Source organism: Peromyscus californicus, unplaced genomic scaffold (genome assembly GCF_007827085.1).
Source record: "Peromyscus californicus insignis strain IS unplaced genomic scaffold, ASM782708v3 Scaffold_9__1_contigs__length_137607984, whole genome shotgun sequence".
Classification (NCBI taxonomy): Eukaryota; Metazoa; Chordata; class Mammalia; order Rodentia; family Cricetidae; genus Peromyscus; species Peromyscus californicus.
Genome location: NW_026294617.1, coordinates 53,119,269 through 53,191,357, shown reverse-complemented (window position 1 = coordinate 53,191,357; position 72,089 = coordinate 53,119,269). Strand labels below are relative to the sequence as shown.

The following is a 72,089-nucleotide window of genomic DNA, read 5'->3' as shown; positions in this document are numbered from 1 at the left end:
GAATATTTACAAAATGAGAGCAAAACTCGAAGGAACATTGAGCTGGACCCTTTGGAGTGGAAAAGATACAGTATGACATCAAAGGAGATTCCTCAACACCTGAATGGGAGTGACTGTGGAATTTTTACTTGTAAATATGCAGATTACATTTCTAGAGACCAACCACTTACCTTTTCTCAGCAACATATGCCCACTTTCAGGAAGAGGATGGTGTGGGAAATCCTGCATAGTCACCTACTCTAACAACATCCACCTGGTTGCTATGGTACCCTGCACTTTTTCATCGATGTTTCTATATACCTCAAGCAAGATGGGTTGAAAAGATTTAAAACAGATACTGAGCTGCCTGACATGGAGGAAGCCCACTTTCTTCAAAATAGTCCTAACCTGGGGAGTCCTGCCCAGTGCTTTCTATAGCTGCATGTAACTACTGCAAGCTTAGAAACTGCTGATCAACCCACATAAGAACACAAGTTCAAACAACATTGTTTTAGTGTTTGATTTAGTTTATGAATTGGTTTAATGTTGGATTTAGTTTATGAATTGTTTTAATGTTGGATTTATTTTGTGAATTGTTTTAATGTTAGATTTAGTTTATGATTTTTTTGTCTTCTTCCCCCACCAATGATTGTTTATGTTTTCACTCACTCATTTACAAACCTTGGCAGTTGTCATTTTAAAATATTCTCTAATTACCAACTCTATTCCTTGTTTGAACTGTTTATTCCTGAAAGGAATGCCCATCACAATGTCATTCCTGATTAAGATCAGGAGGGACATCAGCAAGAAGAGGCAGGAAGTGTTGACTAGCGTCTCTAATGCTAGAGTTGTATCTGTTAAATTGAAGCTGAAGGTTTTTTTTATGTATTTTTTTTAAAGCTTGAAAACAGTACAAGAAAGGACAATGAATTGTACAAACTGATACTTTTCTGACCCATCATACTCTACTGGACTTGCATAGGATGTAGGACTATTGAGAAAAGCATCATGCTTATTTAAAGACACATTCTTTCCCAGAATTAAGGAGACTTGCCTTAGTTTTTGGAAGTTGATTAGAAGTAACTATAATGGTAAATATTCATTTTTATCCCAGATCTCATTGAAACCAAACCTCAGCTTTGCTAGGGCTATATTGAATTATTTGAAACATTTGATTCAATTTAAGGTTATGTTCTTTACTTAATTCATTAGATTAATATTGCTGTATCCCATTCCCACTGTGGAAGTGGGGATTTAGGGTTGATATTGCTAATTATACAATAATACATCTTACGTGTGATAAGTTGTATTTAACTTTTCTGTTCATTATCTTACCATTGTGTCTATGCAATTTTTACTTAATAAAGTTTAAAATTGTTCAGAACATACTTTGCAAAAAAAAAGAAATGGATAATTTCTCGATGTATACCACTTACTAAAGTTAAATTAATATTGGATAAACAATTTAAGCAGACCTGTAATCCCAAATAAAATAGAAGCAGTAATTAAATGTCTACCAACAAAACAAAACAAAACAAAACAAAACAAAACAAAAATAACCAGGACCAGACGGTTTTAGCATAGAGTTCTACAATACTTTTCAAGAAGAGTTGTTAACAATACTCCTCAAATTATCTCACAAAATAGAAACATAAAGAGCATTGCCCAATTTTTTAAGAGGCCACAGTTATCCTGATACCTAAACCACATAAACACTTAACAAAGAATTAGAATCACAGGCAAATTTACCTCATGAACATTGATGCAAACATTTTCAATGAAACGTTTGCAAACTGAATCTAATAACACATCCAAAAGATTATCCACCATGAACAAGTAAGCTTCATCCCAGAGTGCAGGGATGTTTTAGCCTATGTAAATTGATAAATACATGTTCTCTCTCATATGTGGGTCACAGATTGTAATTCATAGATGTATTTATAGTTTATACATATATATGGGGGTAGGTAGTGAAGCAGGTGAGGAAAGAGGGTAATGATGACTTGCTAATCATGGAACCCCACCAACCCCTGGGGCACCATAGCTTTACTTTGGCTTTCTCGGAAACTAGCTGAGGATATTTTTTCTTTTGATAAGATTTTTGTATTGTCGCCAACTACTGGAGGTTCACACAGGGAAGAGTTCAGGAGACATTTTGGTTTAGTTTATGGTAAAATGGTGGAGGGACATTATATGCCATACTGATGAGTATGGGTTTTCTTATGATGCCTGGGGAAGTCTGTTAAAAGTTGACAAGAGAGATTCAGAATAGAAAGAAGTGGGACATTAAGCTAAGTTGCTTTTTGAAGACATTGATGTGTTGTTAGAGTTGTTTTGTTCACTATTTATTGCATAACTGTGTGTTTATGAAACAATTTTGCCTTATTTTGGTACCTAAGAAGGCACACTGCACTTGTGTGTCTTCCGTCCATAAAGAACAAACCTTGACTAGTACATGTCCATCATTCCAGGGACAATGTGTTAGACATAGTGGATACGATTCTGTGTCACTGTCAGTAAAATAGTAATAATATTATCTGTTTTTAAAGTGCTTTAGGGCCTTTGGAGGAAAGGTATTACTGGATGCAGGTATAAAGTTAAGAAGAAAATTCAAGATGAGTGATGCTTATATGGTGATGGCTTGGTAATGTGTGTCAGAGGGACAGGTGAACTGCGGTGTAGGAGAAAAATAAATGCTGTTACTTAATGGCAGAAGCTGTCCAAGTTTAATCACTTTAAAGAGTAGTTCTCCTCTTTAGCAGTGCTGAAAATAAACACAGAGACTCTCCACACAGAAAAAAATGGCTCCAACACGGTCTTTATGGCACTGGGGGTGCTTCTCTCTTATTTGACATTCAATCATCCCTGAAGGTCTATATTGTTATGGAGCACTGTAGAAGCCTTCTCGGATGGCCTTGTTCAGAGGGTAGCTCCTCTTAATTGTTGCAGCACTTTATGCTAGCCTTTGAAAAACTTTGTCAACATGCGTTGTTATCTCTACTCGAAGAGTAGTAGAAATAATTCAAGAGTTTTAGGGTGGTGCCCTGGTTTTCAGCTTGTATGATTTCATTTTGCATTGCTTTATTTTTGAAACAGGGTCTCATGTACCTCAGGCTGCCCTTGAACTATTACATACCCGAGGCTGGCTTTGAACTCCTGATCCTCCTGTCTCTAACTCCTGAGCTCTGGGATCTGAGACATGTGATACTGTGTGTGTCTGGCTTTCTATTTTAGATTCAATTTCAATTTTTTGATGTTTTACAGAATTGCTTTTCAGTACTTTCCGCCTTGAAATAAAATGCATCTCAATTTCCTCCATCCAGTTTTTAAATTTTAGTACAGCATGCCCAATTAATTTTAATCACCTTAAAACCAAGAGTGTTATTCCAATCATTGTTGATTTCTTCTTAGCATCCAAAATAATTTCAGGATGAAAAAATAAGAGAATATGGAAGCAATTCACTCTAGCTTGGGTTCCCACCAAACGATGCTGCCAGAAGTGGAGCAGCTTTTCTGTCTGGGGTTTTGCTTTGTATTTTCAAATGCAGCTCAAGCTTCACCAGAGAATTAGGGCTGCACATCCCAATGGAACTTCAGTGCGGACATGTAGGGCTCAAGGTTAAATGAAATCAAAAGTCTTCTTGGGAAGAACAGAGGAAGCTTTGAGGTTCCCTTGTCCCTAGTTTTCACCAGGGCCCAGGGGATGCTTTCAGAAGCAGAACGTGATGGAGTGTTGACTCCCACAAGTCCACCTTCCTGTCCGAGCAGAATATCAAAGTGAAGGCAGCCTTTCTGAGAGCACTTCCTCCCATGCTGGGCCACACTGAATGACCATTATTAACCCCACCAATTCATGTCCAAGTGGCATCAATCATTTGGGTCACACAATGGCTGACTGTAAATTATGACATTATCTCCAAGCAGGAAGGTGATAATCATAATAATAATCATAAAAAAGTTCCTGGCATGGCCCTAGCTAGCTGAGGACCTTAGCATGATCTGTCATATTTGTTCTTAACATGAAAGCCTTTGCTGCTCCCTTGCAGGCCCATACATCACTGGACCTGTCACAGGTTTCTGTAGGACCAGTTGACATAGCTCAGAGCAGCAGCTGCAGGATGGCTTTGGGGAGCCTGACTCAAGAAAGAGTTGCTGGGGTACAGGGACCGCAAGTATTCTGCCAGAGACTGACATCCTGTTGTGCTGTCCTGCCCCTGCCCTCACTAAGTCACCACGAGGAGTAAACTGCTGTCACCGAGATGAAAGGGCCCTTCCTCTGATCTCCCCACTCCAAAATTACTTCAGTGCCACACTGTATTTTATGTCAATACCTATTTTATTTTTCAAAATTGAAAAAGATATAAGTACATTGTTCCCTGAATTCCTGATGTTCTGGGTAACCTAGCAACTGAGTATGCCACACAGCACACAACAGAACATTATCATGCATTCTGTTCGACTAACAAGCAAGCAGCACAGATTTCCTTTCCCGATGACTTAGGCTAAATTAACAGTTAATAGTTGCTATTAATATTAAAAAATAATAATAACCTCCCTTTTTCATTTCTTACAGCTAGATTTGTAGGGCATAATGCTTGGTTTTTATTGTGCACGTGGGAGAGTTTTTCATTGAGCCTACATCTTGCAAGTGATTTGCATGGGATTTAGGTAGCCGCAGCGGCTGCACGGTGATAATCACATGAAGCAGGAGAATACACTCAGAACATTTGGAAACCATGCAAAATTTTCAAGTTCAAAATTGACTCATGCTTTCTACCTCTGTGAAGATGCTGTCAATAAGCGATTTAAGTGCATGGCTCAGGCTGTTTAGCTAGGCTAGCCCTGTCCCCAGTCCTCTACAAAACCTTCGAAGCAGTCCTCTGGCTAGCAGCACTATGGCAAGAATGTGGCCAGAACAAGATTCAGGGTCAGGGAGAAGTTCAAGGACATCTGACCTGAAAAAAAAAAAAAAAACCATGCATAAGGTCATGGCCCAGAGCAAGAGCCTCCTGAAGAGTGGCAGAGGCTACAGGGAAGAGGAGAAAGGGCAGAATTAGAAGCCAGACAGAACAAAGAAGCAAAACAAGGATCGCTCTGCAAACAAGGAGGAATCATCAGACACATCCGGTGAAGCGGGAGGTGGGTGGGCTCTTGCTGGAAGTGGATGGGAGGCTCAGGACTTGGTAGACCAGCATCTACAACAGTCTGTTAGAAGCCTACTTGGTTTCCTTTCGCTTTCCTTTGAAATTGACCACCACAGACGTTTTGTGATAGTCAACGTCTCTTAGATCTTTCTCTCTCCCCCCCACCTCTCTCTCTCCCTTTCTCTCATCACACACACACACACACACACACACACACACACACACACACACACACACACCCCACAAACATTTTCATATATTGGGCCTTGTGAATAATTTACTGTTTACTCTTTCCTCTTCCCCTGCCTTGAAAGCAAGCCATTTAATTTGGTTGCTCCTTGCCTGAACCACCAGAACTTTAAGAAGCCTTTACAACTTTCTTAGAACTCAGACCTCAGAAAGAGCCCTTGAAAAGCCCCGCTGTTTCTCTCCTTAACAGTCACCTCAATATGAAGAACTAAGGCCCTTTCATTTTGAGTACATCCTGCTGCTTTTTAATAATCTACGAGTGAGTTAGGCATTTTCGTCTTCAGGGTACAGCTGTTGTAAATAATGTTTCGTTGAGATCATGAAGGAAATACCCTAATACTTTCTGAGACCCTGAACAACCTGTTATATGAAGAATCTACTTAGTGTCTCCTATAGGTTAGATTAACTTCATTCACAGACGTCAGCATAGAACTGGCTCTTTAAATACAGTGGTTTCTTTTTAAACAAATTAAAACAAGATTTCAGGAACACATTTTGCTTAGCAACAGGCTTTGAAATGTTACCTATATAGAACGCAGACTGCTGTTGTGGCCAGGGTCAGCTCTTTCCTTAGCTGATTTCCGAGTGTTCACAGTTTATGCTGATTAAGTAGCAAACCATTTGGTTGCACTCCTAGCCACCAGGGAACTGACAGGATACTAAATATCATTGCAGGGCAGCAAAGCATGGAGATGCTCAGAAGACAGCAGAGCTGAAAACATGAATACAATGCATGAGCTTTTGATGGCCCAGCCCGGCAGAAGGGTGATGGGAAACCAGGAATTAGCAGCAGTCTGAAAATTACTCATTATTTGGATTTGCTAGATTAAAAACAACCACCACCTCCAACAGTATTTTAGAAAGCATAGAATTGCTAGGATGATTCTTTTTCAGTGAAAAAAATAGAAGGATCAGTTGCTTTAAAATGGCTACATTAATGTATTTGTGTCTAAACACTTGTAAAAGCCAGACCACCCACAGAGAATGTGGTCTTGTCAAAGCCACAGTGGAGTGACCTGTGCATCAGAGGGTTTCTGTTGCTGAGGTGATGGGATGGGAGGCTGGGAGAGGGCTGGCAGAGGGCAGTAGCACAGAAAGGATGCCCTTAGGGTCTTCAAACTCAATGTGTTAATTGTTTCAGGTATGGTCCTTTAGGCTTGGTAACACTTTAAAATTGTTCTGAAAGAAGTTAATTTTCTTTACCTATAAAATTCTCTCTGAAAAAGCATTGGTAGAATGGAAAACGGGGAAATATCAAGAGAAAAGGAATCCTGCTGCCGATTATGAAGATAATTAGCTGAAATATTAATGGTTTTAGTGCACTGTAAAGAGAGAACCAGGGCCTGGCAACATACTGGCTGTGTCCAGATAAACTGGGGCCTTACCTTCATCGGCAGACAGCTGTGGATGCACGGACATGTGTTTTAAAATGGAGTGACTTAACATATGATTCACCCTATGGAATATGTATGTTGCTAAATACTGCAAAACCTCAGATCCTCCTGCTATCTGCAGCAGATCCTAAGTGATCCTCACTGGCTGGAAGCAGGATGCTGTAGGTTGGTTAGTGGTAGCTTAACCTATGACTGAGCCTTCAGTCAGCCCATGGTGCAGGGGGCTCTGGCCTCACTGAAGCTTTACATGCAGAACTTGGGGACACCTCTTTCATACAGGGGTGAAGTAGTTCTGATACTTCAGGCTGGGCCCTGCTTCATTCTTCCATAGATCCCTGCATTATAGCAAGCAGTACCCTCAGGGCTCCCGTCGGTGGTAAGGTCTTAGTGATATCAACTTAGTACCTTCTCAGTTGGGTATCTGTACCTTAAAAATAGACACTAGGAGGAGGCATTGTGTAATCCACAGAAATGCAGTATTAATGCTGGAACACTGTCATCCCTCCTGAAGATGTGCTGCAGCAGAGGAGAATCTTAGCATACCTCTAATTACTTCATGTCACTTACTCTCCAATCTTAACATTTCTTTCCGTTGAGTACCAGAGGCCACGCACAGTAAGTGTGCTTTAACTTCCCATCAGAACATTCAACTATTGTTAGCAAGAATAGTTTGTCCTGAATTTATAATTCTGTCTTTTTACAGATGTTGCCTTGTCATACTTTAGATTTTTTTAACTTAATGAAAAGATAACATTAAATTAGAACAATTTAAAGTAAATACATCTTGTAGAATTCTTACTAAAGGAATAATAGGTAATATATGCCATACAACACTATATGGTGTTATAGCTGATTAGAAGCCAATGTAATAAGCTTAGGATTATAAGGCACTGGCAGATAGTACAACACACTTTTTTAAAAAATACAATATTTAAGCAATAATCTTTTCTTTCTTTTTTTCTTTGAGACTGAGTCCAGGTCCAGGGTCTCGATGTACTAAGCATGTGTTCTACCACAGAGCTACAGTCATGGCCTAAGCAATATTCCTGTGTGTAGACATGATTATGGATCAATTTGTCAAACACCCCTAAACAAATCAGAAATACACAAGTCATTGTGATTTCAAATGAAGTATTATTATTAAGCATGTTGGAAAATGGTCCAGGCTAGCAGCGTAGCTCAGTGGTAGAGCACTTGCCTGGCATTCGCAGTGGGTTCTCCTGCACATAGAAAACAAATGAACAAATGGCAGTAAAACCCTTAGGAGCAACAGAAAACCGCGGGTTAATTCCCTTTCAGATGCCCCTCAAGCCTCACATGTCCTCCTTCCATGACCCAGTCTGCGCTGGAATCCCACAACACACTCTGATAAAAGAAGAATGCCGTCGCAATAATCCCACATAATCGTGGAGCTGGCCAGAATCAGGTAGGCTGCAGGGAACCATGGCTGGCCAGTCTGCTGAGTACCCACTCACATGGGGCACTTGTAGTAGGTCTTGTGGTAACTGCCTGTGCCGTCAGAACAGACAAAATTCAGGTTATTTTTAGTGACCATGAAGCAGCTCATGAGGCCATGTGAATGGGGAATCTGTAGACTCCAGCATAGTGGTTTGCCTGGATCTTGCACCACGTGTGAAGATACATGGCAGATCAGTACCAGACGGCCTTCAGCGAGACGCCCTTTGAGGCCATTTCAATTGCAAAACGCTTGATGCAGGTTTCTAAGATCCTGGTATCCAGGAAAGGAGAGAAGACTATCTTCCCTTGTTTCTAAAGAATCCAATTACTTCCACAAAGTTCCGATTTCTTCTTAAGCATGCAGTGGACAGACATCAACAGCTTGCTAGGGAAGGGTTAAAGCCTCTCCCCATTCAAAATGAAGACTGTGAAATGCTTTTATTTTCGTTTCAGAAGAGATCAGTTGAATGTTATAGTTGATAATATAGTGCAGTGAACAGCTTAAAACGTAAGTTGAAAATTATGTAGAAAATTAAATAAACATTTCTGCTTAAAAAATACTGCCCACCTTGAATAAAGAACCGTAGTCACCATTTTCTTCGTGTCTTTTTGACTTGTAATTATAATAATGCCAACTATGAAGTAATTGGCTGATACTGAGAATTAATTCACACCTTTTAGACATTTTTTTTTCTTTCAAGAGCCCCCAACAGCACAAAGAGTGGCACAGGGCGGCAGCCACACTTTGAAGTCTGGAGAGTAGTTCTGGCCTGACACTTACACTGAGCAGCTCGAATTTGGAGTCCGGTGTGTACGTGCCTGTGAGTGCTGCTTAGAGCCTCTTTATAGAGGCTGTTAGTATATTAAAGTGTATGGCATTTAACAAACAACTTAGACTACCATACGACATAGTTATAACACTTGGCTATCAATTGATTTTCCCCCAGGGAATACTAATATAAGCATAGCTTCATTTTAAAGTGGCTTTACTTCAAACATTGACAATGGCAAAAACCAAGAAAAAAGAAAAGAAAGAAAACAATAGCAATAAGAAACAGCCACTGTCACAAGTACACAGGCACATACCCAAGGTTGTTAAGTCAACTCCTTGCAGTCCTAGATAGGAGAGAACTGAGTTAATCTGCTAATTTCAAAGCAACATTCTTCTCTGGTCATCTCACTACAAGGCTGTTTCTTGACCACAGGACACGTTAGACACAGGCTAACTGGGTTAATTGCAGCCACATGTAGGTTTTCTTTTTGGATGACAAGACACTGTCTTAAAATTGATCCACACACTGTTGGGGGACTAATTCTGAGCTTCCTTTCGGCTCCATGCTCATACTGTGACAGGCTGCAGCTACCTACGAGCCCTAGAACACACTCGCCTGGGCTTGTCCGAGTGTGGGAACAGGCACAGAGCTGGGTCAGAGGGCACGGAGCCAATGTCGCTACATGCGTGTCTCGCCTTTTGTGCTGGCCCGGGCTATGTCCTACTTTATGCAGATTTCACTTCTGCGAGGTCCAGATTGTGCCATATGGGATTCCTGTGTACGACTAGGAGGCCACATGCCTGTGAGAACTATTCTAATGAAGGGCCAATGAAGGCACCGCGGCCTGGACAGTTGCTTTTCCCAGGAGATGGTCACACACACAGAGAATTTTTGTAAGGGGGGCTCAGGGGTAACGTCTGGGGCCAAAGACATTCTCAGTGTCTGGGAAAAGAGTTGTGTGTCTGGTTCTTTACAGAGTGTGTGCATGGAAATGGGGGCGTTTCAGGGTAGAACTTTCTGAATAAAAAATGTGTTGTTTCTTTGTTCTCCCCGCTCCCCCCCCCTGTTTCCTTACGTTTTTTATTACTTTTTTTTGTGTGATTTCTTTTATTACATTATTACTTCTGATGTTTTCTATTGCTTCCCTTCCACTTAATGATGCTTACTGCTAAAACTCCACTTTTACATTTTTGCCCCGATGGATTTGGTGCCTTTGCTCCTCTGTTAATTCTTCATTCTCTATGCTGAAACTCCTTCTCCCTCGCCTCTCAGGTCGGTGACTACACTGTAATTCCTCAGCGTACAGACTCTGCTTCTTCTCCACCTCTTACTGTTTTCTAACTTTCGGCATCATATATTTTTGATAGAAGTGTTCATTTTAAAGTTCCTTAATAAAAAATGCCGTTCTTTGTGCTTTTCCCCCTGCTTTCTGCTCAGTCCTTTTAACTTTTTTACCCTGTGAAATGTTCCATCTTTTCATTCAGCATTTGACTCTCAGAAGTAATTCTTCCCATCTCAATCAAGAAGAAGGAAACGGTCTCTAAATCAACCTCTTGCTCTTCAGTTTTTACTACAGATCTCTTTCTCATCTCTAGTTAACATGAAGACTTCACAGATGGAAGGCTTGGGGCTGCTTCTTTTCGTGCTTGCTGCTGTCTGTGTAGTGTCCTGACTTTTCAGGGTGGAGGTTTGAGTCCTGCATGGGGAAGGCCATGGAGCTTAACAGTCAAAGACCTCATCTCTGGGACTACGGATCACCTCATTTTCCTAGTTGCCTTTTTCTTAATTACTGATTTATTTAAATATGTCTCAAACTCTGCTGTGTGCCACTCGAGCCTTAGGTAAATACACACTCACTTGTACATTTGACTAGCTTGATTGCCTAATTCTTCATTTGAAATAACCTTCTTCTGGACTGGAGGTTGATTTTACAGCATCCACTAGGGACACCCAGCTTCTTTTTACAAAAGGCAGCTGAGAAGGTTATGGGAAGGACACCTGTGTACTGTGGTCACCTTTCTTTCTGAGTCATTTATACAAGAAAACAAGAGATGAGACTTAGATGTTCTTTTCTGGCTTGCATTTTGCTTCAGTTAGACTGACCTTTTCCCCTCACAGCTAGGATGCTTTTTATTAATGCTAAGGAGACCCTTGCTTTCCCCCCAAATACTTAAGTGGTGTTTATCAGACACTTTATAAGAACAAATTCATTTCTTTAACTTCAAATATAGTTTCGTATATAAACACTCCTGGGGTGGACAAGATATCCAGCCACTAATGCTACTTTTCTCCTAAGGGATTCAATTTTGGAAACTAGAGTAAAATTTCACAAAGGAAAATTACAAGTTGGGGGAAGTTCACTAACACTGAAGATAGGATAATTTGGATTTTGCAATGCTTGTCCTGAGCAAAATGGTAACCATTTTCCACAGAATGAAATATTTTCCCATCCTTAATTGTTCTTAAAGCTCCTGGCTTGTACATTCCAGCCAGATTAAATGTTGTTTTACATATATATATGTACATATATATATATATATGGTGCTATTAAATATTGTATAAGAATGCCATCCTTCAACAGGAAGTGGTGGTGCACGCCTTTAATCCCAGCACTCGGGAGGCAGAGGCAGGTGGATCTCTGAGTTTGAGGCTAGCCTGGGCTACAGAGTGAGTTCCAGGACAGGCTCCAAAGCTACACAGAGAAACCCTGTCTTGAAAAACAAACAAACAAACAACAAAAAAGGAGTGCCAGCCTTCATTTTCAAAATACCCCAGTTTGATAAAACATCCAGTTCCCTAACTTTTCAGGTGACAGAGATGAAGGAAGAATTAAAAATGGAATGCTCTGTTTGCTTTAAAAATGCTTTGAAACTACTGCTTCATTTACTGAGCGTTATTTACTGCATATTTATTGTTCTTCATTTATTTCATTTGGTCTCCTTGATTACACATTTTATTGGTATTGTATGTATGTATGCACGATATATGTGAGATTGCATGCCAAAGCATGCTGGTGGATGCCAGAGGACAACTCTAGGGATGAGATTTCCTCTTCCACTGTTAATTCCTGGTGCTGAGCATTCATTCAGCAGGCAGAACATGGCCTTCTCTCATAGACACTGTGCTCAGGGTTGGAAGTTCTCATAGTTAAGCAAAGGGCCTGAGATTAAGGGCCAAACTTCTGAATCTGAAATTCGTGAGCCATAGAACTTTGTGCATGCTATTTCACCCCCACCTCAACCCTCAGTTTCCTTTCCCATGAAGTGGAGATAATATCACTTGCTTTTCTGAGATATAGTAAGAATTCTTTTCTTTTCTTTTTCTTTTTTTTTTGTTAAATGAGACCATCTCCACAAGGGTCTGGTGCAGAAGGAGACACATGTGGGGACCTGCCCCACCGGGAACTTAGGTCACCTGTAAAGAGATGGCCTGGAACCGAGGAAAGGCAAGTGCGAGCCGCTCCCCCGCCTCCCGTTTCCCAGCCTCCCTCTTACCCAATGAGACGCAGCAGGGAGTCAAGTCAAGCAAGAACTCCTTTATTGATAGGCAGTAAGTCTCTTTTATACCAGAAAACCTCAAAACCCTAGGAGGGCGTGAAGGAACCAGCCAATCATTTTAAAGATCACCCTATTTACAAGTTTTTTGTGCCCTGACATCATCTCCTGTTTTTAGCATAAATAACTTGAGCTAACTTCCTTTCTCACTATTAGTCTTTAATCTCCATACAAACAACCCAAGCTAACTTCCTCTTAGCCATCATTTGTATCTATTCTCTGCACACACAGCTTAAACTAACTTCCTCTGGCACCATTTGTATCCACTCTCTGCACAAACAGCATAAAGCTTAAGCTCTGTTTATCTGAATTTCTTTTGGCACCCTCTTTGCAGCCCATGCATGCCCCACAGACACAGACGTCTTCCTCTTTTCTGGTTCTATTTTTAAGGCAAGTTACGTTTAAAATGGTTGCTCCTCTGCAGCTGAGGGCCATGTCTGGGTCAATGGCTCTACTCCGGCCAGGATCAGTGTTGGTGTTCGAGGTTCCTGTTACCATTGAAGGACAAGGGGATGCTTGAGATCTGGAGCTAAATTAGTGTGTGAGGGCCACACTGCCGTTGGTGCCATGCTGATCTGAGTGGCCTGCCCTGCCATCTGAGGCAATGATGACATCCAGACCTGGCTGCTGACGAGGGCCATGTCTGGGTCCGTGGTCCCACTGCAGGTGGGGTCTGTGTGGCCACCAACTTGTTGGTGTTCAGGAGCCATGCTGCCACCAGAGCCATCCTGATCTGAGCAGCATGTGGCTCTACCTGGAGCCAGAATGTCGTCCCAACCCAAGCTGCTGCCGAAGGCCAAGTCTGGGTCCGTGGTCCAGCTGCAGCTGGGGTCTGTGTTGATGTCTGTGACCCAGTGTCACCTCATGGGGCCATGGGAACCATGAGTGATGGAATCAGGGACATGCTGAGTCTGCCCTGCCCTTCACTGGCCCTTGGATAACTGGCCCTGCCCCTCGATGGATAGTCTAGCAAGAGAGCTTAGCCTTGACCTTCATGGGAGAGATGGCCCTACCCCTCACCACTAGCTAACCCAGATGGCATGGGCATAGGGGAGCTGGCTCCACCCTTCGCCTGAAGGTGGAGGCCTCAGTGGCCTGGACTGATCAGCTCTACTACCACCCAGGCCTTGGCCTGGAGTTGGCCTACCCTAGCATCTACCCCATCTAGGACCTGCTAGAGATTTTGAAGGGATTGGTTCTGTGGAACAATAACTGCATGATCTTCATGACTCAGGGTGGCTGCAGGATATCCGGGGGAGTTTCAGTGAGGATCCAGTGATGATGGTGTACCAGAAACCAGAGGCCTTGAACCAGACCAGTGACTCATTGCAATGAACATTTGCAAGTACAGCTGATTGGACAAAAGGGTACACTGTAGCTAGAGTTTTCCTGTTTGGCCCACAGTCAGGACAAGTCTCTCTCACCCGCCAGTCCCACAGCCATCAGACCCGACCAAGTAAACACAGAGACTTATATTGGTTACAAACTGTATGGCTGTGGCAGGCTTCTTGCTAACTGTTCTTACAGCTTAAATTAATCCATTTCCATTAATCTATACCTTGCCACATGGCTTGTGGCTTACCAGCATCTTCACATGCTGCTTGTCATCATGGCGGCTGGCAGTGTCTCTCTGACTCAGCCTTCCACTTCCCAGCTTTATTCTCCTCCTTGTCCCGCCTATACTTCCTGCCTGGCCACTGGCCAATCAGTGATTTATTTATTGACCAATCAAAGCAACACATTTGCCATACAGAACATCCCACAGCAGTACACTATATAGTACACGGAGGCCCTCACTACCACCAGAACAAACGAAAATGTGATGGAGAGGCGGGAAAATGGAGGAGTGAAAATTTTGTTTTTTTTTTTCCTCTTTGTGTTTGTTTGTTTGCTTGTTTCGTTTTGTGTAGGAAGAGAAGATATGAAGGGGCTGGGAGGTGAGTGGAATTGGGTGCATGATGTGAAATTCCTAAAGATTCAATAAAGAAATTATGTTAAAAAAAAAAAAGAAAAATCAAGATTAAAAAAAAAAAGGCTGCTTTCCGAAGCATGTCGTTTTTCCGCTTCACTTTATTCGTGCGATTATCCAGGTGCTTCGGGCTTCTTCTCTGCTAGTGCTGCTCTGTTTACTCCTGATGTTCTGTTTCCAGAACAAAGGCTGTTGTTTCAAATGTCAGCTAATGGAGGCCTTCTTCCGGGGCCCAACTGGAAGTGGAACAACTGAAAGTCTGTTTCTGGGCAAAAGCACAAATTTACCTAGATTTCCAGGAGATGACTATGCAATGGACCAGAATCCATGTCTACTGTGTTTAAAAGGGGAACAAGAAAGAAAAAGTGAAGTGGCCTAGAATCCCGAACAACTCACGGCAGCTTCCAGACCACAGATACAATGACAACAGCGTCTCCTGTTACCTTGACTACACATCACATGTAGGATGCCAGAGAAGATTTTTCCAGAGGGAAAACCAAATCTGTCTTATTTTCTTTAAATGTTGAAAATATTTCATTTCCATACAAAATCGATGCTAATAAGGGAAGATGGTTTAGGTTCAAGTTAAGTTTAAAAAGAGTTGCAGAAATTAAAAAACAAAACAAAATACTGCAGTCTCACTTTGTTATTTATTCACGTACACAGCTGAAGTCATTATTATATGATGGCTTTAAAAAGTTGTATTTGCCCTCCCTTCAAAGCTCAGGAATCTGTGCTGAAGAGGAGGAAGAAAGATTTTAAGAGCCAAAGTTGATGGATGACACCTAAGAAACAGTGTCTTCCAGACACCTCAGGATTGACACATGTGACCTCCCAGAGACCGTGGCAGCATGTAAAAGGCACGGGCAGATGCAAGCCAGATGTGGTTGAGAGGGAGACATGAACACAGGGTCCCATCCCTCACCAACCAAGAATCTATCTACAGCTAATACCAGATGGCAAAGGAAAAATTAGGTTTCTCCAATGGAGTCTCATGGGCTAGTAGCCACACTTCAGGGTGGCCTCATGCTCAACAGCAGTCGACCAACACCAACTCAATGGCAGTTTTGTAGCTTTTTTTCTCATTTTGCTTTTGGCACTTTTTGTGTGTATGTTTCTTTTTATTTATTTATTATTTATTTTTTAAGGAGAGAGAGAGATTGAGAGAGGGAATTTACAGAGCAGTAATGAGATGGCTCCCTTCCCCTTTCATCTACGTTCCTGGAATTCCTGTAACATTAGTCTGCATGCAACAGGGTATTCCCATGTTTGGCATTCCCATGGTGATTAGAGTACACTCTGTAGTTTCAGTTTGGTTGAAAGCCTGAGTAAGGTGGTTCTCCCCGCCCTGGGTGCTTACATGGAGGATACAGGTAAAGAGAATTTTTACAAGCACACAGCTGCAGCCTTCTGCTAATACTGTACCATAGAGATGACATTTTGTGTTCAGCATTTCACAAGAAGACTCTAAGCTCTGGCTTTCCATTGTCAGCAGCAATAAGCTATTATAAAGACTCAACTTGGATAGCCATGAATCCCCATGAAAGCCAGCAAATGAGGAAGATAGGTCAAGGTCACTGATTAGAAGCTGTATTATTTTTTACTCAAAGAAGGGATGCTGTCTAAGGTAAGTTATTCTATTTTCAGAAGTATTCTACCAAGAGAGGAAGCATGAATTTGCCATTACAAAAATGAATAAAGAATACAGAACTATGCTGTGCTTGAAATACAGCTATGCCAATAAAAAAGATGCCTCATTCATTGGAGAAGTTCCCAAAGAAGGAAGTATACTTTGTGTAGCGCTAACAATGCCCACAGCCCCATGTTTTTCAAGGTCATTTCCTCTTCATCTAGTTATCATTGAGCTGGTGGTGTGTGTGTGTGTGTGTGTGTGTGTGTGTGTGTGTGTGTACTCGTGCTTGTGCATGTGTGTGTGTGTACATGTGGGTGCTTATGCTTAAGAGATGCTTCTTGGGGATTCAACGGAATGGGTCAATTTTATTCACTTATTCTGTGATAATTTTCATGTTTGTATACTAGTGTGTACATTTTTTCATACTGGAAGACAAAGTATTTGATAAAAATGTTTTCAGTCCTCAAAATAGACTTATTATCTACTTTTATTCTTTGACAATTTTATATATGTATGTCATTTCACTCTTCATTGTTCTCTGTCTTCAGTACCCTTTGTCTTTCTAACAAGCCTCTTCTTACTTTGATGTCTTTTTTCGACTCACCAAGTTTAAATCTGGTGGCTGGCATGAGCATGAGCATGGGCTACTTACCAGGGGTGACAGCACTGAAGAAAATGCCACTCCCTTCCCCAGCCCCCCTGGCCTCACATGAGGGGTGAGGACACAGGAGCCTCCCCACCACATGCGTGATGAAATGGGACAGTCTTGTGCAGGTGACCACAACCGGGGTGACGTCGTGGCAGTGATGCCTCTGTCATGTTCAGAAGACTCTAGTGTGCGTCATCTGTCCACAACCTCTAACTCCTACATTTCCTTCTGTCCCTTCTTCCCTGAACCTTGGATGAGGGGATACAGGTGTTCCTTTTAGGATCCCAATGAACTCACATTTTCAATTATTTCACAGAATATTTTATTCCTTGATATTTTTATTTATATATCTCTATATCTATAATCTATATTTATATCTCCTTACGTATCGCACTTGCAATATCTAAGTGTGTATGTACATTCAGAATCCTAATATCTGAGTCCCTGGATACTCTATAGAATGTGTTAGGGTCAGGTTTTCAAACACAGCTGAAGATCTTCTGTCTGTCTGAGACAGCTGCCAATGTTAAAGCTAGTCTCTAGGATGTGGTCAGTTTTATAATGTGCCCAAACACAATGATAACTTTGAACCTTTTTTTGAGACAAGATCTATTTTTTAGCACTGGCTGTCCTGGAATTTGATAGGTAGCTCAAGCTGGCCTTGAACTCACAGAGATCCACCTGCTGTGGAATCACACAAAGGGGCAAGACGGCTCCTGACAAAACGTTACTGGAAAAGTGGAACTGATTTGGACTTTTGGGGATGGACTTTTCACAGGTTGGAGAAGGAAAAGCAAGGTGAGGAAGTGTATTTCTAAGTGGGTGGGGGGGGGCGGGGGGGGGCAGCGGCAAGGAAGACAAGGGAGCATAAAAAAGCAAATGTGGCTGAATATATGGCTGTGGACCTGAAGATTGGTGGAAAAGAAATAATGGCTGAAAGGTAAGTAAGAGACAGATTCTGAATGAATATTTTAGGACAACCATTTCTCATTTATAATTTCTGAAAGTGATAGACATTTTGAGTTTACGGGACCCAAATGTGAGTTTCTGGGGTGAGGCCTGAGTGTGTGAGGAAGATTCCTCAGTGACCTCATGACAGCTGAGGTCAAGGGTCATCCTAATAAATGATGTAATTTGACCATCTCCTATCTTCTGCAGTCTCCAACTTCTTCTGTATTCTGCTTATTAAAAACGGTATGCTAAGCTTTCAAGGTCCTATTAGCTAGAAAATTAGCTTTCAGTTACATTTTACCTTTCTTTAATGGTTTCATCACACTGCAGTTCTTTCATGATTTACAACTTTCAAATCTTTAAAAGCTCAGCCAGAAGATGCCACTGCCATCACACCCTGATGTGAGAGCATCCTGCTGGGGCTGTCCAGACACCCCCACAGCATGTGGCTGTTTTCTACTTGTTTCCACTCTCAGCCATGTGGTCTTTTCCTGCCTCTCTTGGTTTCTGACCAATCATTAGTGAATTCTTTCCCTCTATAGCCTTTACCTGTCAGGTAGATGAGTCTCTCAAACAAACAAAAAGTGTACAGCTTTGCTTTGACCTCATAAAACAAATGCTTTCTGAAAGATGACGATTGACTTTTAGAGCAGTCCTTTTCTCCTTTCATACTATTTCATTAACACCATATATTTTTAGAGATTTTTGGAGACTGACATTTTGGGTACTCTTTATTACCACATTATTTGTGTCCCTGGCAAATGTGGAAGAAGCCATGCTCTGAAGCAATGGGGTATTTTAAAGAGGGCACAGGTAAGAAACAGCTTATCTCTGTGACTGTGAGGTCAAACCAGGCTGCATCGGGACTTTTTACCTCTAATATCTCAGAAGGGAACCAAGGGATTCATTATCATAAAAGGCATCAACCATGGCCCCATAGTCCTAGAACTAATGAACACACAATAAATCCTATGTCTCACAAGCAAACCCTGAATGACACAGGCTAAAGAAACATGGACTTTCAATCTATCAGTTTCCATCTTACCTTGATAGCAGTCATGAATGTCTTCCAATGCTAAAGCAGGGCAGCATAGTTATAATTCAAAAAGAGTAAGATTTTCAAACCTTGAAAAACCACTTTGGATTTATGGGCCAGAATCGAAATTTTATCCCTTCTCCCAAGAGTGAAACTAAAAAAAAAAGCCAAGTGGGAGCTTGCCTCTTTCCTTCCCAGGAACCCAACAGACTGCAGTATTCTTTGACGGCCTCAAAGTCAACAGCCTAACATGTTCACCTGTGAGACTCTTAGTCTGTGAATAGTCAAGAATTGCTGTCATCTCAATTTATCTAAAACTGAGTTTATCATACTGGCTGTGGGCTGGGTGTGTCACGAGAACCATGCTTCTCGTCTGGCTACTCACTCTAACCTGCTCTTGAGTGATGTGCTCCTTCAGTTTTCATCTGGGCTTTCTGAGGCCTTCATGATGTTTTCAGCTTTGAGGATTTCTATTGCCCAATATCTTTTGTTATTTAATGGTGTCTTCTGAAAAACAGCTTATTTCTAAGAAACTAAACGCTATCTATCTGTATTGTAAAAAACCTGTACTGTAATTGTATTATCAGGTGAATGAAGTGCTCTGAGTTTCTGGATCAGCATAAATTCAGCTCTCAGTATAATTTAGGAATAATGATGCAATCTTTTCTTAAATACTACAATGAACTAACTATATTTCTTCTAGGATGAAGTGAAGAGAAACTAAACATGTTCAGTTATTTGGTCCATTATAGAAAAAGTTTTCTTACTAGAGTAAAAACAATGGCTAACATTTAATTGTGGGCCATATTTAATTTGCAGAAGTGGTTAATTGTTTTAGATGATCAAAAGTTCTTTCTATGTATTCTTATCTACCACAGACTTTTTCTTACCACAAAACCAATTTTACAAGATATTTTAATTACGAAAATGTGTACATTAAAGGAAAATGTATATTAAAGTATTACCATGGGATGATGGTTCCAGGCTACCAATATTCCATCCAGGTCATTTTTCACCTTCCTAGACAACATGAGCATAACGGATTGCCCAGCAGCCCACAAGAAATCATTGAGGATCTCTGTTATCTCAACACTTAAGACAAATTGAAATCGGGGACTTGTATACTACTTCCTCTTTGAAAAATGCAAAACTGTCTTTATGTCTCTTTTTTAAATGTTGAGAAATCCAAACTTAACCTTTGTTCGAAATCTATGAGAAAATGACCTAAAAATCCCCACTGGGTGTAATTTCTGAGTGATTCTACTAGTAGTGTAGGCGTCTTGGGAAAGATGGTAGTATAATGAAATCAACAACTTACATGATATTCTTGGTGAAGAAGGAAATATATAGCATGTCTACAGGTCATTTACATATCTAGGTCACTGTCTTCAAATAGGGCTCACAGAGATTGTGGGCTGAAGAAAGAATTCTTGAAGGAAAGAAGCTTAGAAAACTCAGTTTTCCAGCCAAATTCTTCCTTGTAGGACTACAGAGCAGGCAGTAATCTAATGAAAACTGTGAATCCCTTTCTGGGTTAACTACAGAATATTTCCTATATAACTGCCGAAGGAAATCTTTTCTATTTTTTCTTTGCTGAATAATTATTAACATTTTACCATGATGCTCATGCCTTATGAAATATGATATACAAAAATATAATTCTAAAACTCAGTTTTTATAAAAATCAAATTTTTTTCTGTAAACTAATTTTAAGTATTGATGCTGACATTTAGACGTTCTTAGAGCTCTGTTATTAGGAGAATGAAGTCCAAATGGGTTTCCTGAGTCATGCTGTTCTGTGATCTCTTTACTCCATTACTTTTTCTAGGAAGGCTTCCTCTTTGCTAACCTCCCCAGACTGCAGGTCGTTTAAAATTGGCCCTTAGCTGTCTTCTCTTGTCTTCCCTTCCCTTCCCTTCCCTTCCCTTCCCTTCCCTTCCCTTCCCTTCTTTCCTCTCCTCTCCTCCCCTTTCTCCTTCTGTCCCTCTTTATCTCTGTCTGTTTCTGTCTGTGTAATGTGTTTTTCTGCCTGTCTGTCTCTCATATTATCCCTTCACTGGACTGAGAATTCCTTGAGGTGATGGAACATGCTAATTCACTGCATTCTTATTTCCCAGTGTGGGGCACTACATGCAAGCTAGGTAAGGACTAAAGTCTTTCCATCTTCACGAGATCTTTGAAACACTATAGTGCAAGCAACAGCGACTGTATGCAGCTTACATTCCTAGGAAGGTACCCTGATCCTTTAAATTTGGTTAGAAAAATACCAAATTTGAGAAATAGAAATGAGCAAGAACTATAGGAAATGGGCTAAAAGGCAGACTTTTCTAAATTATGGCCAAAAGAATTAATATATCTCTGGAGGAAACAGGACATCCTTTGCTTTCTCCTTCGAGATTTAACAAAAGTTTTGGAAACCTGTAAAAGATTTGTTTTCACACTTTTAAAAACATTCACATTCCTATTGTTATTGTTAGGATTCATTTAAAAAATTTCAGGATCATTATATTTTAGTATTTTCTGTGTAAAAATATCTTTCAAAAAATTTACAACAGAAAAATTCATTCATGGAAAGAGTTTGATGAAATATTTATATCTGCCACATGTCTATATCAAAGTATATTTTATAAATAGGCAACATATTTCTTTATTTTAATCATTACTGTAATGCTCAACAATTGTCAAAAACATTTGTACATATAATGTTTAATTTTACATGATAAATTCACATTTCACACGGTCCAGTCATTAATTCTCCGAATCCATGTAAAGCACGGAGCACTAGCCTCATCTGCCTCTATGGACCCTGAACTCTACAGATGGAGAAGAAACCCAACAGAAGACACTGCAGAGTCAGATGGTCACAAGGTGGTGTCACACAGGCAATTAGGGATTAGGAAACATTTACTCATTATGTTGTTATGTAAATTTTTGCAGTTTTTAAAAATCTGCTAGATAAGCACTTTTGTCTAGTCTTGTGAATTATTCTTGGTCATCTAATATGAGAAGCCTTTTATGTAAGGTTTACAGTGTAACCTATACACTACTTTTCTTATCTTACAGTGCTTGAAGAAGGAGGCCTGTGTGACAGGAGTTTTGGTTTTGAGACGTCCCAGAGAAACTAGGGAAAAAATGAATATTTCTCAACATAAAGGCAATTTACAGCAAGCCCACAGCCACCATCAACTAAAGCACAGAGAAACTCAAAGCATTTCTGCTGAAACCAGGAATAAGACAAGGATGTCTACTGTCTCTATATCTCTATCTATACTACCTGATGTCTTAGCTAGAAAAATAAGACAATAGAAGATCAAAGGGAAGAGGTCAAAGTACTTACATTTGCAGGTTTTAAGACTTTATATACAAAATATCCTAAAGACTCCACCAAGAAATTTCTACAACTAATAGACACTTTCAACAAAGTAGCAAGATCCAAAATTAACATATAAAAATTGGTAGTTTTCCTATGTACAAATGAGAAACAGACTGAGAAAGAAATCAGGAAATTAGTGCCTTTCACAAATAGCCTCAAAAATATCTTGGGATAACTCTTGACAAGCAAGTGAAAAACTTGTATAGTAAATTAAGAATTTGAAGAGCTGGGCGGTGGTGGTGCACACCTTTAATCCCAGCACTCGGGAGGCAGAGGCAAGCGGATCTCTGTGAGTTTGAGGCCAGCCTGGTCTACAAAGTGAGTTCCAGGAAAGGTGCAAAGCTACACAAGAAACCCTGTCTCGAAAAACCAAAAAAAAAGAATTTGAAGAAAGCAATTGAAGAAGACACCAAAAGATGCAACAAAAATCCCCCATTCTCATGCATTGGTAGGATTAATATAGTGAAAATGACCATCCTACCAGAATCAATCTATAGACTGAATATAATCTCCATCAAAATTCCAGCATAATTCTCCACAGAAAGGAGAATTTACAGCTTCATATGGAAGCACAGAAACACCAGTATATCTTAACACAATCACAAATATTAAAGGAACAGCTGAAAGTACCACTACCCCATATTTCAAGATGTGTTACAAGGCTAAAATAATAAAAACAGCATGATATTGTCATAAAAAAGATATGTTGATCAATAAAATCAAATTGAAGACCCACATGTAAGTCCACACACCTATGGACACTTGATTTTTGACAAAGAAGTAAAAAAGACACATTAGAGAAAGACAGCATCTTCAACAAATGCTGCTGGTCAAACTGAATAACTGTCTGTAGAAGAATTAGAACAGATCCATATCTACCAAACTGCACAAAACTTAACTACAGTGGACCAAGGATGTCAACACAAAACCAGATAACACAAATCTGATGGAAGACATTGTGTGGAATAAGCTTGAACTCAGTGGCACTGAAGAGGACTTTCTGAACAGGAAGACACCAATAGCACAGGCCCAAGACCATCACATAATAAACGGGCTCTCGTGAGTTAAAGCTTCTGTATAACACGGGACAGCATCAATCTAACAAAGAAGTACAACATGGCAAAAGATCTTTACCAATTATTCCCATCATAAAGGGTTAATGTCTGAAATATATAAAGAACTCAAACAACATCAAGAAAGTGAATAACCCAATGAGAAAACGGTATACAGCATTAGAGAGCTCTCAAAAGATAAAACCCAAATGACTGAGAAACACAAAGAAATGTTCAACATCCTTAGCCATCAGGATAATGGAAATTAAAATTGTGTTGAGATTTCATCTTATCCCAGTCAGAATGGCCAAGATTAACAAAACAAATAACAGCAGATGCTGGCAAGGGTGTGGGAATATGGTAATATGGTAACACTTATTCATTGTTGATGGGAGTGAAAAATTGTACAGTCACTATGGAAATCAGTATGGTAGTTCCTCAGGATGCTAGGCATCAGTCTACTTCAAGATCCAACTATAGCATGCTGTGGGATGGTCTGTATGTCAAATGTGTTGCTGATTGGTCAATGACTAAATCACTGATTGGCAGTGGCCAGGCAGGAAGTATAGGCGGGACTAACAGAGAGGAGAATTGAGAGAACAGGAAGCTGGGTGGGAGAGACACTACCAGCCGCCATCAGGATAAGGAAGATGTAAAGTACCGGTAAGCCACAAGCCACGTGGCAAGGTATAGATTAATAGAAATGGATTAATTTAAGCTGTAAGAACAGTTAACAAGAAGCCTGCCATGGCCATACAGTTTGTAACCAATATAAGTCTCTGTGTTTACTTGATCGGGTTTGAGCGGCTTGGGACTGGCGGGTGAGAGAGATTTGTCCTGACTGTGGGCCAGGCAGGAAAACTCTAGCAACAATAGCACTTGTGGGCATATACCCAAAAGACTGTACATCATACTACAGAGATACTTGCTCATCCCTGTTCATGGCTGCTCTATTCATAATCGGCTAGGTACCCATCAGTGGATGAACGGATAGTGTAAATGTAGTACAATTACACAGTGGAATATTACTCACCTGTTAAGAAAAGTGAAATGATGAAAATTTCAGGTAAATGGATGGATCTAGAAAAAAAAAATCATCCTTAGTGAGGTTACTCACACCCCAAAAGACACACATTACATGTTTTCTCTTATATGTGGATGTTAGATTTTAAGCTTTCAATTATATGTTCATACACACACACACGGAAGGAATTTAAATGGAATCACATAAATTATATGTGAGACAATGCTCCAACTAGACATTTTATGCCAACAAGTAAAGCCTCCAGTGTCTGGAATGAGTTACATCTTGTTGAGTCATTGGCAAAAGGGGTTCCCTGGAAACCCCCAAACTTTGCTGATTATTGTCAAGGCTATTGGGTGCTCCTCACAACCTAACGTTAAGGTCCTGTTGTTGAAGACACCACTTACTTATGTCACTGAACGTGGAGAAGTTGAGCTGGTGCCTAACTAGAAGTTCACCTCTGCTGACCAGCATTCATGGTGCTGGAAGGTACTGTGTATACTACTAGGGGAGAACGATAATCAGCAGTATTTTCCCACTACAAACCCCGTGACCTACAACAGTGACTTGTCTCAAGATACACCAGAGCAATAGCAGTACAAATGTTATGGGAGTAATGCCTCCTCCCTTTTTATTGTATTAAGGCCCACTCCACCAGACAGAATTATAGCTGTGTTGCTAAAGTGGCCAAGAACTTGAGAATAGATGTGCCACGGGCCTAGGGGAAAACATACTACAATTATTCTGCTAAATGAACATAACAATAAAATGATTCCTAATGCATACTGCTAGACTTATATGCAAGTGCCTCGCTCAGCCCACATCAGAGAAGTCTCTTCTAGCAGTAGATAGGAATTAACATAGAAGTGTAGAGAGTGAGAAACTTTGGAGCACTCAGTCCTAAATGAGATGCCTTCATCAGTTTTCCCATCTTTCAATGCTCAGGGATCTTTTTGCAAGATGAGGTAGAAGAACTATTACAAAAGCCAGAGGAGATGGATGGTTCCAGGGAAATAGTGTCTTCCAGGCACAACAGGACGGATGAACACATGAACTCACAGAGGATGTGGAGCATGTATAAGACCCGCACAAGGTCAAGCAAGACAGGGTCTCAGCATTAAGAGGGGAAGTGACATGGGGCCACTTCACTAGTTAAGACAGTATATAATTAACATTCTTTTACAGAGGAAAATCTGTTTTTTTCCAATGGAGTATCCCTGGGTATTCCATCCTTTAGTTAGGCACCAAACCAAGGAGTAGTTGGCCAACACAAAACAAACTCAACTATATTTTTGTGGAGGTTTTTTTTTTTTTTTTTCATTCTGCTCTGTTTTAGCATTTTGTTTGTCTCATTGGACTTCCCTTGTTTGTTTTGATTTTTGTTTTTGTGGGTTTTTTATTTTGCTTTATTCGTTTTTGTTTCTTGGTTTTTAAATCTCTTTGTAAGAGGGAGAGGAGAGAGGGAACATGCAGTTGTGTGTGGGAGGATCTGGGAGGCTTGGGGTAGGGGAAAATATGGTCAAAATATATTGCAGGAAAATTTTCAAGAAAAACACTTTAAAAATATGGCCAAAAGACATTGTTAAAAAAAAAGCAATAAAAATATGTGGAAGAGCTGGTGCCTGGATGCTTTATTTTCTGAGTGATACCATGAAAAGGCATAATGACTATTCTGTTTTTAATCATTTGACTTTTCATTTGTTTTGCTTTATTTTTCATGAAAATTTTGATGTCTCTTGTCTCCTTGCCCTCTTTCTTCAGAGAGCCATTTAACGTCTGTCAGATGTCATGTTACATGTTATAATAACACCACATGGTTACATACAATGCCATAAAATATACCCATGTGACAGCTAGTCATAACCGTGTCAATGATGATGATCAGATTCCATTATACATTTTAAACGTCCATATGACATTTACATCACAGCTACCTCTACACTCATCTTTGTGATTGTGATTTAAAAAAAAAATCATCACTCATTTTCACCCCTTTCTTTCAAAATAATCATTGCATGGAGAAAAAGGAAGCCAAGCAAGCATGCTTGATGACCTAAATACATTCTTCTCGTGAATTTAAAAGTTTTTCTGTTAATCACTGTTGGTGAATGAAGAGTAGGCCATCTGAAACAAATTATCTGTAAGCACAAAGTAATGTTCCTCAAATATCTTATTTTAGAAAATTTGCAACACACACACAAATGCCACACAATTATCATATATGAAGGGATATAAGAACAGAATAAGAAATAAGAATGTCAAAGTAGAAAATATTGAACAAAATGAAAAAAGAGCTGATGTAGCAAATGGGAGGAAAATGGACCTGGAGATAATGAACAAGTCAAAGAACTTGAACTGATTTTCCACATTAATGTCCTGGTAACAGTGAAGAAGCTGAAACCATGTGTGATGTGATTTGCTCAGATGCCAAAATAAACACTCACAGCCTCTGAACTGCTGTGTTTCAATCTGTGAAATTAAAGTAAATTCTATGCAATGAGCGTTCTATCGGCATCTCCGGGTGAAGTCTTTTGATTTCCTCTGGACTCTCCTGTCATATTTTCAATAAGTTTTACCTTTATTCACATGTTGCATAAAAATATCTTAATGGTGAAGATCTCACCCGGTTATATCAGAAGCCAAAGCCAAAGCCCAAGGCCTCTGTCTTTTCCAGAAATTAGCTAAATTAAGGCCACTTCATAATGCTACACTATTAAACTGAAGACAGAGGATATGAACTGTTTAGTATTCCGAGCATGACCCAGATGCACAATGTAATGCCATCTGAGAGAAAAGGCTTTTGCCAAACTCCATAAAGAGCAATAATCGAGAAGAAACCCCTATAATAAATAGTAAAGTTAAAACCTTATAGCTTCAAAGTAAGTGACCACACAAAAGCTCACTGGTTAACTAATGTATACTTATGTCATTCTTGTCTTATGCCAAGGAAATGAGTATTTGTGAGTAAAATTGTGTGTCCTTCCTTCCACACTGATCCCTCTTAGTCAGGTATCAGCAAATACCATTCGTGCCAATTGTCTCAGAGAAAAATATAGACTAATTAAAATGCTAATCTTTAGTAAACACATAAGTACTTGCATGAAAATTAAACACTTTGGCTGCTAATTCATGAATGCATGCTCAGACATCAGGAACACTGAAGCCAGTGTGAACTTCACAATCTTGGGCTTTAAACAGCCTCGTCTACATGTCAGATCCACTTCACAGCTAAGAGTATCTACCATTGAAATCACCCAGTGTGCCTTCTCTCAAGAGTGTGGAAGGAGAAAAGGAAAGTGATGTGCACTTTGAGAAGATTATTTAAAGCCTGCGGATTCATTAAGAGAGAACTTAATTGTGATCAAATCTATAATGCCTTCAGTTCATCCCATAAATAATAACAGTCTGAACTCTATTGAATCCCATGGCTTCTTTCGCACAAACCTATAGAAGAGAGTCCTCAAAACTGAATAGATGGAATTGAATGGACCTGGGAAGTGGGAACTGGAGTTTGATGGACAGCCTTTCACCTCCAGGTTATTGGTTTGTATCTGACCCAGGTGATGAAAAGTCGTTGCTCTACAGTGGCTGTTTAGTAGTTTTCTGTGTAATGAGCTGTTGGCTCCAGTCCATTCCTCAGTGGACAGGTGTCTGCTCACATTCCCAAATCACCACTCAGCTTGTCAGTCACATCTGAGGTCAAGGACTACATAGGAACGGGGGCTGAAATACTTTCTCATTCTGATGAGCACAGGCTTCCTTTGTTGGTTGACTTGGTTGAAAAGCAAAACCCACCACAGTCACTGTTCACACTCTCCCTGTTTCCATAAAAGAAGATTTTATTGTTTATGGCTTCAATCATAATGAGAAATTATTAGGTCCTCAAATGTACGTGTTTTTATTGTAACATACCACAAAAGAGATATCTAAATACACTCGCTGCCTCAAAGGACATTAAAATTTAAATTTATTTGCTGGCATCAACAGGATGTATCATACTGAGAAAGCATTTGCATCTGGCTTTAATTCATTGACACAAGAGAATCATGATACAGGCCTGAATCCTTAGTGAGAACACTGTCAGAAGAGAGTCGGTGGATGAACATTCTATGATACTTTTGCCTGGAAGAACAGCTCTCTTTGAGGTGAATAATAGAAAATATATAGGAATGCCTCAAGTTAGGTTTTCTGGGACTTACAGAGGGGCGATAAACTGCTCTTTTAAACTTGCTTTAATGGCTTTTGCTTCTATAGTTTATACCATTATACAGATAAAACTTTTTTCTTAGCATTTCTGGAATAGCTTGTGTCTTACAGCTACTAACTGGCCAAGGCCAGAGGTTGGGGACTGAGATGTTGCTAATTCTGGACTTGGATTAAATGTTCCATTATGGGCATATGATGTGGTTACATGTATAAACCAGTTGAGCATCTCAAAGATATTTTTGTGAAGGAATTAGCAAGTTCTTGCTTCTGAGGTCTGGTTTCTACTTACGTAGGAAAGACAGTAGCTTAGGGGATTTTCTGTTCTAGTGAAAGTACACAACCAACTTTTGAAAAACAGAGGCAGGGTTTAATGAAAAATTTTAATTTGGGCCTAATAATTGTTTTCCTTCTAACTCATTTTAACAATCTAATCTCCAATAAAAAGCTGTTAGCTAGATGATCACACTATTCTTTTACTCATTGATCTGGTAGCAAACATTCAATACCGTTTTATTTTCAGAAGCAAATGAACACCAGGACCCTGCAAGTAAAGTGGTCTCATCCCTTTTCATGCATAGAAAGTAAATTAGTAAATTTGTAGGCTAAACACTTGACTCAAAGTTTGGCAATATTTATGTAGTTATTTTTTTGTTAGAAGATAAGTTTTATTTGAGTAACTATCTAATAAGTTTATGAATCATCAGCAATAATATAAATGATGAACATCAATAAGAAGAAAATAGGTAAGAGCTATTTTCTCATTTCTTAGAAAAAATATGACATGTTTCACACTAACATATAATAAGGATTATTTCTATTATATATATTACTCTTCTTTTGTGGGAACATAAAAATAGAAGAACTGGGACTGAAGAGATGACTCAGAAGTAAAGAGTTTGTACTGTTCTTATGCAAATTTAATTCCCAGCACCATGTGGGGGAGCTCACCCTGATTGTAATGGTCACCTGCATTCACACATGCACATATCTCCACATGGAAACACACACACACACACACACACACACACACACACACACACACACACACACAATTTAAAAAAATAACTCCTCAAAAGAATCAGAATAGCTGCACTTTTGCAGTCGGGAATTTAACAGAAAGGTAGACTGTTTTAACTCTAGGCGTTTGGACTGGACTTGGAGAACTTATCAAAACTCTACCCATAGAGAACGAAATCATGCTGCGTCCTGCTCCTGTTATTCTTGCTGGTCAGAGTCAGGCTGGACAGTCAACACCTGCCTGACTTGAGAAGGTCTGATTCTTATGCATGTTGGAGAGTTAAATGTAAAATGGTTTTTACTGAATCAGCATAGCTTCTGAAAGCAGGAGCCTCGAGATAAACAGCACGCTAACAAATGCTGTCCAAAATTTCTAGTCACCTACTAGTATTGGGTTTCCACTTCCTGCACCACATCTTTTCCCCAAAGAAATTAATCTTTAGAACAAGAAATTTGAGTCCATGTTCCTCCAGTTTTTATTGCAAACCATGCTGAATGCAGTGTTGTTAAGTCTTTGTTCATGAAGTGGATGTTGGGGGCAGGTGGTAGAAGCAGCTGCACCCACCCCTTCAATCCATGCTGCTTATTTATCTTATGTGGGCACGGCAGCAAAAGAGAACCAGTGTGGGGCCAACACCATTGTCAAAGGTGTGGCATGTGTGTATAATTGTGTCCATGTATGGGTGTGTGAGAGAAAATGGTGTGTGTGTGTGTGTGTGTGTGTGTGTGTGTGTGTGTGTGTTGTTGTTGTTGTTGTTTAAATACAACTGCATTCAGTTCATCACATTGGTGGGAAACATCTTGTGGCAGCATTGGGGGAAGGCTTGCAGCAAGTTATTCAGTCCAGCAATTATTGCAAATTAGAACCTTATTCAGGAAAGGATATCAATTTGGGAGTAGATGGAACACATTAACTATGGCTAATTCAAACCTTCTTTGAATGGGGCACATTTTCTTAGAAGGAGCCATAGAGATAAATGCATCACGTGAATCTCAGAACCAAACTGCTGAATGAAGATATTGGTGGACTGAGGCTATTCATTTCCATTTACAGCCTCCAAATTGCTAAGGAGTCATGGGAAGGCAGCAAAGAGACTTGTTTTTAAAAATGGGGCCCGGCATTTGGGGGCCTGCGTCATCCAGTGCAGTATCTCATTCTGCTGCCGCCCGGAGTCCCATTCACTGGTTTGTTTAACCTCAAAGTGGGAGAGTAACTAACACAAATACATTCATTGTCCATGCTCTAATAGAATTAAGATTCCCAATACACTGCCTGCATTTGGATGAGGTTTGTTACACACTAGCTTTTATGGTCACACCCTTTTCCCTTGATGGTTCTTAAGAATGGCAGAAGCAGGAGACCAGAAATTTTGTAAGCTCATAAATATGAAGCACACTGTGTTTGAATAATACAAGGGTGGTGATACAAATGGACCAATGCCAGGAAGCTCAGAGTGAAGGCTCACAATTCATCCTCACATCACTGTGAATAAGAAGGAAGGAGAAAGGGGTACTGTGTTAGCTATAGCTGTGCTGCTAGGAGACTCGGGTAGTTCTGTCTAATGGGCCAGCGTGGCACAGAGCTTTGAATCACACACTGTTTACCCAGAAGACAGGAAGTAGGCCTATTATGCCCCAGAAAGGCCAGCTTCAAAAGCTGTGGAATTACATAATAATGTTTATTTCACACCACACAGTATCAGCTTGAGTAGCTGTAAGCTTTTGGAAGAAACCCATGTCTAGTGTTTTGCCAGTCACTGTCAGACCAGCACAGGGTGTTCTGTGTGGAGGCCGGGACTCGGGACTGGCTACCAGGACCAACACAGACTTTCACCAGCTATTCTTACTAACCTGTAGCTTAGGGGCTGACACTTGCTGTTTTTCCCACTGGCAGACGTTAGAGGAAGTGGGCACAGGCTTGGAAACCCCGTGGAAGGGTGACCAGGCTACAGGCTTCTATGCTGTTTATAGACAGACTCCCCATTCCAAGTGCCGTGTTCTAAGTCCCCATATTTCCTTTAATTCACTGGAGTTTGCCATTCAGTTATTTCGGACTACGTTAGGGGTTGGGACTGCTTCCCTGCCTGTGCCAGACTGCAACTGGCTGATACTTTTGAGGCGAAAAGGCTCATTACCTGACAATGAGAAGGAAAGCATTTGCCTTTTTCTAAGCACTAAGACTAGAGAAAAATAGATTTCTTTTAATGAGGAATTCTTAAAGAGGTAGTTTTCTGGGTGTGGAGAGACAGCTAGAGGTTAGGAACATTGACTTTTCTCCCAGAGGACCCAGGTTCGATTCCCAGCACCCACATGGTGGTCCACTACTAACTGTACCTCCAGTTCTAGGAGATCTGATCGCCTCTTCTGGGTTCCTTGAGTACCAGGCACACACGTGGCACAGACATACGTGCAGACAAAACACTCATATACATTTATGTTAATATATGTATTTTGCTTTCATTATCCCTAACTGCGTTTTATATAATTTTTATATAGTTTTATATAATTAAACTGCGTTTAAATTTCCTGTTAATCCGCATGGCTTATTCTCTGCTTTTTTTTTTCTTTTACAGTGTATTTGTAATGACCTAGATTCCTCAATGCATGAAATGATCTTGGCTTTTAGCCAATGCTATCTCAAAGCCACATTAGATTTTTCAAGTGCTCGCTCCTCTTCCGAGCAAAATAAACCTGAGGATCCTTGAATCATTGGCTAGCCTCTGCTCTAAGCTCATGACATTAAACAGTATGCAAAGGGGTATCTTGTTGGTAGAATAATCTTATTCCCAGTGGATTTAAAAATGTAATAATGATGTCACAGACACTGCTACCATGAAAACCGCAGCTAGTCAATAATAATCTACTCACACTCATCAAGCAATATGCTGGGTACCTGGTGAATCACTTTACTTAACAGCTTGTCTTAGTTACTTTTCTACTGTTGTGATAAAACACCATGACCAAAGCAGATTATCAAGCTCACAGTTGCAGAGGGTTAGTCCATGATCATCGAGACAGGGAGCATGCCAGCAGGTACTCAGTCACAGCACTCAAGCAGTAGCTGAGCCCTCACATCCTGAGACACATCATGAGACAGATATAATTGGGGTGGTGCTAGTCTTCTGAAACCCCAAATCCTGCTCCCAGACACACCTCTTGTAACAAGGCCATACCTTCTACTCCTTCCCAAATGGTTCCACCAACTGTGGATCAAGTATTCGAAAGTACCATATGAGCCCGTGGGAGTCATTCTCATTCCAACACCACACAATTCTAAGAGATTATCTGATTGCATTAGTTAGAGCAATTGAAGCCATAAGTGGCTAAGAACCTTAAAATAGATGCTTGTTTTTCTTATTTGGAAAGAAGTTTGGAGCCAGAGAATTGTGGGTGACTACCTTGTGGCTCAGTGATGTTAGGTAAAGTGGTGTCTTTGGGAATCTCTAGACCTTCCCCTTAACCTGCAAGATGGCTGCCGCAATTTAGGAGACTTCTTCTTCATTCTTCACTCTTCATTCCAATAAGAAGACAAAGAGGCTGAGCCATCTCCTTCCCTCCAACTCCTGCCAGAGACTGTTGAGTCCATCTCACTTCTCAGTCTCAACATACTGCCACCATTACAGCTGCAAGAACATGGAACGTGGTAGTGATGTCCTCTACCTCCTGCGGGAAAAGGAGAGAGGTCTAAGGAATGGCATTGGGTTGGCCAAATTAAGGGTCTGCTACTCCAATTTTGAAACAGAGAAAGCAGTGTGCGGAGGGGCTAACTGTGTTTTTAAGGTGTTAGTAGGAATGACAGTGCCAGGATTTGAACTCAGGATGTTTGGGGCCAGAGCCAACGTTTTCAGTCCTGGCTGCTTTATGTACCCCTTTAGTCCATTTCCCCCCTTTACAAAGGCTTATTGACCAGAAGGAATGCTTAAACGTCTCATCCTCATCTAGTTGGAGTCTAAGTCCGGAGGACGGTTCCAACATTAGTCTAATTTATACAGTCTTTGCCTGCCATCACATTGTGAAAGATGGGAATCTCTGAGCCAGATTATCTCACAGTATTTAAACAGGCAATCATCTTGTCACTTCCAGGCATCATGGGAGAATCTCAGCACTTATGGACAAATACTGTTATTTTAAGAGTTTTAATTCCCTTTATCCCCCTCTCCCTTGCCATTGAGTCTGCCCAAGTGTGCTGTGTAACCTATAATCAAGAGGCAGGCGCTGTCCTGTTGCCAAGTACTTCTTCCTCCTCACCACAAATCTACTGAATGATTTCTATCGCAACTAATTTATTAAGATATTAATAAACTTTTCCTGGCTAAAACAAATCCAGTTTCTTATAATATTTGAGGACTCTTGGTTATAAATTTATTGATTCATCTTGTTATTTGATGGGCAGTTACGGTGTAATTATAGATCTTTGGGAATATGGGCATATTTCCCACCAATGTACATGGCCTAGGAGATATTCCAAAATATCTTTTGGTTCATTTACCAAAAGCATAAAGCCACAGGGAATGCTTTTCTCCATGCTACCGTTTCTCCTGAGGTCGCTAGTGAATAGAGCAGATACAGTATCTGGCGATACCACATAGATTATACACCAGGTTTATTTGGTTCATAATGAAGGTGATACATTCTAATTCAGAAATGGATAAGACTTACATCAAGCCTAAAAAAAAATCCAACATCTCTACACTGTGAAGGTCCCAGAATATGTAAACATAAAATATGTAATCTATCTTTGATTTGCACCATAATGCTCCTTTGCTTTGAAATCGTGGCTGTATTACCAAACTGACAGTTTTAATGGAAAAAGTGGCTTCCAAAAGCTGCTGTTGAAAACACACTGCATAATTCTCTAAGTCGTGAATATTTTACTACCAACATATGCAGAGAGGCCATGAAAACACATTGGCATTTTATTCCTTACAAGCTGGGATGAAGGAAATTCGCTGGTGTCAAAACTACATGCTCGTAATATGATGCAAATTCATAAATACCTGTGAATGTGCACCGTGGTTATTGGCAGGCAACACTACTTCGGAGAGTCATTTGGAAGTGATAAATGGATATATTTTCATTTGTGATTTACTCATTCAGCAAACATCAGGCACTGTACTAGATGCAGTGTAAAACTGAACAGAGGAAACCCCCAGTGACACCGGTGGATGAATTCTGTCCAGTGAGGGGAGCATCTGCAAAAAGCTCTGGGTGAGTGCTGGGGGTGATGTAGGGAAGAGTGGGATTAGCAGGCAGGGCCATCAACTGCAACTCTGGTCTGATACATCACCTCAAGAGTATCAGCTAGGCAAGCCTGTCAGTGCGGGAGGCAGACCCAGCCCTTCTGTGGACATCATCTCCAATGGAGAACATGACAGCAGTGTTCTGGGGAATGGATAAGTAAGAATTTTCAGATCGGGTGTCAAGAAGTCTAAACATCAGTACTGCTTAAGGAGTGATGGGAAATGCCACCTACTTAGGCTTGGAGACCCGGAGCTCTGCTTCCTTGGGAAGCTAGATTGAAATGCTATTTCCTTCTGAAAGGAAACGGGGGGGGGGGGGACCCCACTTTCTGCTTGTTCACTGGCAGTCCTCATGTGGATCCTGGTAAAATAAACAAAACAAGCTATAAATAATTTGGGGGATTATTTGAGATATTTGACTATGGGCTCATATTAGCTGACATTATTGGTTGAGTTTTAAGCTTCTTGGATGTAATAATTGTATTGTGTTTCTAGAATGTTAAAATAAGGATAAGTTGTCATGATACAGTCAACTGATTTTCAAGATGGTTGAGAAAAAAATGTGTGTGTGTGTATGCTTATGTTGGGAGAGATATTGAGCAAATAGAGCAAACAGATAAATTAGTGACTTAGATTAAAATTTTCATTATATATACACATGTATATGAATACACACACGCACACACACACACACATATATATATATATATAAAATGTATATAGATGTTTGTTATTACACTTTTCTAAAAATCAAAATTTCAGGGGTCAGCAAGATGATTCAAGAGGTAATGGCACTTACCAGCAAACATGGCAATCAGATTCAATCTCTTGAACCCTTAGTGTGGAATGAAATAACTGACTCCTCCCAGTTGTCCTCTGACCTTCACATACACACAGTGGTGCACACGCTTGTGCTTGTGTGCATGTGCACACGTACTTTTAGAAAAATAAGTCAAAACAAAAATTCATAGTTTTGAACATTTTAAAAATAAAAGAAGCTTGAAGAAAAAGGTATAAATGGGGTGAACTGCGTTGCATTTGCTTGCTGGGTAAACATTTCTTATCCAGGAATCTTTTGCTGATGTCTCAGATGGAGACAGACACCCCCAGGCCTGCCCTGGTAGAGTGCTCACCACCCACTGTGGTAATTGCTTGTCTACTTGTCTGCACACCTCTCCAGAGAACATGGTTCTGAAGAGTCAAGACTGTCAGAGACTGTGAGGGTTTCATTTACTGCTGCAGCCACAGTTTTTGGCAGTCCTCACCCACTAAATAATTATCAAATGAAGGAATCCATAAACTCTGTACATGGTGACAGTAGATATGCCCCAATTAAGGAAGTTTACATGGAAATTGAACAGATAATCTCAACTCATTGCTGCAAAGGTCAGGATTGTGAAATTTGAAAGTTTTTAATGAAACGCTTTTTAAGATTTAAAAACCTCTTGTATTCAATTATGTCATAATCTCTTTGTTTTCTTAGCTAATATATGCTATTGAAAAACATACGTAACATAGGTAATTAGGGGATTTTCTTATATTATCCCAAGCAATACATGTTGATCACTTTCCTCTCTTTAATCTTCAGAAGTAGCTGCAGAAACAGAGAAATACTTATGAAAAAAGATGGCGCAAAAAGGTCAGAAAATTTCTGTCTCACACTCTTTCTTTCAAGAACTATTAATGAGTTTTTGGGGAAATTTTCCTCTTGTTTGTCATACAGATTCTGTCAATACAGCTAGATCCTGGTCAGCCAATCACTATCGAAACTTACATTTCCACTGCATTCTCATTTCCCTCTGTCGATTTCAGGGTCCAGTGACTTTTTGTCAACAGAGCAGGAGGAGATGAAGAATGAGGAGTACAAGGGACTGACCGTACCTCCCGATTCCTGTGTGAAACTTTGATCAAGTATCTTAAAATGTGATTGTGTTTGAGGTCAGGTGAGGCCTTGAGAATGTAATCCAATGTGACTGGGGTCCTAGGAGACACTGGACACGAACACTAAGAATAAAGGCCATGTGTAGACACTGGAAGAAAATAACTGGAATTTTACTCCTACATCTTTGATTTGCTGTTCCAAATCACATTAGACAGGTCTGATTCCACTTTCACATGATAAACATAATACTAGAAGACTCTTATCTTGCCTTTGTTATGTCTGTAAACTAAATACAGCTGCAACCTTAACAGTTCCTTTAAGAAAAGATCTCTCATCCCGGATCATTTAAACAGCTCTTTGAGGCCCTGATTTACTCGGGTTTTCTTCATATTCATTAGCTGATAGATTTGCACATATTTCACAGAGCTTCAAATGATACAAGTTAGCAAATAACATGAGTCTTGGAAGTAATAAGAGGAAATGTTTGGAAGTCACTGAAACTGACTCAGAAATAGTGTTCATAATGGAACTGATTTTTCAATTTCTTCTTACTCTTTAACTTGTAGATCTCAGTTGTACTAATAGATGAATCAGTTTGTATACTTCCTTACCTAGTAATGTTTATAAATAAATGAGAATTGCAGTTACCAAAGGATGGAGGCAATCTTCCATTATTTCTGGGAAGAAGTAGGTTTGTTAATGAGTCATTTGTTTCTGAGGATGCTGCAGCTGGTCTTCAAGTTAACAAGGAGGAATGTAAGCTGAGTGGCCAGTTCTAGCAATTTGCTACAATATGAAACTTGGAGAACATTCTTTTTTTTTTTCAAAAAGCAATCTTTGAAAAATAGTTCTTTGAACAGATGTAAGATAGTATCTCATTGTGATTTTAATCTTCATATCTGTTACAATCAGTGATGTTGAATATAATTTTTATACTACTCAGTCTTTCTTCCTCTTTGATTTTTTTAGAACACACACACACACACACACACACACACACACACACACACACACACACATATACTTTTATTTTTTGAGAATATAATATTATCATTTTCCCTTTCCCTTTCCTCCTTACAAACCAACCCTCCCATATGCCCTTTCTGCTTTTTTTCCAAATTCATGGCCTCTTTTGTCATTAATGGGAGTTTTACACACACACACACACACACACACACACACACACACACACACACACACATGAGCATGTGCCATGTAGGGTGCTGCTTGTGTTTTCTTCTAGCAGTTTCAGTGTTTTAGGATTCAAGTTTTGTTTTTTGATGCACTTGAAATTCATTTTTTATGAAAAGTGATTCATACAGGTCTAATTTCCTTCTTCTGCACGTGGACATGCAGTTTCCCAGCATCCTTTGTTCAAGATGCTTCTTTTCTTCAATGCATGCTTTGGCATCTTTGTCAAATTACATGTTCTCATGTTGAGGTTTTCAGTTTTTTTCCATTGATCTGTATGTCTGTTTTTGTGCCCGTACCGTATGGTTTTTATTACTATGTCTCTGTAATATATCTTAAGACTTGAGGTGGTACAATCTCCAGCATTGCGTTTTGTTCAGCATTGTTTTGGGTATCTGGGGCCTTTTGTGGTTCCATATGGATTTTAGGACAGTTTTTCCTTTTTCTGTGGAGAATAAAGTAGGGATTTTGATTGATATTGAATTGAGTCTTCTAGATATTTGCAATTTTACAAAGGGTAAAATGGTAATTTTCACAATACTAGTTTTGCCGATCCATGGGATGGCTTTCCATTGTCTAGTGTCTTTCTCATGGGTTTAAAGATTTCATGGTTGAGGTCCTTCACTTCCTTGGTTAGTTTTATCCCTAGAATTTTATTTTCTTTGAGGCTATTGTGAATGCGAGTGTGTCCATGATCTCCTCTGTTTGTTTGTTGGTGGTGTATAGAAAAGCTATTTATTTGTGCAAATTTATTGTACCACATTGCTCCCACATTGCTGAATTTGCTTATCATTTCTAGAGATTTTTTTGGATATCTAATATATAGTATCATGTTATCTCCAAATAGGGATAGTTTGCATTTTTTAATTTGTATCCTTTTAATTTTCTTCTCCTGCTCTATTGGTCCAGTTAGTGCTTCAAGCACAGTATTGAAAAGCAGTGGGGACAGTGGGCATCCCTACCTCAATCCTGACTTCAGTGGGATTGTTTCAAGCGTTCTCTATTCAGGGTATTGTTGGGTGTGGGTTTCTCAGATGTACTTTTTATTGTGTTGAGGTATGTTCCCTCTAGTCATAAATCCTCTAGGACTTTTATCATGAAGCCTCGTTGGATTTGTCAAAGGCTTTTTCTTCATCTATTGAGATTATTGTGTGATTTTTTTTCTCTTTATGTCTATTACGTGGTTAATTAAATTTATTGACTAGTAAGCGTTGAACCATTCCTGCATCTCATAGATAAAGCCAACCTGATCATGGTGTGTAATCTTTTTGATGTATGTCTGTATTCTGTTTGCAAGTGTTTTACTGAGTGTTTTTGAATCTATGTTCTCCGAGGATATCGGTCTGTAGTTTCTTCTTTTATTGCTGTGTCTTTCCCTGGTTTTGGTATTAGAGTGACACTGGCTTCATAAGGGGTTTGGTAGCGCTCTTTCCATTTCTATTTTTTAAAAATGGCTTAAGGATTGGCTGCAGATCTTTAGGTTTGGTAGAATTTTACTGTAAATCCATTGGTCCTGGATTTTTAAAATTTGAAAGTCTGTTTTATTACTACTTCAATCTTCTCACTTTTATGGTCTGTTCATATTTTTTACTTCTTGTTGGTTTAATTTTGGTGTTCTAACTTAATACAGAAATTCATCCTTTGTGTGTGTGTGTGTGTGTGTGTGTGTGTGTGTGTGTGTGTGTGTGTGTTCATGGAGTACTGCTGTGGATATTGCTCTGTATAAATAAAATGCTGATTGGCCAGTAGCCAGGCAGGACGTATAGACAGGACAAGCAGAAAAGAGAATTCTGGGAAGTGGAAGGCTGAGGCAGAGAGACGCTGACAGCCACCATGATGAGAAGCAACATGTTAAGATACCGGTAAGCCACGAGCCACGTGGCAACTTATAGATTAATAGAAATGGGTTAATTTAAGATATAAGAACAGCTAGCTAGAAGCCTGCCACGGCCATACAGTTTATAAGAAATATGTCTCTGTGTGTTTACTTGGTTGGGTCTGAGTGGCTGTGGGACTGGCGGGTGAGAGAGATTTGTCCTGACTATGGGCCAGGCAGGACCAGAAAAACTCTAGCTACAGAGCACTAGTTTAAAAATACTCTTATAACATTCTGAATTTCTCTACTGTAATGTTTCCCTGTTCATTTGTGATTGTGTTAATTTGGGGCCTCTCTTTCTTTTGGTTAGTTGAGCCAAGTGTGTGTCAATTTTGTTTATCAACTTTGATTTGTTGGTTCTTTGCACTGTTTTGTTTTGTTGGTTTGTTTCCATTTCATTGATTTCTGCAATGATTTTTATTTATTCTTATTGTTGACTAGGTTTGGATTTGTTCTTGTTTTTCCAAGAGTTGTATCATTTTTTTCTCTTTGTGATTTTTTTTAACCTTTAAGTATTTATTAGAGACACTATGAAAATCATAAATTACCCAGATGTGTTTCACACTGGCAAGAATCTTACACGTTTAACGGGGTTAGTTGGCTAATTTTTTTATTTTTATTTTTTTTTATTTTTTTTTTAGTTGGCTAATTTTAAATACATCCAATAAGGAAAAGAAAATGATTCTTCTGAGCTGGGGGTCTCCTGTAGCCTGAGTTGGAGCAGAACTTCCTACAAAGTGCTAGGCTTACAGGCATGCACCACCATGCCTTGTTTAGGAGAAAACCATTATAATTTTTCAAAGAACATTTTAAGGAACAAGGTAGACAACACGTTTATCTTAATATGTAATTTTGTGTCATTGTCTCGAAAACATCTTGTTCAGTGGGTTAAAAAGGGTCCACTTTATGAGCGTATGCATATACTCAATGCAAAAAAAAATTTTTTTTACAGTATTGTAACTTGAATAGGTGTCAAATGTCCTGTTCATTTTCTTCAAACGGGAAGAGAAAATTCTTTTCCAAATCACTAGAATCTTGGACAAAACTGACCATTTTCCCCACATCATTCTGTAGTATTACAGATTCAGTTACAAGGTAGACTTCTTCAACCTTTCAGAGAGGACATTCCAGCTCTCATGATCTCATCAACCAGGAGAATGTTGGTGGCAATCACAGTACAGGAGTGCAGCAGCTGCTTCTTCACACAGTAGTTATCCCACACACCCATCTCTGCAGCCACCATTGGCTTACCTGTGTTCAAGTCCACACCTACAAGTTGACCCGATTCCGAATGCTCAGCTTGAACTTTAATGTTTCCTGAAGGTCAAAACCAGAGTTCTGCGCAAGAACCTTGGGGATAACGAGCAAGGCCTCTGCAAATGCCTGTACTCAAAGCTGCGCCCTGCCCTTCACGCTGGTATTGTATTAAATCAGAGCCTCTGCCATTGCCACTTCTACTGCCCCAGGGCCCGGGACAACACAGCCATCATCGATGGCATTTTTGACAGCCCTCAGACCATCTCTTATTGCATCCTTGATTTGAGTCAGTGTGTGCTTATTTGGTCCTTTAATCAGTAATGTGACAGAATGGGGGTTGTAACATTTATCAATGAAGGTGAACTTCTCTTCACCCAATGTATACTCATAGACAAGACCCGCATAGCCCAAACAGTCAGGATTCAGGTCGCCAAAGGAATTCAGAGCTACCCCACCACAAGCAAGTGTCAGCCTCTCCATGTTTCTCCTCTTGGCCCTGCACAAAGCCACAATGCCTTCTTTTGCAAGGGCATCTAAGGAAAAGGGGTCAATCCCCTTTTGATGAATGACGACAAATCCTTTATCGGAATCACCACAGACTTTCTTTTTCAGCTCTACTATCTTTTTAACTCTGTCTTCAATGAATTTTCTTTCAGCCTTCACTAGTTTTCTCTCTCTTCCGCACTCTTGTAAAAAACCCCAGAATTCCCTTCTGTTTTCTCATATTCTAAGGACACGTTGCATGTGAGGATGTAGGCATTTTCTACTCTTTTTTTCATATCAGGATGCCATGCTCCATGATCCAAAACAAGCCCTCTGATTAAGCTTGTATCAGTTTCAGATTTATATTTCATCTCCATGATCTCAACCATGAAGAGGTCAATGGATTCATCTTTTTTCTTAATGGCCAAAATGGAGTCCACAGCCTTAACCACAGCCTCGGTTAAGACATCTGCAAGTTCAGCATGAACTTTAGTTCACAGAGATGTTCTGGCCACATCGATCAGGGTTTCTCTGTCCATCTCTTTGCTTACTTTGACTTGTTCCAAAAACTGGAGTGCCTTTTCCTTCGCAGCTTCAAAACCTTCAGTTATTATCCTGGGGTGAAGACCCTCAGAAATGTAGAGGTCGGCCTGCTTCAGCAGCTCCCCGATGATAAGGACATTGGACGTGGTGCCATCTCCAGTGATGTCATCCTGGGCTGTAGCTACTTTTGCTATTAGAGAGGCTGTTGGGTGTTGGATTTGCATTTCGTGAAGCAGCACATTGCCATCTTTAGTAAGCTTGATGTCTCCAGCACCAGAAACAAGCATCTTCATGGTGCCTTTAGGCCCCAAGTTGGTCCTGAGAACATCCTGCAGGCCCCGTGCCGCGCTGATGTTCACTGCCAGCGCTGTCTGCGCCCGGGCCACCTCGGCTTTGGGATTTAGGGTCTTCACCGCCGCCACGGCTGGCCTAGCTCAGGGAGAGGCTCTATGCGGGTCTTCTCTCTCTCTCTCTTTTTTTTTTTAAAGATGTAGGCACTTAGAGCTGAAAATTTTTCTCATAGGACCATTTTAAATGTGTCCCAAAGGTTTTCTTCTGTTGTGTTTTCATTTTTATTTGATTCCATGAAACTTTATTTCTCTCTTGATTTCTCCTTTGACTCATTCGTCATTCAGTAACGAGCTTTTTAATCTCCATGAGTCTGTATTTACTAGAGATTTGTTTGCTGTCCATTTTAGGTTTTATTGCATTGCAGATAGGACACATGGAGTTGTTTCATTCTTTTTGAAGTTGTGAAAATTTGATTTTTGTCTCAAGATGTGATCTGTTTCAGAGAAACTTTTGTGTGTTGATGAGTAGGATGTACTTTATTTGGTGTTTAGGTGGAATACTTTATAGATATCTGTTCAGTCTATTTGATGCGCGATGTCATTTAATTCTGATATTTCTCTGTTCAACCCATCCTATCTAGCCTGGGTCCTACATCCAATTGCCTGGCTTAGTATGGCCACCCTGCCTGCACTGCAATCAATGTCTAGACTTCTGTCAGGAACCACCCTGACAACTTCTGACCCGTAGGCCCCCTCCATGTCACATCCAACCTCTTCATCCAGAGAGATCCTGTACATGCTTCTTTAGAGTCCAGACCATTCTTTTTATATTATACAATGAGACTTAGAAACTAAGATGTCAGTCATCACTGTGTGCATTCTTACCAGGTGATATAATCAGCGAACAGGGATATGAAAAAAATATCCACAATTGCCCATGATAATACACTATCTTATTTTTTTCCTTATCTTTCTCTCTTCTCATACACACACACACACACACACACACACACACACACACACACACTTTTGGTTTTTCAAGACAGGGATTCTCTGTATAGCCCCATCTGCCCTGTAACTCTCTCTGTAGACAACGCTGGCCTCAAACTCAGAGATCTGCCTGTCTCTGCCTCCTGAGTGCTGAGATTAAAGGTGTGTGCCACCACCACCCGGCTTTCTCTCTCTTTTAAAGAAAGAAGCATGGCTTCATGTGGACACACATTTCAACATCATAAATTTTACTCTAAATCCTTTTCTCTTTATTTAAAGTCCCTTCTTTTTTCTACAGTAAAAAAAGCTAGCTCTAAATACCTATGAGTACTCACTTGTTTATCCCTGCTCTGCATATACAGCCATTCAAGGATTACTAATCCTGAAACTCAGGAGACAAAGAAGCTCACACCCATGCTCAAAAGCACACTAGATACTGCTCTTTGTCTTCAATTTAGTATATTTGGTGAGACTGGTGTCTTCAGGGTGATCCGGCTGTAAACTAATTTGGTCTATCTAGTGAAAACACTGTTTTAAGTTTTCTTGGCACCGACAAGTTCCTTCCTTGCACACCATAGTGCAATTATGAGATTTGTTATGCTCTTAGATTCACTTGTCATAATCTGTACTGAGATTCTGGTTCTTTCTATATCTTAGTTGATATTTTAAAAAATACTCACATAGGAGAATTGAGCGTGACACACAGGTCTAGGTATTTGATGAATGCAGAGTTGTGTATACAGCACCATAGTTCCCCATACAACGGCTTCAGAGTCCCCAGATTACCTTGGGCTGCCTCCTTGTGCTTACCCTCAATGTCTGTTTTTACTGTTGGATCTTCACACTTTCACTTCCTATTTTTGTGTTCTGTGTATCGATGGTGCTAAGCAGACACTAAGTGAATGTGGTATAATCGATTTGATAACAGTTAATATTTAATTAGGACTAAACAAAAGTTGAGTCCGTAAATGAATTTGCCAATGGGTAGATACATATGACAAATGTGATGTAAGCTGTCACTTTCATTTGAAGTTGTCACTTAAATGTTGCTGTTAACAAATCGTATCTCAAAAGTGCATCTGCATTGAAATAATATACATTTATTTATTATATGAGTCTATGGGTCAACTGGGTTTTGAGGTCTGGACCAGGTGTGAATGGCTTTTAACTTGTTCATGTGCCGGTGGTCAGCTGTCTGGTTAGCTGGAGCCAGTCTGATCTATAATGGCTTCCCTCATCTGGTCATGCGAGGCTGAATGTTTCATAGCGTAGTCACAGAGTGCCAAGACAGTTATTGAGTTGAAGTGTGCAAGGCCTCTAATTTCTAGACTCAGAAATGTACAGCATCATTGCTTTGTATTCTAATTGCAAATCAATTCAGATTCAAGATGAAATAGCAAGGCAGGTGAGATGGTGCACACCTATAATCTCTGGCCTCTGGAGGTAGGGGTCAGAGACTCACTGAAACCTTGAGGCCAGTCTGGGTGTATGGTGAATTCCAGGCGAAGCATGCTTACATAACAATACCATCCTTCAAACAAAAGAAAAGAAAGAAAAGAAAAAAAAAAGAAAAGAAGAGAAAAAAAATCTGAGGTAAGAGTGATAATACTTTTACTTTGGACAGGATTTTCAGTGTCAGGTTTCAAAGAACATAGATAGAGCAGTGTACCATATAGGTATATAAGCATATTTGATTTTCATAAACATCTTAAATATAAAGGCCAAAATCACTTTCTCCTGTGCTGTAAATGATCTTGTGTGTTTATGTTTCATGCCCCCTTCTCCTCACTCAAGTACATCTTTAATAAATTTTATTCAGAAAAGTTGGTAAGAAAATTCCATATGAAAACTGACTATTGATGTGTGAGTGGAACTTAGTGCCAGGGTGCTTTCCTGACATATGAGGCCATGAACTCTATCCTGACACCATTTGGTCTTATGGGGGGTGGTTCATGAAGAGTAAGCGAATAATTCCTATTTGTTATTCACCCTTCCCCTCTTTGCCAGCCCATTACTTATGTCCCTTCAGGTTGAATTAAAATGTTTTTAATCTACACATATATAGAGAGAAATAGTCATGCACAGTCACAAGTGATAAAATGAAACCTGTCAGAAAAGTGGAATTCTAAAGTGAAGGCAACTTCTGTGAATGTAAAGGCACCTCCTACATTCTGTTTCTCTGCTGCTTCAGTAGTCCTAAGTGTATGGACACTGTTACATGTGTAGATTAAGTGACTTGGTATGGCATTGTTTCTAGTATTGAGCCTTTTCACTGTGCTTGTTTCAGCCCTGTGCAGGTTTTCCTAATTCCCCTTGCGCTGCTCTTCCTTCCTTGTCCTCACACCCAGTGGCAACTTCCAGTAGTGTGTCGTCAGTGTTGCTTTAATGGTTATCATGAGCACTGAGCGCTGATGGAGAACAAGCCCAGCCCGACACATTCTGTCAATCTAGAATACTTGAAAAGGAGTGCTTAAATTGAGGCCCCAAAGTTTGATTTTTACTTCAAAACACTTTTTGTTGGTTTAAGCAAACTGCTGGGTACAGATGTTTCGAAGGCCTTAGACAGCCTCGTGGAAATTCAGCCCATCTTCTATAAAAATGTGTTGGAAGAAGGAATTGACTCACACAGTCCAAACAGGTGTGCCAGGCAACACATTTAATGAAGTTGCTAAATTTTGATTGTGCAAAACAAGACTCCAGTCGGGGGAAGAAAGCAAGAGAGATGATAGCTATGTGATTTGCAACAATTGCAGTATGTATGGTATCTCTGTCTATAGGGAACAATGAATTATTCTAATAAATCCTGTGTCTATCATAGAGAAGGAAAAACTCCTTAACTACATTTAATAGTGTTAGTTTAGAGGCAAATGATATTAAAATGGCTGCACATTTGGGAATAAAAACAAAAATACCTTACACTTAAAATCTTTTAGACATTTGCTAAAAAGGTAATTCTTATGATAAAACCACTCAGGAATAGCACCTTTCGGGAAAGAATGAGGAAAGCGACCGAGGTAGCATGGTAGCTGAGTCTACTGGGGTAAACGTGTCTGTGTTTTTCATCTGGGCTCAAGGGATTTTTCTGCGGGTCCTCTCAGAAGCTGTCATCTGGAATTCAAGCTCATGAGACTCTGCTCTCCTCATTCCTGTTTGCCATATCCACAGCTGATCTGTAAGGTCAGCTCTAATTAAATCTACATATTAGACACATTACAAAGAGTTCCAAACAAAGGCTAAATGACTACTCTATAATATTAAGAAAGAGAGAGGGGAAGGGAGGTAGGTAGGGAGAGAAAGAGAGAGAGAGAGAGAGAGAGAGAGAGAGAGAGAGAGAGAGAGAGAGAGAACACTGTAAAAGGCATTTCACTATTTTTTGGTTATCCCATTATTGTGGATATAAAGTCAGAAACATGGAAAGAAATCAGACAAATGGGAAACAGAACACGGCAGATACGTGCTTATGTCTACAATGCTTCTTACTCTTGTTCCCACAAACAGAAGTCAATACAGATTCAATGACACCATTTTAAGGATTTTAAAAAAGAAAACAGACATAGTGCATGTGGGATTAAATTTCTTAGAATTCAACTTTCTTGAACCCGTCATTCTTTTACATAGAAGCAATTTGAGAATACTATATCTACATAGTTATTACATGATGTTTCTCCAGGTGTTGGTTGAATTTTATGGCTAGTACAAGTTAAAATATGTAGTTGTGCGATGATTAAGTGGTTAAGAGTATCTACTGTTCTCAAAGAAGATCTACATTTGGTTTCCAGCACCTGTAGGATGGTTCATAACTGTCTATAAATCCAGTTCAAGGGATATGGCACCTTTTTACGGACTCCTAAATGCCTGTGATACACGTAAACTCATGCAGCACACTCATATGTACAAAATAAAAAATAAGTACATTTTTTTAAAAGTTTGCAAATTCTGAGATCATAAGAATGTTTGCTTATTAGATTGTTCAGATGTTTAGTTTATCTCTTTTGAGGGTACTTAGGAACAGAAGCGTAACTACAGAGACATCACAATTTCCTAAGGAGGATATTTTAATATAACACTTTAGGGGGAATGAAATACCAGAGAAAATCCTATATGACAGCATACTACTGGTCTTACTGTCTGTCTCTCTGTGTATGTCTGTCCTCATGCCTTATCTTCTGCTTCTCAGTAGTTCAGTGATGACACAGGTCTCAGCTTTTGTAGTCTTTTTCTATGGCCGAGGAAGTAGGATCTTTTTCAAAATATCTGATGAGGGTGGTTCATGCAGCACAGAGGGATTTGGGCTGCCTGAGGGATGACAGGAAATGTGAGTCATATTAGTAGGCTTTATTTTGTACTTCAGGAGATGATGGCTAGAGAAGGGACCTGGGATTTATTGCCCCCTCTGTGATGTATCTAAATTTCTGTGACTTGACCCACAAATTATTTTGGTGATCTTCACCAGCAGTACAAAGTGGTCTGGTTGTAGAGCGGGTCTCAGGGCTATTGTGTTCTAATAAAGGGTTTATGAAGTGGGGACGTAATATTTACCATTTGTGGGTGCTCCATACTTCGTGCACACTGGGAAGAGCTTATTTTTCTCTACTGAAATCTACTCTTTCCTTTAGTGTAACCACATATGTATGTCAACAAGAAGTTAGTTCCTTGGAATACCAAATGATAAGGTCAGAGCATACATTTGACAATGAATACAAAGTTATATGAATATAATGTGGTTTAAGTACATGCAATATCTATACTGGAGAAAGATCAAACAGAAGAAAAATCTTAGGAAACATCTGTTACACTTAGGAGCCCTGCTTCCCTTCCTTCAGAATTTCTGACTCTTCGATGAAAGTTTGTTGCCTTATCGTCCACACAAATGAAAATCCATCACTTTTCATTGAATTTACTTACATTTTGAAAATCTTCTTAGATGATTTGACTATGAAAACCTTGTGGCTTTATTATACATTTTTCTTTGATATTGTATCGTGTTGGCGGCACTACGGCACAGAGCAGAGTCGGCAAACGGCATTCAGTAGGTCAAATGTGCTCACACCTGCTTTTGTACCTAAAGCTGCACTGCAGCACAGCCACGTCTGTTTATTCATGTGGGGTCGGTGTCTGCATTCACGCCACAATGGCTGGGCTGAGGAGTTGTGACAGAGACCATCTGGCCAGCAAAGCCTAAAATATTTACTATCCGGCCCTTTGTAAGAACCTCACTGGCTACCGGAGCGGCAGAAGAGTTGCTTCCCATGTTTTATACATAACATACACGGCTCTCTTTCAAAGTGTCTTTCAAGAGGTCTTTGGGGATAAGCTTCTTTTTATCACAATGCTACCAAGCTTTTTTTTTTTTTTTTTTAAATTTCTGCTACTTTGAAAGTATTTCATTTTAAATAATTTCAGCAAATTATTCAAATTTAGCATCACAGTGAATCTAAACATTAAGTTAAACATTAAGCTAAAGGGTGGGTGAGGGAATAGTGGGGAAAAAACACAAAAATTGAGTACTTCTTAGCCATGAAAATGACATAGTCTGGTTGAGAGACCATTGCTTCTTTGACTTTAGCTTCATTTAGCTTCCCATAAACTTAACTCCTGGGTTACTTGCACTAATGGGAAGGGTACACTAGGGAGAACAAGCTCATGCTGTGGGTGACTAGAAAGTCTTTAAGTACTCGGGCTCTTGTTCTACAAATAATTTTCATAGTGACTTTACATGGGCATCTCCTGCGCATGAAGGCTCCTGCTATTAGAACGTTGATCCTCCTGGCACTTTAATGATGAAGAGAATCCTCAGTTTCCAGGACTGTAGAAATAAGTCTCTATTGTTTATAAATGATGTAGTCTAAGGCATTTTGTTAGGGCAGTGGAACGGACTGAAAAGCTTGTGATAGGCAACCTTCAGATGAGGAAAGTCTTGTTTCTGTTAAGGAGATGGTTCACCAGATGCACAGGAAGAGTCAACGCTTCTTGCATAAAGTAAACCAATAGACAAAGCAACAGAAAGCAAAGATTGTATGGATGAGTCACATGCAAGAAAACACAATCTTAACGGTACATATACACAGTGGAGTACTACTCAACAGTAAAAAACAATAACACTATGAAATTTGTAGGCAAATGGATGGAACTAGAAAATATCATCCTGAGTGAGGTAACCCAGACTCAGAAGGACAAACATGGTATGTACTCACTCATAAATGGGTACTAGATGTAAAGCAAGTGAAACCTGGACTACAACCCATAGCTCCAGGGAGGCTGGCTAATAAGGAGGATCCTAGGAAGGATGCATGGATCTCTCAGTGAAGGAGAAATGGATGAGATCTACATGAGCAAACTGGGAGTGAGAGGGTAATGGAGGGCAAGGGATGGGGGATGAGAACATAGGGGAATGGGAGGTTCGAGCTGGAACAGGGACAGAGTGGGAGAGCAATGAAAGAGATACCATGATAGAGGGAGACATCATGGGAATAGGGAGAAACAGTGCTAAGGAAGTTCCCAGGAATCCACAAGGATGACCCCAGCTTAGACTACTAGCAATAGTGGAGAGGGTGCCTGAACTGGCCTACCCCAGTAATCAGATCAGTGAATACCCTAACTGTCATTATAGAGCCTTCATCCAGTAACTGGTGGAGGCAGATGCAGAGATCAACAGCCAAGCACCAGGCTGAGGTCCAGGAGTCCAGTTGAAGAGAGGGAAGAGGGATTCTATGAGCATGGGGTATCAAGATCATGATGAGGAAACACACACAGACAACCAAACCAAACTAGTGGGAACTTATGAACTGCGGACCAATAGCTGTGGAGCCCCTGTGGGACTGGACTAGGCCCTCTGCATAAGCAAGACAGTTGTGTAGCTTGATCTGCTTAAGGGACCCCCCAGCAGTAGGATCAGGATCCATTCCTGGTGAATGAGCTGGCTTTTTGGAGCCCACTGCCTATGGTGAGACACCTCGCACAGCCTTGGTGCAGGGTGGGGAGGGGCTTGGACCTGCCTCAACTGAATGTACCAGGCTTTGCTGACTCTCCATGGGAGGCCTCACCGTTTCAGAGAAGAGGATGGGGGTGGGTTAGAGGGGAGGCTGGGGGGCTGGAGGAGGGAAGAGAAGAGGATCTGTGTTTGGCATGTAAAATGAATAAAAAAATTTCTTTAAAAAAAACCACAATTTTAGTTAACCATTTCCCCATTTCTTAGTTTTTGCCACCTGCCACTTAACAAATGTAAGCAATGAGAAAAAGTGAGACACAATAGATTTGGAAGTATTAAGATGGTTAATGCCTGTTTCTTTAGAAGTCCGTTCAAATCAAAGGAGAGGTGTAGGTATAAGCTTAACATATTTGTAACACAGACGTGAGACACGTTGGAACCTGAGCATCTTCTTGCTGAAGCTGCCTTCCACTGGATGGGTGCTGGCCGATGAAAGGCAAAGGAACAGTGTGCCAATATGGCTGTTCTAGGGAAGTTAGAAGAAGAATAAGAAAAGCAAATCTCTTTAATCCTTTAATGGGCTGATTTTCTTTAGGGATTTGTGTTTCCTATAAACACTAGGAGTGCTTCTCTGAGTGGGAAGTGGAGAAATGTGGTAGTAATTTTAGTTGTCATGTACATTTCGTTGCTTAGAGGATTGTGAGACATATGAATGACAAAGTGAATACGTATGACAAAAAAAGAGAAAAACGGAGTGATGAGAAAGAGACCAAGTGAGTGCTGCTGTCCACCTGTTGGATGTACTAACCCAAAACTTTTGAATAAAAGTATTTTTGGTTTTTAACTCATCTTGTACCCGTGCTATGGGTATCACCTTTCAATGCGAAGAGGAATTTCCTTGTTTTAAATATGTATGTTACTTTCATAGGTGACTGATGTTTTCTTATTTACTTTAATTTTCAAACAACAGATACTTAAACAGTGTTTACAAAATGTTAAATATTATTATGAGCACTTGGTAGCTATTAATTAGTCTAATTTTCATAAACTCGCAGAGCAGATGTGAGTATTACAGATGAGAAAACAGGAGAGGGAAGATTCAATAACTTGGTGAGATGAGACAGAGGCCCTTCGGCTTTATTTTCAGGGTGGCTTTGTTTTTAAATGTGTACCCTAATGACAAATTAGCTGAAAGTGTTCTTTTCAGGAATAAAAACAAAGGATAAACTAGAAATGTTGTCATCACAGACCACTAAAACATAACATCCATTTAAAGGTGTGGCTGAGCTCACAGGCTAACAAGCAACCCTTGGGTACGTGTAGTGAGTGCAGTACTCCTGGGCTAAAGATGGGTGACAGATTGAATAGATGATATCACACGTCATGACAACCCGAGGCTCAGTTTCCAATGTTCAAATGAAGACAGCAGGTGAGGATGGGAACATGTCTAAAGAGGTAGATTAAATGTGATGTCTTCAAATAATGCTAAGATTCTTAATGGCAAAAGCAGGAACATAAAGCCGATTAGCCATTTTTCCCTTGTTTGGCCTTGATTCTGACTAGAATAAAAGATCTTGCCCCAGCATGTGTAACTACAACCAGTGGTTCAAGATAGTGTGAAAACTAACCCTCCCCCAACCCACCGTGGGAAAATACCAAGTAGCTAGTTACACTGCTGGACATGACATGTAACAGAAGAAAACCAACTTCGTCTGAACAATGTTGCATACACTGCACTGGGATTCCTAAGGGCAGTTCTGCTGAAGAGCAGCTCATGATCCGAATAAAAGCCAGCCACTGTATTACCTACTTTCCTACTGCTGTAATAAAAATACCACAGTGAAGGCAACTTACAGAAGAAAGAATTAATGTGGACTTACAGTTCCAAAGGGTTAAGATCACAGTGGGAACTCACATCTTGAGCCAAAACGCATGAAGCAGAAGGAACAAACTGGAAGTGGCCCAAGTCTTTCAACTCTCAAAACCTGTCAAAGAAGTGACAAACTTCTTCCACCAAGGCCACCTTGAAGGGACCCCCAAATTTCGGGGTGTGCCCCTCTGGACCCAAGATTAGGCACAGTCCACACCCAAACCCCAATTTCTAAGCACAAACCAAATGCAAAGAGATCCTTTATTAAGCAAGGAGAAGAGACAAGGTTGCCGATTCTGAATGGGTAGAATCAGCAGCAAATAGCACGTGTAATTTTTAATAGGAAAAAAGGGAAGGCCTGTTTTAGGGTAAGCTAGGATGAGTTCACAGGTTCTGATTGGGCATTTTAATTAGGTTAGTCAAAATAATGAGTCTTGGGATAACAAAGTGGCCAAATAAGGGACTAGACCTTGGTGACTAGCTTTAGGAATGTAATCTAACTGTTTAGCAAGGGGGAGAAAGATAACAGGCAAGAGCTACCAGTGCCATGTTTGCCATACTTGAGCCCACGAGAGCATTTCACACATCTCCTAGACCTCCCTACACAGCACCACCAATTGGGGACAAACCGTTCAAATACTGGAGCCTGTGGGAGACATATTCACCCACATCTCCATACCACTCCAAGAAATAATTCACCCAAAGAGAGAAGCAGGCAAGCAGCAGGTTGTGAGTGAATCCTAAGAATTTAGATAGAATAGCTAGACACTAGAAAATATGTCATGAACAGCAAAATATAAAACAGAAGGAAAAAGAAGGGAAAAGTCATAATAAAAATATCAAATGCATTTAAAAGATAATCAAATACATTTTGTAGAAATCAGAAAGTAACTGAAATTAAAAAAAAACTTGGTAAAAGTCTTAAATAATAGATTATCCATAGTTAAAGATAACTGATGGATTACATGACAGGTTCCAGGAAATGAAGTCGGCGAGCAGCCGTGAAAGTATCATAACTGGAAGTAATATTTTTTAAAAAATTAGTAGGAAAAGAATGAGAAGATGCGATCTGTGGCTAATAGTACTTTCAGAAGGAATAGAAATAATGAAGTGCATTTCCAGTGTCACAGTGAGAAAGGTGATAAGTAAAAAATGACCCCGTGTACAGTTAGCTGTGCAAAACACCAACTACCAAGTGAAAATCTCAAAAGCCAGAGGACAAGGATCACCCACAGACAATCCTAGCCGAACAGACTGCTTAGCCGCAGCAAGAAGCCAGAAGACCCTTGACACGTCCGTACTTAGGAGTACATGCGCAGCACGCATTGGAGTCAATGGGGCTAAAAAAAGAGGGCGGGAAGTTTTGTGGGGCAAGGAGATGTAGATGGACCCGGGAGGCTGGACAGGGGAGCTGGGGCAAAAGTGATCAAAATACATTATACAGGATTCTCAAGGAATTAAAAAATGTTTTCAAACTATGTTGTTTCCAGCGTACATTACACAAGCCCCTTTCAGATGTGGAACTTTTTCACAGCCCGTAATTTGTCTTTTCTTTCTTGGGACTGTGTGTGTGTGTGTGTGTGTGTGTGTGTGTGTGTGTGTGTGTGTGTGTGTGTGTGTGTGTGTTTCTTTAGAGTTTTAAATTCTGGTGAAGTCCCTTGATCACTTTTTTCTTTCATGAATTGAGCCTTTGGTGTCATATTTAAGAACTCTTTTATTAACTTCAGATCACAAAAAGGTTCTCCTCTGTTTCTTCTAAATGTTCTATAATATTGGATTTGACATTTAGATCTGTGATCCATTTTGAATAATTTTTACAGAAGGTATGTTATTTAGGTTGAGATACATCTTGGGGATACAGATATTCAAGTATTCCAATATCAGTTGTTGAAAATATTGTTCAATATTCCTGAAATTATCATTACATTTTTAAAAATCAAAATACAATTGGCAAAACTATGTGTAGGCTAATTTCTGTATTCTCTATTCGGTTTCATTTATCTAAATATCTATCCCATCACCAATCTAGAGTTTATTATTAGTTTTCTTGTAACTTAGTATTGGGTGGTGTGATTCCTTTTAATTTATTCTCTTTTTTTTCAACATTAGTTTTGACTGTTCTAGTTCTTCCACTTTTTAATATAAATCTTATATCTCACACACTTAATGTTTGGTTAACATGTCGATAGTGTAGCAGTTATGTTTAGACTGAGTCACCCAGACTGTGGGCACAGTGTGTTTCTCCATGTGTCTAGATTTCTGTGATTCGTGTTTTGTTGTACTCAGTAGTTATGTGTTATGGTGATATTTTATTTGTACTGAAATGTGATTTTATTTGTATGTTAATAAATAAAGTTGCCTGGAGGTCAGAGCTAATAGCAAGCCATAGGAAAGCTGGGTGGTGGTGGCACATGCCTTTAATCCCAGCACTTGGGAGGCAGAGCTAGGCGGATCTCTGTGTGTTCAAGGATACAGCCAGCATGGAGACACATGCCTTTACTCTCAATACCAACCATAGAAGACCTGGAGGTCTGTACAGACAGGCAGTGATGAGGAGGTCGTGTGTTTGGGTTTACAATCAATGAGAAGGCAGAACAGAAAGTCAATAAAAAGACAGACACACAGGAAGTTGGCCTCTTTTGGAGGGGAAGGACAGCGGCGGCAGGAAGGGTAAGCTCAGCTCTCAGCTACTGCTCTGACCTCTTGGGCTTTTAACTCTGCAGTTGGCTCTGTGTTTCTTATTTAATAAGACTGTTCATCTACAACGTGTCTTCATGACCCCAAATCTATACATTAAAATTCTCACTCCTTGTACCTTAGAGTGTGACCTTGTTTGGAAAGCACAGTGTTTATAGAGGTCATCTGGTTAAAATCAGGTAATGAGCACGATTTCCACTGGTTCCATCCCCCCACCTTCCTTCCTGTCTTCTTTGCTTTGTTTGTTTTGGTTTTTGGAGGCAAGGTCTCATATAGCCCAGTTTGGCTTGGAAGATCAAACATCAGGATAGCTTCTACTCCAATATGGTTGTTGTCTTTACAAAACTAGCAGACTTAGGAGGTGGGCATTGACATGACACAACGTCATGTCATGATGGAAGTGGAATTTGGGGACGTTGGAAGCCGAAGAAGGCTAATGATTACCAGGGAAGCATGAGAAGTTAGTAGAAGCATTTCCCCGTCAGCCTTGCCAAGGCCTTGACCCTGGGTTTTGACCTTCAAATTATGAGAGAACCACATTTGTGCTGTTTGAATAACAAAGAACATGGCACTCTATTACAGTGGCTCTATAAAACTAATAGAAAAGTTACATTTTATGAAATTTGCACTGTCTTTTAGTTTCTTGACCCTTTCATTTATAAAGTTGTAACATCTTCTTATCGTTGAACATTACGTTTAAACCATTTTAAGACAAGACTTTCTCCACTTTGTATTTGTGATATAGTTCAACTGAACTGCTGTTATTAGCACAGGTATGATGGCATATGCCTTGAATCTCAGCACTCGGGAGGTAAAGACAGGCAGATCTCAGTGAGTTCCAGGCCACCCAGGGATATGTGGGAGAGATCATATCTTAAAAAATGTTGTGATTTAAAAGGACATTATAAATTTGAATACAGTTCTCCAGACTCTAACCACTACTCTCTTTTACAGCATTTCTTTCATTTAATTTGCCCCATTAAGTACACTTATGTACTTTTGGTCAATATAATTGCAACATACAGAGAAACATTTTAAATCAAATATATATATTGAGGCTTGGCAGTGGTGGCGCATGCCTTTAATCCCAGCACCCGGGAGGCAGAGCCAGGTGGATCTCTGTGAGTTCGAGGCCAGCCTGGTCTACAGAGAGAGTTCCAGGAAAGACACAAAGCTACACAGAGAAACTCTGTCTCGAATAACATATATATATATATATATATATATATATATATATATATATATATATATATATATATGACATAATACATATGTATATTTTTACTTTATAGAGTTTTTGGAAGTAGGGTTAAATATTCACTTAATTCTTTCATAAAACCAGCAATCATTAAAAAAAGATACACTTGTCCTATAACATTAAATCAGCTGTATTTTCATTAAACTTATTTTTTTCTCAAAAAGAGCATTTTAAAGTCATGTTTATGTTTCTCTTTGATTTCTCCTCCTTACTCACCAAGCTCCCTCAAAGCTCCCACAATCTCTGACTAAAACTGGCCTTGTATTACATATAGTTACCAATTTTCTCACACATTTCTGTTGTAGATAGCATGCATCTTTGTCACCTGGATGCTTTCCTTTATCATCTGCCAGTATACTTCACTCGTAGTGTTTTATTCGTATGCATCATGACATATTTGAGTGCCTTCTGTCAATCGCCTCTGCTAGACTCTAAGTTCCATGCCAGAGAGGCAGAGTCTCCTTACACACTGGGTGTCAGTGCGTCATTGTTACAAGGGTAGAGAAGTACAGCCTTATTGTAAAGCTGTGGCTATTTCACATCTATGCCCTTAAGGACTCACAAATCCTCAGTTGTAGCTGGATGAAATAATCTCATATAAAACCAATTTTGTTACCATTTAATGTAGATAATTATGTATTGTAATGGAAAGCTAAGAAATACAAAATATACAGATTTATGGACATAGCCTAAACTACTCATATTGCAACACTCAGATTTGCTTTCAACACTTCTTTCACAGTCATAACTCTATCCTCATACCGACATACCCAAAATTCAAATAAAATTCACAAAACCTGAACTTACTTAGTGGCCCCAGAGGAGAGGATGCCTGGAGCTGGGAGGTCAAAGACACTGCCTTTTCCCTGAAGGAAGCCTGATTTGCCAGCCAGGACGCTGAGGCATAGGAAGGGGAGCTGTGTCTTCTTGAACTGAAACTGCTACTCTCTGTGTGTGTTTTTTTTGTAAGTCCATGATAACCTTGCAAGTGGACACTCAGTAGATCTGATGAGCAGTCACAATGATATTTCCATCTCTAACTTAGAGATGCAAAGTATTCCTGTCAGTTTGCTACTTCAAACGACAGTTTAACATAGTGGGCAAAATGCTGGCCTAACAGGGTACCCAATCCTAGCTTTGATTTCATTTTCTCTCTTTAAAATGACAGCCATCTTGAAAGGGAGGAGTTAGCTGCAGAGAGCCCTAGGAAAAAAGAATAGTATATATACCCAGAAAACAGTCTTTGTATTGAAGATAAACTAAGTAGACTCCAGGTTAACTTTTTAAAAATGTTTGTCTCTGAGGCATGAGTGGTTACAAGGTGAGGACTCTGACTTGGTGACTTGGGCCTGCATCTATCCAATTGTGGCTTCACACTGCTTTTCCATTTGCCTCCATGTTTGGGGTTGCTTAAGCACATACTGTGAGTGCTCAGGAAATGCTGACTTAAGATATTTCATGAACGAGTCATTCATCATCTTATATTCCTGCAAGATAAGTAAAATGCTGTCATCCTCACCTGCCCGTTGTTATTTGATAAATGCTAATTGATATTATCTGACTTTCATATGAATCATAAGAAGGTGGGCTTGTTACATCCCTTCTTATTAATTTTGCTTGAGTAGTGCTGAGGTTTTTTTCCCCCTAGTTCTAATGAATAGCTTGCACATGATTGTCTTCTGTTTGCTTCACACCTCTGCAGTGTTAGAAATAATATAAAGGAGAGCTGCCTCACATAAACAGGAAGAGTGAAGAGAAATCCAAGGTATTCAGCATTGAAGTAGAATGAATATGATAATTCAGAGGCCCATAGATCCTTGGATACCTAACAGTCATAACAGCCCCTTAGAAGTGTTATACTCATAGATCAGCGCCCTATTCAGTCATCAGAGAGGCTTCCTTAGGCAGTAGATGGAGACAGATGCAGAGACCCACAACCAGGTATTATGCAGAGAGAGAGAAAGAGGGAGGGAGGGAGGAAGGAGAGAGAGAGAGAGAGAGAGAGAGAGAGAGAGAGAGAGAGAGAGAGAGAGAGAGAGTCTAAATTGATGATCTCCATCAAATTTCTTCCCCCAGAGCTCAGGGAACACTGTGTAAGAGGAAGTAGAAAGACTGTAAGAGCCAGAGGGGCTGGAGTATGTCAGGAGAACAAGGCCCTCTGGATCAACTAGGCAAGTTATACATGAGCTTACAGAGACTGAAGCCGCAAGAACAGGGCCCACACGGGTTTGCACCCGTGCCTAGATTATAACTATTAGCTTAATGTTGTTATTGGACCCCTGACTGTGAGAACAAGTGTGTCTCTGACTCTGTCTTCTCTTGGGACTCTTCCTCCTGTAGGGCTGCTGTGTCCAACTTGGATATGACACCTTTTGCTTCATCTTATATTTATTTTATCATGTTTGGTTGTTGCCTCTTGGAGGACTATTTTTTTCTAATGAGAGATAGAAAGGGAGTGGGTCCAGAGGGGAAGCGAGGTGGAGAAGAACTGGAGGAGTGGAGGGAGGGCAAACTATAGTGAGGATGTATTGTATGAGAAAAGAATCTATTTTCAATAAAAAGAAAAACAAAGTAAAAAACAAAAACTTTTTTTGAAGAAAAACCTTTACATTTTTTATTAAGAAAACAAAGATTAATGAAAACTTGAGTTTGATACTTATTTTTACTTTTAGATGAGTGTGTACACGTATGCTAGACAAAGCAGTCTCTTTGCACCTGTGTAGATTTCCTGCCTTCATGATTCACAGACTAATGTAGTTTAGGGAAGGCATTTCCCCGCTTTTCAAAATTTTCCATTATGTACATACTAACTAACTTCAAATTAGTTACTGGAATAACAATTCAAAAACATGCTTTGTGAGATAAATATTTTTCACTCTCATAATCTTATATCGAGACTTTAGACTTTCAAAGCTTTTTTCCCCCATCTTAGCAGTGAAAAAACTGAATATAGTAAGAGTTATACTATAGAACTACTTTACTAGAATTATTTGTGATGAAGAAATTAACTCCAGCCAGACAGCACTGATCTGTTGGTGGCCTGTGCTCTGGGATACTGGTCATTGAGGAAAATGGAATTCTTCTTGGCCTCGTGTGTTTTGAATGTGCTGTGTTTTAAGCCTGATCAGTGGCTCTGCTCCCTAAATGGTTTTAGAAGAAAAGGAGCAGCCTGTGCTCAGTAGGGATAGCTTCAGAGAACCTACAGCCCTATGGTAAATGTGGGACTGCAGATGGCTGAAGTTTTCTTTTTAAATTTTACTTATCTATATTTTGTGTATATATGCATGTTTGGGTGTGTGTGGGTACATGAATACATTCTAGAGTATACATGTGGCCATCTGCAAATAGTGTGCTTGGAGTTGATTCTCTCCTTTTACCATATGGGTCCTGAGGTTTGAACTCAGGTCTTTAAGCTTGGCTGCAGGCAGATGTCCTTACCCACAGAACCATCTCACTGGCTCTGAATGTCTTGACGTGAGGTTCAAGTAGGAATAATCAAAGGCACCTAACTGTCAATTTCCCTTTTCTTTAAGTCTATATCACTGTTTCGCAGTGTGGTGGAATGTATCTTTCGTTTCTACCAAAAGAAATCAGTTACTAAAAAAATTCATGAGAATAACATCCCTAGACTGAAGTCCTACAGAGGAAAGGGAAAGAAGCAAACCCCTGAGCGAAAGGAAGCAGCGAAGAACCGATCATCACAGCCCCACAGCATTCTAAACTCTGATAAGTGCAGGATCACAGCTGTCTCAATTTCTAGCCTTGGAGCCAAGTTAGTACCACCTAGAGAGATTCAAAATGACCTTAGAAGAGCTGGTGATGCCTCATATATGATTGTGAAAGACATTCTATTTAGCAGATACGAACCCTCTCCAACGCAAAAAGGTTAGTTTTCCAGTTCATTTTGCGGCCTTCAGTTCTAACATTGACTCAGAGTGTTTCTGCTCGTCAGCAGGTCAGCATCTGCTCTTTTCACCCTGGTTTCCCCTTGCTGGTGCTAGTCTCACAAAGGAGATGGGGCCAATGTTACGGATTATTCTCCCAGCTGCTTTTTCAGATGAAAGTAGTGCTTCAGAAATGCTGCCACTGGAGTTCTGTCTCCCAGAATGTTACTTTATTCTCAACCCTGGGTTACGTTTCCAATCCGAGTTCTAGAGTTTTAATGGACAAGTCAAAGGAAGTAAAGAACAGACAGAGATTGAGGTTTCCACGATCAGTCCTTCCTCAGTTCTATCTTGCCAAGGATAATATAATCTCAAGAGATGAGAAAGTCCACATAGCAATGTTTGTTCTATGGTCGGTTTCATCGATGAGCATGTGCTAGTGGCATGTAGTTCAGAAGGAGGCCGTCCTTGACCTCTGCCCAACTCTGCCAGTCAACAGGTACAAGGTAATAAAAAAAATCCCCCAAATCAGACAAGTATGATGGTAACTGACTCAGCAATTTCAATCCAGCTTGTTTCTGGGAAGACAAGCCTTAGTCTTACAGAGGGGATATTTTCAAAGGCAGTTAGTTGTGGCATTTTCTACAACCTAAAGGAGTGGTGCCTTCCAAGAGCATCCCTTAAAATGTCCCAGTTCCAAGGAGGCCTAAGAAGATGAAGCATCCTGCTTTTTTTCTGTGGCGCCTGGGAAGACCTGGCTTCTCTCACATTCACTTTGATCTATTTCCAAGAATGTAGTGAACATTGTGGAAGAGTAGGTGGAAAGAATAGAAAGGGGGGAGGATGGGAGGAATGCTTTAATATGCTGTGCTCTAGATGTGACATATTATTGTACCCATGTATGCATAGCAGCTGTGGTACCTGCATTAGACGTTCACAAGAGCAAGCCAGTGAAAATTCTGCTGTGGGTGGGAAGGAAGCTCATAAGGCCTTGACCCCTCACTGGGGAGTTACTGGCAGTTGTTAGTGGCTAGAGGGAGGAGATGCATTCTTTTTTCTGTTTTTTTTTTTTGTTGTTGTTGTTGTTGTTTTTTCGAAAGAGGGTTTCTCTGTGTAGTTTTGGTGCCTGTCCTGGATCTCACTCTGTAGACCAGGCTGGCCTCAAACTCACAGAGATCCACCTGGCTCTGTCTCCCGAGCACTGGGATTAAAGGCATGTGCCACCACCGCCTGGCAGATCCATTCTGTTTTGAGAGTATGGCCACTGGCAGCGGCTCATGCTCTAGTAGATGGCCAGCATGAATTACAATTACTGAGTTAACAAAAAAGAAAGGGACATGAAGTTGGGAGGTACTGTTTCAGGTGACCCAAGAGAGTCAGAGGGGGCAAGGCATGGTCATATTTTATTCTGTACACATATGAAGTCTAAAAGAGCAGATTTGAAAAAGAGTGCACCAAATTTTATAGTGATGTCTTGTAGTTTTAGCACAGTTGTGGTCAAATAAAAGCTAATTATAAGCTCTTTTCTTGTCTCCTTGTTGAAGGAATCCATGAAGGTGGTGCCATGCTCATTTTCAGCACATGGTACTGTAGTGGGTAGCTGTTCCAGCTTTGTCCTGGAAGTACTACCCCCCATTGAGGCTTTCGGTAACTGTCACGCCTATGAGGAAGACCTGAGATCTGGAAGTGCCGGCTCTCTTGGTTCCTGGACCCTGGACCCTGGAGGTAGACTGAGCAGAATTCTCCAGAGAACACCGCTGGACTGCGCTTCATCTTTCCCAGACCCTGTAACCAATCCCTTCACTTGTAAGTTACCCCACAAAATAAACCTCCCTTTTAACTACGTGGAGTTGCCTTAATATTTCAACCAATATGTTACCAGGAGACTGAGGGAGGTAAAGAGACACCTGCTGTAACTGCATTGGTCACTAGGAAATGATGGAGTGAAGAAAAATGAAGGGTGGCCGGAAAGTAGGAGATGTTGATTTCTGGTCCCAAGTACATGTATTTGTGCATGTGTGTGTGTGTGTGTGTGTGTGTGTACATGTGCATTTGCACAGGTGCATGTGTGTGTGAAGGCCAGAGGACAAACTCCGCTGTGACTCTTTAAGTACCATCCACTTTGTTGAGGCAGGTTCTTTCACTGGTCCAGAGCCTGCCCAGTAGGTTAGGCTGGCTGACCACCAAGCCCCAGGACCCTCCTGTCTCCCATTTCCCAGTGCTGGGACTACAAGTGCACACTTCCACACTACTTTTTTCTCACATGGGTCCTGGAGGATAAAATTCAGGTCTTCAGGCTTACAAGTCAAGCATTTTTCCTACTGCGCTGTCACCCAGCTCCAGGGAAAGATCAGGTTAACTCTGAATCCATGATTCTCCTGCCTCAACTACTTTAGCATTTGTTTACTAGTGGGTGCCAACCTGCTGTTTAATTAAAATAATCCAAGCTGCTTCCTAAGGCTATTTTCCCATCTCTCATACAAAGATGCAATTTTGTATTCATGATTCGCCATGACAATATTGTGATAGTTAATTAATTGACTAATAGAAACATATGGCATATGTTACATAAAGTAAAACTGGTATTTTATTCATTTAACTTTAAGTAAGAACACGTCTATGCTATTATGGAACACATAGAGTCTAGCCCAAGTGACAGACTACACTATGGCAAATACTTTTCTTTGGAATGTCCTTTTCTCTTGCAACAATAATGAAAAAAGGTCCTATATGTATCTTGCTGAATAATTAGTTTAGAAAGAATCTCCAGGTTTTACTCTTGCACTCCAAGGTTGACATTTGGTGACTTTCAACTTAGCTGTCTTCAGTACCAATATAATCCAGACTTTCATTTTATGTAATCAGTAAAATAGGTTTAGTTCATGGCCCATAGGTTGCAGGAACCAAGGAATATTTGTAAGTATTTTACTGAAATTCTTAAGTGATGGACACTTTAACTTGCATTATATTAGATTGGGTTCAACTTAATCTAACTTTTATAGTGCCTAGATGAAAGGAAATGGAAAGAGAAAGCCATTTCTATTTGGGCTAATGCTTTCTATTTTGGAATGTAAGTTGCATGCAATAAAGAAGAAAAAAACACTTAGAAAAACAATTGATACTATTGGTTTTGAAAACATTGGCAAAGGGTTCTCTCTTTCCTTTTCCAAAGGCTAACTTCCAAACACAATCTTGGCCTGGAGTTTTAAACTGTCTCTTGTGCACAATTACCACTTTCCAAGTGCAGACTGCCAAGTGCACAAAGAGCAAAGTTTAGTCAAAGTTCATCTTTAGGTCACCCACCCTGGAACCATCAATCTGGACAACCCCTGGGTAACCTCTTCCCAGCTCACAGATTGGAGCAGGAGCCTTTGCAGTCTCATTAGAGCATGCAACAATTAATTTGTCTTAAAGAGGAAATTAAACAGTCATGTACAGTGTAGAGACGAGGTCAGAAAGTGGACCTTGAGGTGCATTCACAACCTCTGTTTGGGGGTCCTCTCCAGGCCTGAGGGGAGGCGGGCCTGACTCAGAAGAGAAATAATTGCGTAGGACAAATCTGACAAAGCCTTTGTGACAAAACGTACATAAATAGAAGAGAAATGTAACCTGAGAACAAGTCCGCAGTGTTCGCAGAGCCGTGAGCGCAAGCCCCTCTTAGGGTGAGAACTCGGGCAAAGATGGCTTCACGAATTCAGTGTTATTAACCCAGAAAACGCAGTACTGTTGTCCTTGAACTTACTTTTCATTGTGTCCTAGACTTGTATTCATGAACTAGAGATTCTGTCATGAGAAAATGGGAGGAGAAAGTCTGATGTGGAATTTTATTGAGTCAGTGCTGTTTGTGAATTCATAGTGAATTGAACCATTGTCTTCCGTAGACACCACTTTTTTTTTTTTTTACACGATTAGAGAAGTTGAATGGCTAGGATGAGCAATCCACATAGAAAACTTAAAAAAAAAATAGATGAGATGCTACATATTCTCATCGCTGTAATAATAAAAACTTATCAGCTGGTCTTATCCCCAAACTGTAAATCTATCTTTTATCTATCTATCTATCTATCTATCTATCTATCTATCTATCTATCTGTCTGTCTACCATCTATATATCCATTCATAACTTTTACATACTCTTACAGATTTTATTATTTGGAAGCTAATATTTACATAATTAAATAACTAAAAATCATGATATGATATATATGAAGCTGTAGTCACATTTATAAAAGCTGTTTAATTCATTCATAATAATAAATGATAGATTTATTGAGTAAAATACTATGCAATGTATGTTGCTAAGGAAAAAAATTTGAGTAATAAAAAGATAAAAGGATATCACAAAGAGCTCAAAGTAAGAAAATTTGGAGAGTGAACACATTGAAAAAAATTAAAGTACTGTAGGCAAGGAAATCTATTTATGATTACAACATCAAAAGAAAACATTGAAATTATCCTTAAATTCATTGATTAGTTTCCATAGATCTAAAAAATCCATATCTCATTGAAATTAAAATTTCTGACCAGTAAACTATTTAATATTAATTCTTTAATTCTCTTTATTCCGTATTATTCTTACTTCTAATTCTAGTGCATCAGTCTAATTAATTAAAAATAACCAATTTTTAATTTTTAAGAAATTGAAAATAGAAATACTCTTACATTCTAGCTTTATTTCCATATCACATCCCTTGAAGTAGAATCTATATTTGGTAAAATTAATCAGCCCTTAAGTTTCTCTCCTGTCTCTTTGTATTCACCTCTTTTCCCTCTTTTCCCCACCCCAGTGTTTGAAATCTCAAGTTTTCCTTATCTCATTTGGCATTGTCAGTTTTTGAATTTTAGTGATCTTAACATAGGTATAATGTTTATCATGGTTTAATTATTAATATAATTTTATTACTTATTTAAGAATCCCATGCAGTGTGCTTTGATCATATTCACCTCTCACTCCTCCCCCCAAATCTTGCCTAATCCACCCCAACGCCTTACTCCCTTATCCCCTTTTAACTTTGTATACTCTTAAAAAAAAACTCCACAGTCCAATTTGTGCTGTTCATGTATTCATGAGCCATCCACTGGTGGACCTAACAGGGACCACACCCTTAAAGAAACCTGATTCTCCTTCCTCTAGACGCCATCAGCTGTCCATAACTCCTCAGTCAGGTGTGGGGCCGTTAGCGACTCCCCATTCCATGCTGGAATGCTGGTTTGACCTTGTGTTGGTTTTGTGCGCACAGTCAGCCCCTGTGAGCTCCTGTATCCAATGGCCCTGCCGTATTCAGCAAATACTGTCTTACTGCAACGAACACTTCCTCTGGCTTTTGCAATCTTCCCCGCCCCCTCCATGATCTACGTCCCATTTAGAGATGGGCGCTCCACATTTTCTTATCCTCTGCATATTGACCAGTTGTGTGTCTCTGTATCCGTTGCCATCTACCACAAAAAGAAGATTCTCTAAATAGGGCTGAGGGATGCACTAATATATGGGTATAAATGTAAGAACTGAAGCAGTTTATTACTATGTCCATTTAGCAGAATAATAGTATTAAGTTCTCCCCTAGGGCCTATGACCTAGACAGCCATAATTTTTTTGGCCTGGTTAACAGTACTGGTTGTGTGTTACCACTTTTGGAATGGACTTTAAATCCAACAAGAAAGTGGTCCAATGTTCCCATACATTCATGCTACTATAGCACTAGTGGGCATATCTTGCCAGGTCAGTCTTTATTGTAGCTCACAGTATTCACAACTGAGTAAAACTATTGATTATTTTTTTTTCTACCCTGGTAGCATGCATAACAACTTCCAGTACAATAAGAGCTAGCCAATAGTAGTGAAGCTTCTGGCTCAGCACCAGATTGATTTCTCCGTGCCCTGTGATACAAATATGTAGTTATATTTCCTAATAGGTAACTAAGAGCAGTGTCACTTGTCTGTGATGTTTGGGATGTCTATGAGACTCCACTGATCAACAGTTCAAAAAGGTAATCCATAATAGCAATAGCAGCTTTTTGTTTGATAGCTTATGGTGTCTGGGTGGGTCATTCCCCTATTATAGGGTGATTCCATTTACACAGCTATATGTCTACATATTTAGAAAGCATTTACAATAGTAGGCTTTAATTTGAGTTTTTCTTAAGATCTTTTTTCCTACCCCTCCTTATCTCCTACTTTGCCCCAATCCCCTGACCCATTTAGCACTCCTGTTCCATTGTTACCATTTCCTGCCTCATAACACCCATGTTCTATCCTCTTTTCATTGAAATAACCCCCAATGACTCCTTTCCACTTCTATTACTTCTATAGGTACTCCAATCTAGACATAAATCTAACGATTCAAACCTAGTATCCACATTTGAGAGAAAATGTGGTGTTTGTTTATCAGAGTCTGAGCTACCTCATTCAGAATGACTATTTCCAGCTCCATTCATTTACCTGAAGCTTGTAGCTTTCACATTTTTTTAAACAGCTAAATAGCATTCAGTGTATCTGTGTACCAAATTTTCACTATCTCTTCATCAATTGACGGACTTTCCCAAAATCCAGGCTTTCCCCATTTCCTGGCTTTGTGAATAAAGCTGCAATGGACATGGGTGAGTGCGATCTCTGCAGTAGAATATAGAGTCCTTCGGAAGTATGTTCAGGCATGGTAAAGCTGGATCAGCTTTTTGAGGAGCCTCCGTACTGATTCCCATAGGCTACAGCAATCTATACTCCCACTAAGAGTAGTAAGTTTTTCCCTTTTCCCACATCCTTGCAAACATCTGTTTTCTTTTTGTGTTTATCTATTTTGCATGGGGTAAAATGAAATCTCAAATTAGTTTTAATTTGCATTTCCCTGATGGCCTAGGATGTTGAACATTAAAAAATGTCTCTCAGAGATTTCCGTTTGTATTTTGGGAACTCTGCTTGGTTCTATGTCCCAATTTTTATTGATTTGTCTGTGTTCTTGATGTTTAGGGTTTTTTTTTTTTATATTACTGTATATTCCAGACACCAACCCTCTGTCAGGTGTATAGATAGTGAAGAACTTTTTGTCTCATTCAACAGACTGCCTCTTCACTTGAATGATGGCATCCTTTACTATACAGAAGCCTTTTAATTTCCTGAGAGTCTATTTGTCAATCGCTGGTTCTAATGCTGTGCCACCAGGGTGCCTTTTGGAAAATCATTTTCTGTATCTATAAATTGAAGCTTATTCCATGCTTCCTGCTCTAATAGATTAGTAGGAGGTCTTAGGCTGAGGTCCATTTGGAGTTAAGTTTTGTACAAGATGAGAGGTCAGAATGCATTTTCATTCTACATGTAGCTATCCACTTTACTCATATGGTTCATGGAAGACACACAATCTTTCTTTAATTTGTAATCTCTGCAATTTTTGATAAATAAGGTAACTGTAGTTGCCTGGACTTATGTGGGTTCTCAATTCCATTCCATTGACCACTGTGGCTATTTTTATGCCAGTACCATGACATTTTGATGACTATAGCTCTGTATTATAACTTGAAGTCAGGGATGGTGATACCTCCAGTGAAGTTTTTATTGTTCATTTTATTGATGGTTAATAAGGTTAAATGCTTATTTAATATCCCTATTTGTTCCTTGTTAAAGCTAAAAATTATTAGCTTCTGAACAAATGTCTGTAGCTCCCCACATTCAAACTGCTTGTTTTATATCAAAAGTAAAATCTTACTCATATTTAGCCTTGGTAGCATGTTTTTTTTCCTTTCTCTCTCTCTCTCTTTTTTTTTGTTGCATGAAGCTGGATGGATTCTCCAATACGAAATATACTTTTCAGATTAAAAGCTGTTGTTTATATGTCTACATACTCCTTTTTATTAGTAGAAAAAAAACTTTATTCTGTTACCTAAGTTTGAAAATGAACTCTTCCTCCACAGTGGTTGGCATTACCACTTTAAAATGCAAATTAAATGTTGCAATGTTTTGCTTAAAACTTTAGTGGTTCACTATTGTGTCCACCAAAAGATTGAAAAGTCTTAACATGCCATGCCATGCCATGCCAGCCTTTCCAACCTCTTCCTCACGTACTCTCTCTGCTTCATCATTTGCCTGATATTCTCCTCATTCATTACTCATTTATGTCCTGTGCTCCCGTGGAACACAGCCATTCATTCCTTCCCTTCGCAACTTGGAAACCTAGAGATGCTTTTACTCTGTTGACTTCAAATTGATGGCCTTTTTACTCATCAGGACAACTCCTATACATCCTTCAAGGCCAATAATGACTGTTATTTCTATAAAATACTCCCCAACTCATGAAAGAAATGTGCACACTTCTCCTCTGTACTCCCATGAAACCTTACTCTTTTCTTTATTCTTTTACTTTCTTACAGTTTTACACTTTCACATCCATACATTTTTATTGGATGGTTTTATCACATAGTATTCTTTATCACATATATTCTTTATGAATATATGTGTGTATGTGTGTGTGTGTGTGTGTGTGTGTGTGTGTGGTGTGTGTGTGTGTTTTCCTATACATATGTGTATGTGCATATGTGGAGACCAGAATTCAACCTTGAGTATCATTCTATTTTTTTTTTTTACATAATTCTTTGGGAATTTCACATCACGCACCCAATCCTGCTATCTCCCAGTCCCTCCATTTCCTCCACTCACTCCTGCAGCAGCCCACCCAAAGAACCCCTTCAAAAACAAAGCAACAAAACCCACCTTGCTCCTCCATCTTTCCAGCACCTTTCATTCATCTAGTGGCATCGGGAGCTGTGGTGTGTCACACAGTATACCCTTTTGTCCAATCAGCCCTACCCACAAAATGTTCATCGCAATGAGTTGTTGGTCTGGTTCAAGGTCTCTGGTACACAATAATCATGGGACCCTCACCAAAACTCCTCTTGGATATCCTGCTGTTGCTCCTATTCATGGGGATCCTGCAGTTATCATTTCACAGGATCAGTCCCTTCACATGCTCTAGCAGGTCACAGATGGGGTAGATGTTAGGGTGGGCCAGTCCAATATCTAGGATGTGGGTCTGGGTGGTAGCTGAGCTGGTCAGTCTGGGCCACTGGGACAACCCCCTTTAGGCATGGGGCAGAACCAGCTCTCCTAGACCCATGCCATCAGGCCAGTTCTCCCATGCCTATGGTGAGGGGTGAGGCTATCTCACCTGTGCATGGAAGACAGACAGCTCTCTCATGAGGGGCAGTTTTCCTGCTGCATTCTCCAGAGAGGGGTATCGCTAGCTATCCCAGGACCAGGGAGAGGCAGGGCCGGCTCAGCATGGCCCTCGGATTTCATCATTCATGGCTCCTATGACCTCCTGTGACAACACAGGCCATGGACATCATCACAGGCCCCAGCTGCAGCAGAACCATGGACCCAGACATGGCTCTTGACAGCAGCTCAGGCTCAGATGCCACAGTGGCCCCTGGTGGCAGCAAGGCCATCTGACACCAACATGGTCTCAGGTGGCTGTCCAGATTAGGTATCATTCCTTAGGTGTTATCCACCTTGGTTTTTGAGACAATGTTCCCTTCTGGCTTGGAGCTCACCAAGTAGACTAGGCTGGCTGGTCAGAGGATCTTCCTGCTTCTGGTTTCCTAGTGCTGGAATTACAGGCACTCTGCAAGAACACATATATGCACACATGCATACACACACACACACACACACACACACACACACACACACACACACACACACACACACACTCTACACACACCCTGTTTAGTAGGCTCTTGGATATAACTCAGGTCTTCAGATGTGCATGACAAGCAGTTTACCAACCTACCTTTTCCTCCAGTCCCTCTACAGTACATATGCAGTAGTTAATGACCCATACATGAAATTTTGAGACCTCTGAAACAATTTCGTTGTGAAATTTTAAATAAGTCTGTGATTTGAAAAGATGCCTACAAAATGGTGGGTATTGTACTATTACTCTATTGTGTATCTTTATAATTGAAAAGAACACTGAATTTGAATGAGTGGGTCTAAGGTTTTACTTTGTCTTATTCATATCTTCTCTGGTAAGAATTCCTATCACGGAGTATAAAGAATATGGATGCAGACATTTTAGCATCTAAGCACTGCGATGCAGTGGTGTAAGGAGGCTCTGCTACTCGGAAAGGTGAGAGGGATACAGGGTGTGATGTATTAATTAAGCCGGAGAAGGAGAACATCTAGGTTCAAAGAAGAGGCCAAGAAAAATTAATATTAAAAGAGTGTATAGGACCTGATCGGTTGAAACTCTTGCTTGACTGACTTCTGGCTTTTATGGTGGCCATTAGCCTTATATGGGTTGGGGAGGAGTAAGTTATTTTTTTCCCTTGACTTATCAGACCATCAAGCTTTGGATTTGTAGAGCTTAGAGACAAATCCTACAGCACAAAAGATAACCTTGAGGCCTTTTCTGGCCATAAAAATACTACTCTCATAAAATGATTAAAAGTGATAATGTGCAGTCTATAAATTAATCAGGGCAAATGGGGACATAAATTTTAGCAACTTTGTATCATTATGAGTTTGTGTAAAGGATTTTGTTAGAAGAAATAAAGACTTAAAAGCACGTGACATGTGAACTGTTTCCAGATAAGGAGATGGCTGAACAAATGACTCTTTGTTTAATCACCTGTTCTATTTTTTATGATTTAATATATGACTCTCTTTTATATGATTGCATTTTAGATTTGATTGATTTTAGTTTTTAATTGTTAAATATGGAATTGATGAGACTTAGTTTTATGGGAATATAATTGGATGCAAATTAGGCTTTGTTCAAATTTAAATTGCAAGTATATTAGGCAAATTCTTTAATTTTTTTCTCCTGCCTCAGTTTCTTCATTTGTATAATTAAAGTGTTGAACTAGATGACCTTGAAGATTTTTATGAGATGAAGACTATAGCTTTATATAGAAGAAATAACTGCATAGTTAATCAAATACTTCATCTTTCAAGTGATTATTTTGACTTCTGGAAGCCTATGAAAAATCTCTGAATCTGCAACTATTTGTATTCATTATCTAGACATCATTCTCATGTAGATGGGTGCGAACAATCATTTCATTCTTAACATAGGAGATGATGTGTTGCTTTCTTTCCAACAGACAAATTTTATACATGAAACATGGTCAACTTCAAAACAACCAAAGCAGCCTGCATTATCTACATTAAATTACGATAAGGCCATGCCAGTTTAAGAACTGCTTCAAATCTTGAGCAGACACAGTACGATATGCTTATGAGGCCCCAAGATCCCGAGACTACAAGTTGTTGCCTGGTCTAGCAGAATGTTGCAAAATTCTTTTTCAGTCTCAGATATAGTCAAATCTGGCTGCATTTCAGTCATTTGGTAAACTGGTCAGAACTAGATTCTCAACTACGGAACATGCTGCTTCCATAACCTGAAATGGTAGGCCATATGTCATTCTTTCTTAGTGGTGGAGATTGCATACAAAATCATCTGCTTTTGAGGACAGTGTTCAGGAATACTATGTGCTACTTGTCCCCTTACAATATTATCTTTACATAAGATTCCTAAATTTTAAAAACAATCTCGAATGTGTGGATGTGTGCGGATGTGGATGCATATATATGTATGTACTGTGGTAGACAGAGGACAGCTTTGGGTATCATTCCTTCTTAGGTGCCATATAACTTGTGCTTGGGTGCAGGGTCTCTCACTTGACTGGGGCTTGCCTGATTGGGCTAGGCTGGCTAGCCAGCAAGTTCCAGAGATTCTGCTGTCTCTGCCTCCCCAGTGCCTGCATTACAAGAGCACACTACCATCCATGCCTGGCTTTTGAGGTGGTCCTGGGAACTTAGACTCAGGTCTCCATGCTTGTGTAGTAAACGCTTTAAGAGGTGAGCTGTCTCCCCAGGCCCAGGACCCTTAGTCTCTACTAGGTTTCTCTTCTACCATCGTGATTTACAAGTTCTTGGTCATCTGATATAGGTAACTTTGTGGTATGCTATACAGTGTGGTGTCAAATGGTGTTCTTGGTCTCGGAACAGCCGGTTGATTTAGTTCATGTATTTGGATGATGCTATGCTAGAAGGGATAGTTTCAATAGAATTGGCGCAAGAATGGAGATATGTGTTTGTTCTCATGTGAATATGAACTGCTTCTGATCCTCTATCCTGATAGGAAAGGACGTCACATTTGCCAAATTAATTGATGTTCAGCCTGTACCCAAGGCTGTTGTGATGGTTAGTGTGAACTGTCTACTTGGCAGGATCTACAATCACTTAGAAGA

General features: G+C 40.0%; 1 protein-coding gene and 1 pseudogene across 1 annotated transcript in view; one reads left to right on the top strand and one right to left on the bottom strand.

Annotated features, from left to right (window-relative positions):
- The window catches only part of LOC128106237 (sentrin-specific protease 2-like), a 2,912-nt gene extending 2,488 nt beyond the window's left edge, over positions 1–424 (top strand). The window contains 1 exon segment of the mRNA XM_052731584.1: positions 1–424. This exon segment is cut by the window's left edge and continues 397 nt beyond it. Coding sequence (XP_052587544.1) covers positions 1–243 — 243 coding nt within the window. The 3' untranslated portion in view covers positions 244–424.
- Positions 425–40,484: 40,060 nt separating this feature from the next.
- Positions 40,485–42,373, bottom strand: LOC128105409 (T-complex protein 1 subunit zeta-like; annotated as a pseudogene).
- Positions 42,374–72,089: the final 29,716 nt, after the last annotated feature.